The sequence below is a fragment of the Pholis gunnellus genome, assembly GCF_910591455.1.
Source record: "Pholis gunnellus genome assembly, chromosome: 3".
Lineage (NCBI taxonomy): Eukaryota > Metazoa > Chordata > Actinopteri > Perciformes > Pholidae > Pholis > Pholis gunnellus.
The window spans coordinates 24527854-24598082 of record NC_136529.1 but is presented as its reverse complement, the minus strand read 5'-3'; the positions used below and the strand labels follow the sequence as shown (position 1 = coordinate 24598082).

Sequence of the window (70229 nt, the reverse complement as noted above, 5' to 3'; positions counted from 1 at the left end):
AAGGCTGAGTCAGCAACAAGAATAAATAGAGACCAGTAGAGTTCAGTACTTTCAAATAAAGAGAAAGTGAAACTGGAATTTTCAGACGATGAAACCTCGTTCAAAATGACATTGACGTTTGTAATAACTACATTAACTTAAAAATACAACGTTGGAACATAAACTGAAGTACCTAAAAAGAGATCGTGTTGGTGAATCATGTGGATGGTATAAGAGAAGACGAGCCGTCATGATTCTAATTGTTTAAAATCACAAAGGTTTCGACTTCCAATTACAAGTCCTGCAGTGGATGCTGGAAGGTCTCAGAATATGGAAAGTAAACCTGTCTTTTTAGAAAGACGGATCACGGAAACGTGCACTGAGATCCAGTACAGTCCAGTACAGTCTAGTAGAGGTCCAGTACAGATCCAGTACATTCCAGTAGAGATCCAGTACAGTCAAAAAGAGTCCAGTACAGTTCAGTAGAGATCCAGTACAGTCAAAAAGAGTCCAGTACAGTCCAGTACAGTTCAGTAGAGATCCAGTACAGTCCAGTAGAATCTATTGAGGTTCATGTTTGTCGTTTATTATCATCATTACGATTTCTGATTGTGAAACTACAGCTGACGAGATGACACATCAAACAGCACAGATTCACTGTGTGTGTGTGTCAGGGGATGACGTTGCCGTGGTGACGCTGTGACTCAGGGTGTCAGAGTGAAAGAAGCGTTGGCCAACAGCAGGTTGCCACAGCGACCGCAGGCTCTGAAAAACTTTATAGAACAACACACACACTCTCTCACTGTGTGTGTGTGTGTGTGTGTGTGTGTGTGTGTGTGTGTGTGTGTGTGTGTGTGTGTGTGTGTGTGTGTGTGTGTGTGGTAGGTGTTGACTGTATTTAAAGCCTGTTTAAACTATAAACTGTTGTGCTCTGATGCAACGATTTGAAAGCTGAAGCGTCTGTCAGCTTACAGGAAGTTGCATCATGAAGCCTATAGACACGTTAGCATGTGAGCAGCAGAGACACGCGGGGAGATGTGATGCTAACGCAACTCTCACTTACTGTATGTGGGAGTAGAACCGAGGAGCGTTTAGTGGAGGGAGGAGGCTCAGCTCTCAACCGTTTCTACCAGACAGTTTACAGAAGCTCCAACAACTTCTTATCTACATTAAAGTTGTCGCACTTTAAGCGATGATCCCGAAGATTGTCATTGAAATAAATGTCCGTTGACAAATGAGGTAACACAACAGTGATTGATGAAAGCTCTTGCCTCAGTATTACAAACTGGGAATCTATCGGGACGTGTTTGGATCTCAAAACGAGAACGATATCTCAAGATAGTAACTTTAAATTCTCCACAGTAGAGTGCTGCAGGGATGACTTATTTTTGTAGGTCAACGCTGGAAGTTAGCATCGCACTGGTAATGATGATGATGTGAAAGAAGTTGTTAGTAGTGATGAAACTTACAGAGGTGCATCATCTGAATCTGCAGCTCCTTTACAGAGTTTTGTTGTTTATTCGTCCGGTTTCGTCTGTTTTTCAAAGAAAAAGTACCAAAAAAAAATCACGTCGACAGATTTTCCCTCAGGAGTTGATAAGAGACCAAAAGCAGAGCTAAAAGAAAGTAAATATTGAACTTACATTCATCAGGTGGACACGCCTCCTGCAGCCGCTTTACAGTAACAATAACGCTTTAAGTTGCAACTAACCTGATGATGACACTCGTCTCCTCCAATCACAGATGAGCATGGGCATGGCCGCAGCCCGGTCTCAGCTGTGTCTGAAGAGGCTACTGGACGAGCCCCAGGACATTGTGAAATGCAAAGTAGCTCGTCTGGATCCGAACCTACCCGCCACCGGCCTATCACACTGCCTCAGGCCCAGAAGCCCCGCCCCCAAGTCCAACCAGAGCCAATCCCCATCCAGAGTGGGATCGTACTTCCTGTTTGAACGCTGCGAGGGGGAGAAGAGCTACAGGGCCGAGCACGCGCACACAAAGCAGCAGTACACCTGCCAGGTAGAGTTACCAGTGTTACTCATACTGCAGCAATACTACTGATACCATGTATACCACAAAAATACTGCTAATACCTCTAAAAATACCACATATACTGCCAACAATACAGCCGCAAATACTGCAAAATACTTCTGAAAATATTGTGGTACTGCAAAAAATATTACCGATACTGCATAAAATTACTGTGTGCAAAATACTACAAAAACCTCTGAAAATACTACAGATATTGCCAGTTATATTACCGATACTGCTAAAAACACTACTCATACTCTTATATTATATATATTCTTGATCCTGAAAAGAATACTGTGGTTGATGGAAACACTACTTATACTTCTGATACCGGTAGTAATACATGACATGTTTACAGGTGCTTCCTCTACGTGGTTACCAAGAGCGGTTGGCGGCCTACGCCCGCATCTCTCACCACGACAACATCTGTGGCCTGCTGGACGTGGTGATTGGTCAGGACAGCGTGTACGTCTTCCTGCCCGGTCACTACGGCGACATGCACGCGTACGTGAGAAGCAGGAAGCGTCTCGGCGAGGAGGAGGCGGGGCTTCTGTTCGCTCAGATGCTGAACGCCGTGATGCACTGTCATCATCACGGAGTCATCCTCCGAGACCTGAAGCTCCGCAGGTTCGTCTTCACCGACAAATACAGGTGAGAATTAAAAAGTACTCTGACACACACACACACACACACACACACACACACACGAAACCTTAAAGAAATACTTCTAGTAATACCTCTAACACCACTTTGACTACTAATACTACTTCTAAAAGAACTACAGATTCTACTCTTGTCACTGCTGATGCATTGTGGGTCCTTCTTTTCTGCAGGACACGTCTCGCTCTGCTCGGTCTCGACGACTGCGTCCTCCTGCACGGTAATCACGACGACGACTCTCTGACGGACAGACACGGATGCCCCGCCTACGTCAGCCCCGAGCTGCTGACCAATGGGAACGGGTCTTACTCGGGCCGCGCCGCAGACATCTGGAGCGTGGGCGTGTCTCTGTACACCATGCTGATTGGACGATACCCGTTTCAGGACACGCAGCCCGCCGCGCTGTTCGCCAAGATCCGCCGCGGGGCCTTCGCCGTCCCCGATTGGCTGTCGCCGCGAGCCAAGTGTCTGATTGGCTGCATGCTGAGGAAGTCGCCCGCAGAGAGGCTGACGGCGTCGGAGCTGCTGATGCACCCGTGGCTGACCGGTCCTCGCCCGACACATCACAACCCGAACAAGACGCGCCACAGCTCGCACAAAACACTACAGAGTAATAAACAAGAGGACGATGACCAGGTGGTGCCGACGTGGACCGAAAAACACTAACACACGATTGTACTTCTATACTTGTGAGGACCCACATTGATATATTTCATCCCTTTAGCTCCTCACTAAACTTCACCTAAACCTGATTCTAACTTTAACCCTAAAACAAAGTCTGAACTCTTTAACTTCCTGTTGATATAGTTACTAAAACAATGACTAAAAATGTTTAACGACCTTTTCTTCCAGAAGTCATTAAACAATTACTGCGATAAGATCAACGTGCAATATTGTTGACGAAATAAGACGAGACTAAAATCTAGTCAAAAAAAGACTTTCCCCTAAATTAACAATGAAAACGGGGCTTTGGCGAAAGAAATTAAGATATTTATGCTCGACTAGCTGGATTTAAACGTTCAATATAAACTAATAACTAAAAAAAAAAATACTATAATCTCAACAGTTTTCATTCACTAAGACTATTATAAAATAGTTAAAAGATACAACTGAAATGTCCAAACTCTCAACTAAATCCGGACTAAAATAAACAGGATGATGTTGACTAAATATGATACAAAATAATGCGGACATTTGAAACAGGACTCTGACTAAATTAAAAAAAAAAAAAAAAATAGCTGACAAATTGAACACTAGTCCTCACAACTCAAACTGGTCCTCGCAAAGATAGACACACAAGTCTCACACACACACACACACACACACTCACACTCGACATAGACAGTCCGATCCTGGATTACTTGACGCGACCATCAGGTGCCTTCCTCTCGCTGCGTCTCAATTCAAGCTTCGACAGATTCATAACAGAGTCACCGGTTCCACCAGAACCAGAACCAGAACTAGCGGTGTGTTCAGGTGCTGTTCATCAACTTGAGAAGTGATTGATCTCCACTTCAACACCAGCTCACACGATCATTTCTGATCAAAGACGTTGATGAAGACTCAACACACCATCGGAGCATAAAATGGGACACAGCTACTTTATTTCAGTGTTTACACTTCCTGGTTGCTCCCTAGTGTTATAAGAGGAGGATCGGTCAGTGCTGGACAGAGACCAGACAACTTTCTGAGAAACAGAAATAGACAGTTTATTAAATTAATAATTACTTCAAATTGCTATTTGTTTTCTTGAGACATGACATTTCCCTGGATGTCAAATATGTTCATTACTGCAATGATAAGAAGAAGAACGGCTCTGATCAACCTTCAATTTGTGATCATAAGAAAACGATTTCTATTTCAGAGCAACATTGTTAATTAAATCTCAGTATAAATGACCTCATAAAAGCACCGTGTGTTGAATCATAATAACAAAAGAATGAAGTTTTAATCTTGAGTGAACCAGACTTTAAACATTGTTTTATTAAACACTCCATTCTTGTGTTTCTTCTGACTGACCGATCCAACGCAACAGACCTGCAGCCAGCTAATAGGATGCCTTCTTATGAACGCGTCACTCAGACCTCAGTTACAGCTGAAGAATAAATAAAGATGTTTCACAAGCTGGTCTGGTCCCGAGTTGTTTTTGTTTTCAATATCTTATTACTGGTGTTAATTCCCACTGTGTTCTGAACCTCCATCACCAACAGGGCACAAACAGTGCAGTCAGTTTAGAGCAGTTTGGAGCTCGTCTGTCTGTGTGGAAACATTTCTGCAGCGTCAGAAGCATTTACAGGTTTGGGACGGCGTGAAACCCCTTCTCTCCTCCAATCAGACAATACTGAAAGGTGCAAGATCCGAGATTGAGCATTTCAAGGCTCTCAAAATGTCGATGGTAAGGCTAACGGCTAACGGTGTTAACTGCACTAACAGTGCAAACTACGGTGAAAGTGCAGAGAGAATAAATGTCTTCAGTGCAATCAACATGACGACAGTTGACATGACGAGCAGTTTATCAGACTCCAGTAGAACAAGCACAACATTAAAGTCATGTATTAAATAAAGGTGTGGACCAGAGAGATACACAAGAGGACAGACAGAAAGACTGGAGGAAGTAAAGAAACATACTGAACATGAACTCTGACAGCAGCAGTTTCTCTCACCTTCACGTTTTATTGTTAAATCGCATCAGACAGCAGAATGAATCCTCTCACTTTTCTCTCATCCTTCATTTCTCTCCAACATCCACTTCAGTCTTTGCTCTGTCCTCGTCTCAGCCTGAATTATCCATTCAACAGTCAGTAAACTGTCTTTTGTGTTTGCTCACTGGTCGATGGTGGAGTCAGCGGCAGCAGCCAATCAGGAGCCAGTATCGGTGTCCATGTCATCAGTGTCGTCGCCCTCCGAGCGGCAGATCTCCTCCAACGCCAGCTCTGACAAGACAGGAAACAGGAAGCGGGAAACACATGAGTCTGTTTACTTCTGAGTGGCCAAAAGTATGTGGACACCTGAACGTTTCCTGTGAAGTTATTTCTAAAAAGGACCTACAGTTTGCTGCATCTTTTTTTTATTATTGTTGCTAGAAAACCATCAAATGAGTGCTAATAATAGCTTAACATAAACCATGACCTGTACGCTACCTAGTAGAGTTTAAATGAATGAAAACAACGTACCTGAAATATCAAGTATCGCACTAATTTGTCTCCTGCTGTTTTATGTTCTGATCAAAGTAACAACCGTTTGTGAAGTCATATAGCTCCCAAACATGTAATGGGTGTGGCATATCAACGAAGGTATAAATCTTAATATAATAAAAATATATGTCATACCACAACGTTAACAATATTGTGACACCATGATACATGTTACAGCAGCAACACACGCGGCTGAAAGAGACAAGGCACCAATACCAACCTGATTAAGTGCATCAGCCACAACGTGACCGATACACATTAAATACAGTTTCCATGTCATAATAAATTCTTACATCCATTCAGTCATGGCGGGCCACCACTCAGTTTTAAGTGCACCAGCATCCTGCCAGTTACGCTGCTTATAAATCATCCCATGAGCTCTATGCGGTGACGTATAAACAGATTATAAATCTGTCTCTCTGTCAGACAGCGGTCAGAGGATCATTCACAGAGTTGTACAATCTTTACTACGTTCACTACATGTTCTTGTGTGTGCACCGTGTTCTGTGTTCTCTTCTACTGTATTTACTTTATAAAACATTTAGGTATACAGCTTTACCAACTGTGTAAACAGTAACAGAGCTCCAATGAAGATAAATATAATGGGAAAGAAGTAGTTTAGTGCGACACATAAATGGTCATCTAGCAACTCAAGTGACCACCAGGTGACACATATCAGGATTTAGGTTCCGCTATGAGGGATGCATGTTTGACTTTTACGAGAGGAAAGGCTGCAGGGATGCGATGGTTGAAATAAGCATATCATTTGTGAGAGTATATATATATATAGATAGAGTGTGGGTTTGTGTCTGTACCCTCGCTCTCGCTCAGCTCGGGGATCTTCCTCAGCGTGTCTCGGACGGCGGGGATCACCTGGTCGTACATGTGCAGCAGCGGCCTGCAGTTCTCCGAGAAGCTGCCGTGATGCAGCAGCAGCCAGTGCAGCAGCAGCAGACACTCTCTGAGAAGAGACGCTGCCGGGCCACGCCACCACGGCAGCGAGGGGGCGGGGCACTTCTGCGAGGGCGGGGCCGGGACTAAAGTGGGAAAAACAAAAGAAACAACTCTGGCGGTCATCCAGGATTCATAGAACCGTAACTTTCGTTTTAGGGTGAACATCTGCAGCCTTGTGTTTTAAATCTGACCTGTTGAGTCCGTCGGATCCGTCTGAGAACCACGAAGGTCCAACCACTGACGATGGAAAACAATCACCACTGTCTGGACCAGCTGAGAGAGGACGAGATGAGATGAGCGGCTTGTGCAGAAAGGTGCAACACAGAGTTTAGTGTCACGACATGAAGTTTTACCTCAGTGTAACACTGACAGCTGCTGTGCTGGCTGCTGGTCCAGCTCTCTGCTCGCTGAGTCATCAGTCTGCTCAGCAAACGAACCACCTGAGACACAAAGACAACGACGGCCAAAATAGAAGTAAAGTCTCATATAAAGCCGTGTTCAAACATAAGCTGCAGCAAACAAACGAAGGCAGAGCCTTTTTAAATCATCGAGGGGTGGAATCTATACGGTTTCCAATGATAAATTCAATATAATGTACTTTTCCAACAACAGAATCACATACTCCCCACTCGCTGCTTTTTCTCTTATACTAATACTTTGCTATTTTTTTCAATTGCTGTGAAACTCAACACACGGACCAGCTGTTACAGCCTCGAGCACAAGTTAACCAGATCAACTCATGACACGCCGTCAAGCCCGTTCTCCGCTGAGGTCGCCCGCTGCACACGGCGGGAGGGACGTCACAGTTCTTCATATTAAGTGCTGGTTGGATCCCTAAACCTGTAGGGTGAAGGAGTAGGTATGTCTCTGCAGTGTGTGTGCGTGTGTGTGTGTGTGTGTGTGTTTTACCTGCAGGTCCAGCAGAATCCAGTCTGTGTGTGTTTCCCGGTTGTCTGGTCTGGTTCTGATGAACTGGAACAACTTGAGGAAAATACACGGGTCTAAAGGAAACAACAAAGAAATAAAACACTGCTGCTGTGAGGTTCTTTCAAATCATGCGGAGCTGAAACCTAAACAATGGAGGGATCATTTAAAGCAAAATAAAGAAGAAAAAAACATCACAGAGAGGTTATGACACTGACTTTCAGATAACTCACCGTGCTGAGAGCAGAGCTGCTGAGCCAGCGTCTGGTGGTCGGACATGGACGCCAGCACGGACACACTCCCCGAAACTGTCTGCAGCCGGCAGTCTGCTGACAGACACACACACACCACCTGCAACACACACTGCAACCTGAGAGAGAGACGGTAATAAATCACTCGTTAACACCGAAAGAATTCATCATTTTAGTTATTTCTGCAGTAAAAAATAAACACGCAAGAGTGGGTTCTTTTTGTTCCTTTACTGTTGTTCAAACTGAAGAATTCATATTTCAGCAGTTATTTATATTCTGTTACGTCCACATGGTGACTGTTAATCACTGCAGGTAGTTTAAAAACAACAATAACATAAGTGAGAGTCGATGGAAAAATCCGAACACCACACACACTCCCTGCTCAGCCACTCCTCTACCTCCAGTAGTATTCCCGTCAGGTGAGTGTTGCATCATACGTGTGTGTGTGTGTGTGTGTGTGTGTGTGTGTGTGTGGGTGAGTTATCCGAGACATTTTGCACAGTAATTGGAGGAATGTAAAAAACAAAGTGTGCTGAAGTGTTTTCAGTTTCATGACACCTTCGCTGCTTCCTGCAGCTCTCACAAATTGCAGACAAACTCAAATATTCTTCTTTTGTTGGTATCAGTTAAAAATGTGGAAAGTGGATTTATCATCAGCTGACATCTTTTAAACGGTCCGTCAGGTTGTCTTTGAAGTCTCACGCTAACGTACCAAATACTGCACCCTCCATCACGCTGCGTACTAAATTAATGTTAAAGTACATCATTACCAGACGAGAGCTCGGCCTGAAGTAAACTCAGGAAACACGTCTTCTCTGCATCACATGACGGTATCAATTTAATATTTTCCAGTATCATGACAGGTACGGGTCGCTGACTTGTGGACAGTGGTATTAGAAGAGGCCTCACATATACGGCCTTTAACATGTAGTAGAAAATCGCGTCAACCTGTCGGCATGTGTGTGTGGCGTCCTCTCGATGAGGACACACAGAGTCTTCATGGCATCGAGGACGAGCTCCTCATTCTGAGAACCAACACCAACGGCGCCGCTAAGTCCCGCTTCACACAGCCGCAACACTGACCGCAGCAAGGCATTCTGGGAGCACAGACCCACACCTGCAGCCGAGTGTTCAGTCTAAGAGCAGAGAGAAGGGATTTCATTAAAACTATCTGAGGGGAATTCACAGTGACAAATCTCTATGATTATCTTAAACCTCCTGGACAAACATATCACAAAGACTAAATGGAGGTCAAGTTAATAAAGAAATGTACAACACCAGAAAGTCTAAAGCGTCCATCAGAGGGTTTCTTTTTGTACCTTTATGTCTGTAACTCTGCTCTGATTCTCCTTTGACAACACAGCTTCCACCACCTGGGAGAGGAAACGAAGAAGTGACGTCAACTGTCAAATTAAAACTTCAACAAAGAAAGACTCACTACGGCCGTGATCAGGCAGAGAGCGTTTTCACAGCCCGGGGCGACTTTGTGTAACTACTTTCAATGAGAGTGAAGTGTTTTGTGTGCTGCTTGATGCATTTCTGAACTCTATGCGGCTCACGTTCTTTCAGGAGAACCCCAAACGCCTCGAGTAGAAAGAAATACAACTCAGAGACGAGAAGCGCCCCAACGTTGTAATCGTTTCTTCACATTGTGGTGTTTTCTGCTTGAACAGTGATGGAAATGCACAGTGTTGTACGTAACGGAGTAGACGTGATATCCCACTGATTTATATGTCTTTCCATCAGGATGAAACCTGTCTGCATCGTCACTGCCGTCACCTCGTCACTGTGGGCCACCAACAGGTAGAGGAGCCTCAGAGCAGCCAAGCCAGTGTCCTCCACGCTGAAACCAGTCAAAACAGCCTCATCCAGTCTCCCCAATCCAGCAGCACTGCCCGCTGGGAGCGAGCTGCCAGCAGAGACGGAGCGGAGGGAGTCCAGAGCCTGACAGAGTCGAGACAGGTGAAGCTCCAACAGCGGGAGGAAGAGGACGGCTCCGGGACACAACCTACAAACACACGGTATTTTAAATACGGTGGAACAGTAATAGTCATCGGCGAACAGGCCTGATAGTTTGTATCTATATTATTAACACTTGGCCTCGAGGTGTTTTGCCATGTGGTCTTTTTCAGTGCAGCAGTTACATCATTTGGCCACAAGAGGGCTCTGCTGTCCACAGAACCGTTTCAGCCTTCACTGTGTTCTGTTCTGGATTATTCAGTGTCTCAGTCTACCTTTTGTTTCTGCCGTCTGCAGCTGCTGGTCGGTTCTGACTCAGCATGTTGAGTCCAGTTACAGCCAGACTCTGGAGAGGACTCAGAGCGGCTCTGGGAGCTCCACTTTCACCCCCGCTGACGCCGACAGCAGTGTCAGAGTGGAGCAGAAAACCTGCAGACTCGCTGAAATCATGAAATTAAACACAGCACAAATAAGTTCTATTAATCTTGTATAACAGTTCAGCTCATTTGTGCTTGGGCTGCAATGTGTTACTCAGGTCCATCTATTATCCAAAGAAATCAAGGACAGTTTTATCTAAAGATTTGTGGAAGTGGCTGCATTAAGTGACTTCAACGCAACGTTTCAAAAGATACAGGAGGTGTTGATCGTAACACAATAACATTTGATTTAAATTCTTAAGTGTAAGACTTCCAAAGGATGTCTGGTGTGTTGGCTTTAGAAACAAACTCAAGGACCCCGATTTAAAACACACATCATGATGCGTTTTCTCTTTGACTTGATTAAACCAGAGTGACTTCAATGAGCGTGAATCCTCTTTAGTCCGATCTGTTGGTCCCTTTGATGCTTTGCTGAGGCAGCTGGGGGTTACATGCCTGGCTCAAGGACACCTATTTAACTAATATCCATTTCTGCTAAGTTACATCTGCAAACACCTTCCCTCAAACTACTACAGCACTGTATTATACACACACACACATTATATTACACGCCATAACCACCATGTTGTCATGGTCAGAGCGCCGGGTGTTTACCTGGATGTCAGGTGGATGTCAGTCAGACTCATGGAGAGCAGGTGAGACAGGCCGAGGCTGCTGGGAGACAAAGGCTGCTGTAGCAACAAACCCAGCAGGACGCCACCTGGATGACAACACGGAACACACACACACACACGCACGCACACACACACAACTTCCATAAAGTTGTTGGACTTCTGAGACCGATTACAAAATAATGGACAAAATCTTTGTCAGCAGAGGCCGAGATATTTTGACTTTCAGTTCCTATTTAAAATGTGTGTTGTTGAAGTATGAGTGGGCTGACTTGTTCAAAAAAGAGAAATCTGTCAGGAAGACATTTTAATTGAACCATGCTGCAGGTTATTTATTTCCATGAACTCTTATGAAGCAGCCCTGCAGACTGACCTCGGTGCTGCAGGTGTGCAGGTCTGACGGACAGGAAGGGGTCCGGGCGAGACACTTCCTGTCTGTCCCCAGATCTGCTGCTGGACCCCCCTCTGTCTGCTGCAACACACAAACAAAAGAACACACGAGTCAATCAAAACGTTGGTCCTGAACATGCCTGTTTCACCACCACGACCGCCATCACCCTCGTCATGTGACCCACCGTCTCTCCGTGTCTTCACCGGCGTCATTCTGGATGGGACGTGGGCTCCAAACGTTTCCTTGGTGATGAAGCCATTTCCTGTTGGAGAGGACGAGCTGCTGCCGCTCCCATGATGCATCTGGGCAAGACAGCTAAGCACTTTAGGACTGAGAGGAGACAGAAAGAGAGAGCAGCCAATCAGATCAGAGATGAGCGGACGACAATCAATCTGACTCGGTGTGATAACTACGAACTAAAACTCAGGAACTGAACTCGAGAACTAGACTCGGGAACTAGACTCGAGAACTAGACTCGAGAACTGAACTCGAGAACTGAACTCGAGAACTAGACTTGAGAACTAGACTTGAGAACTAGACTCGAGAACTAGACTCGGGAACTAGACTCGGGAACTAGACTCGAGAACTGAACTCGAGAACTAAACTAAGAGTTTACTGAACTTTAAATGTTGTTTTGTCCAGAATACCCAAATCCCAAAGACATTTAGTTCACAATGATATAAAAATGGAGAAAAACAAAACATTTAATCAAATCTGTTGTTGGTAATATTGACGACGACTGACCTGTTTCTAGGCAGTGGAGAAGCCGTCTTGATTTTGTCTGAACTGTGAAGTTTGGTCTTCATCTCGATGATCTCTGCTTCTTTAAACTGCAGCTCTGACTGCAAAGACTGAACCTGAACATAGAGAACATGTCATTACCGTGTTATTCTGAGAAGTATATGTATTGTACGTGTGTGTGTGTGTGTGTGTCAGCTCCTAACCTTCTTGTTGAGCTCCTTCTCCCTGTCGCTCTGCTCTCTCTGTCTCTGGGTCTCCAGCAGGATCTGGTTCTGCCTCTGGCTCTCCTTCTCCTGTTGAGCTCCTTTCAGAGAGTCCCTCAGGACCCGGATCTCCCCGCTCTTCAACACGATATCCTCCTCCACCTCCTTCAGCTAACAATGTGCACATTCACCAGAACATATTTATAGAGTCTCACTTTATCGCTTTGTGCTGCAACTGCTTCACAGCAACAGTCCCACTCAACAAAAATATCAAGTCACAGAAAACTAAGAAATGCTATAATCTTGCGTGCAAATGCAATATCTAATACCTTGTTATTGCTCTCTTCTCTGGTGATGTTGTTTTGTTCACTGCCCTGATCTCGTGTTTTAATAAAAGTTTTATAAAGCCAGAAACCAGTGAGTCTCACCTTCCTCTTCAGCTCTGCATGCTGAGCCTCCAGCGGACTGTGTGAGTCTTCTCTGTCCGACCCAAACCGCTGCCTGTTACCTGAACACACAACACAGCAGAGCTTTGTCAACGCTCAACACAAACATGCAGAAATATGCACAAGCTGTTATTTAAATAGGACACAATGCGGTTATTTGCACCAGAGGAATAGGCCCAGATTAGATGGATTTCACAGTTTAAGTATTTTGGACTCCTGGACGGATACATCTGCATGTGTTTTTACATGATTGTTTGAACCATTTGATGCCAGTGGAAGAATACAAATAAGTAATCTTCAACTCTCATAGTTTATTTTCACTTCTGCTTTAGTCGACAAACATCAACAATAGCTTCCTTAACACTTACTGAAGAACTATTTGGACAATGATCAGCAGGAATTTAAAGGACAAATGATAATGCAGTTAAACTGCCAGCGATCCGTACTGCTCTGAACTCACCGAGAGGCTCTCTGCTTGGTATCCCAGCATTCCCTCTGTTGCTGAACCCAAACGTGTTCTCGCTACTCTGATTGGTTGTGGCTCTGTTCACAGATTTGTTCTGCCCAGCCGACTGCGGCCAGTTGGACCCGCGGGCCGGCTCCATCGGTTTGGGTCCCGGTTTAATCCCAAATCCAGGTGTAGGTGCAGCAACCGCAGCGACGGCCTGCGAAGCAATGATGTCCATCTCATCCAAGTCGTCCTGGGTGAACTCGTCTTCATCTCCAAACGGGTCATTGAAGGCCATCGCCGTCACTACATCCGGGTTCGAGCCTCGAAGGCGCTTGGTGGGGGGGCAGTACATGCTGTGGGGGAGGAAGAGGAAAGAGACAAGTAAACTAGCTACAAACAAGTGTTGGTGTAGCATCACAGTCTGTGTGTATATATATATATATATATATATATATATATATATATATATATATATATATATATATATATATCATATGTGTCCGTATATACAAAGCAGGAAATCAGTTCTAGTTGGCTTAAAGTTCACAGAGTGATTCAAATGTGTTGTAGCTCATAAACCAATAATTACAACCATAACTGAATCACTGTCAGTCCAGTTTTAAGGAAATGTTTCATTTTTAAGTCGTTAATTAACACGTTACGTTATTTGATTCACATAAACATATTATGGTACCTCCACAGATCTTTACTCTTTCATATGTTAATTTTCTGCTACTTTCATCAAAGCTTACACATGTTTGACTCATAAGTATAAACTTTAACACCATTCTTCGTCCATCATAAGCAAGTTTCAATGCTCTGCTCAGCTGATTTAATATAAAAGAACTGAAACCAGTGGCTACTGCCTTGAAGGAATGATTTGGTATTTCTGTGGGGTATCTGTGTTACCTTGTCTCCTTGTCTTCTAGTCTCGCTCCTGTTAGCCGTTAGCTAAAAAGACAACTTAGCTGTAGTTCCAATTAGAAGTTGGCCTTCTAAGCTAATACAGCTAACCACGTCACAACATTATTTAACTGTCGGTTAACACTTTAGAGGTTAAGACGTTAGAGGTGTTCCTTAGTGCTAAATTAAACGGTGACAAAGGTTAAACAGTGGGACAGCTGCTAAACGATAGTATGAAGTTCGGGCTTAAAGTTCCGCCCGCTACGGTGCCACTGACAATCTGGCCAATCACAGCACTGCTCTGACAGTCTGGCCAATCGTAGGCAGAAAGGCTACCACGTGCTGGCCTGGTTGCTGTACAGGTCCCTGTTCAAGACAAACTGTATGAAACGCGCATAGGAAAAAGGATGTGCGCGCGTGCGTGTGTGTGTGTGTCTGTGTGTGTATATACGCATACATACAGTACATATATTTACATTTATATATACACACACATATATTTATACAATATACATATATAAGTATATATATATATATAAAAAAACTGATATATAAATAAATTTGTACACATAGTATATGTATATAAATATATATATTTATACTTTATATTTATCAGTTTATTGCCAAGATTTCAACTTGGTATTTTGGTGAAAAACAATAAACATAGTAAGAGAAAATAAAAGATAAAAAGCACGCACAGCTGTCAAGAAAGATAAATACAATTGAAAAAGAAATGTAATAAATATGCATAATATATCCATTTTATAATGAAAGAGCCGTGCAGTTTTGTGCAGGGATGTGCACAAATATTGACCAAGGATTTTGCAAAAGTTCACAGAATGAATTAGAGAATATGCACAGAGCCAAGCCAGCTAACCAAACCCACCTGGCAGCATCTCTAAAGCCCACTACACATTATATGTTTAGTGGTTTTACAGGGGGTTATGTGCGGGACTATTTCCTGGCCAGCTGCAATGCCTTCTTGGGGTCTCAGTTGGTTGCCTGGCAATCAGACACTGATGATAAAACTCCTATAACCATCTTATTTCTAGCCCACTTTGGGTTTTTGCTCCATGGCAACATTGTCATTTAATATGGCCACAATGCACCAATCAATGGTTGGATTTTGTGAATTAATTTTTCCCTCATAACGTCCGCCATGTTAGTAATCTGATAAGCGTCCACAGTTTTTATCCACACGTTATTCTAAAGACTGATGGATGTTCTCATGAATCACTGTATGCATACTATCCACATATAGAAGCTTCTTGTCCCTTCACAGCAACAGCAAGTGTGCGTTTCCATTTTTAGACACAGACAGGTCTGTGTGTCGCAGCTGAGGCTCTACAGTGTGAGTGTGTGTGTGTGTAACACTGACACATGCTCACTCTCTCTCTCTCTCTCTCTCTCGCTCTCTCTCTCTCTCTCTCTCTCTTTCCGCCTCCGTACTTCAGTACAGAAATGGCAAAGCTCAGCGACAGGCATCCAGATGCACCCATCATCATCTTTAGCAAGACACACACACACACACACACACACACACACACACACACACACACACAGACAGACAGACACACGATCATCACGAACATCTGCAGCATCACCGGTATCACGCAGGTCTCCACTGCACAAATTCAGCTCTTCATGTCTTCAAAATATAATTCATTCGATAAGCAAAGTGACACACACACACACACACACACACACACATATATTTGGCAGGCGAGTCGGTTGCCATAACAACCAAACAGTCAAAGCAGGATCATTGAGTGAATCAGATGAAATGAAGCCTACATACAGTTGTATGTGTGTGTGTGTGTGTGTGTGTGTGTGTTACTGCAGAGCAGAGGAGCGGCAGGAACTCTCATATATTTCTGATTATTGTGGATTTGAGACTTTTCTGACTGTGCTCTCCTGCGGTGTCCTCTCACGGGGCAATCAGAGCGAGAAGCTGTGTTCAAATAAAGATGGACACAATATCCCTTGTGATGTGATATTCACCGATGGATATAAACCTCTCAATTGGGAGTCACCAACTTCAAAATCATCAAGTTTAAGCTGAGAGTCTAAACTCCCTAGAATAGAGTGCTGCAGGAATGAGTCCTAAACCTCGTAAATGAGAACATCTGTGCACTATACGGTTCCCTCATCTCGAAGTCTATGTTTTTTTTAGAATAGGTTTTTGGTTAGATGCCTCAAATAAGGTCTGCAGTTAACACAAGCTCTAATATTTAGTTCTACAATATTGAAATATGTTAGAAGAAACCATTTACATTTTGAAGGATTTAAGTGTCTTAAAAAAGGCGGTTGCTAACAAGTGGCTAAATGAGACAACAAAACGTCATCAAACCGACGAGTCCGCCTTCACAGTCTCGTTGTGTGTATGCGTGCTCGTGCACGTAGCAGTTTGCTTATAGGCTAACGATGGCTTTTTACTTCTACCGACTGCATTCGCGCTTCAAAAATCATAAAAGTGGTGTTCATTTGTGAAGATGTTCTTATTAAAATGAGAACCATGCATTAAGGTTTTAAATATTTACACACGTCACGTGAATGTCGACCATGAAGGGAAGATGCATGAGCGGCCTGCATCACACACTGTATGGTGCACACATCTTTCCTGTACGAAAAAAAAGGTTGAGATATAGGCTTTGGACATTCTAGCATATTGCACAATAATATACGCATTTTACTGCAGCACTTATGAACAATAACATTATAGGTTACATTGAACTGGTCAGTATTATTAGACATGTATTGCTCATGGGACTCGACCTATGAAATCAGTGATGTGTTTTAAATGCTTTGGCCTCATTTATTAACAGCTGCTATAATTCCTACAAACCAACAGATGCTCCATCACTGCGCTCGCTGAGTTCAAGGCCCCGAAGGTTCAAGTCTTTTTTTTTTTAGATAAAGAGAAAGAAAGTCAGAAAACGTCATCAGGCTTTATTAGTTCATTAGTTTGATTAGTCTAATAGGTTGCTTTAGTTTCAGTGCAGGCTACTTCAACTCAGGTACAGTTTCTTGGTCCACACGGGGTCTAGCTGTCCTCTGGTCCCTTCCCGTTTGTGTCCCTCTCTTTATTTGTTAAATAACAATCCACAATTTGTGACCCAATCTGAAGCAGAGCACCTCTAGTACACATGAGGGACTACATATCCCAGCACACCTTGAGCAGCATCTGCTGGAGAATCCTAGATGAACAGCTAGAAGATGGATGGTTGGATGGTGTGTTTCCTCTGTTACTGTGTGTATCGCTGCAGTACAGGCTCCCTCCTGTACATGTCGAGACTTCATGAGGCATTTCAGTCAGAGAGGAAGACACCCCGGAGGGAGACCGCTGCATCTGATTGGCTGATGACCCTTAACAGGCCACCAATCAGACACCTTCCTCGCTGTGTGACTGCGTGTGTTTCCCTCGCCGTCTCTGAACACACTGTTTCAGCCTGCGCATATTTTTATGTTTGCAGAGCTGCATGCATGCATGCGTGTGTGTGTGTGCAGGATGCTAAAACCGGGGGCTGTGAAGGAGGGGGAGGGGCGAGGATAGAGGTGCTGAAGAAATAGATGAAAAAAGAAAGAAAGACGGATACATAGAAGAGAAGAAGAAGAGAGGAGGAGGAGGATAGTGAGGAGAGGACAGATGCTGAGGAGGGAGTGATAGTGAAAGGCACGCTGAGGAGAGATAGACGGAGAGAGTGAGGAGGAGGAGGAGGAGGAGGAGACGATCTGCTGGAGGAAGCAGCAGCATCGTCGATTTTCATAGGAACCAAGGCAGCTTTCCTCTGTTGCCGTGACGATGGGCTGCTGGCTCTCTGGACCGTGGATGGGTGACCAAACGGTGAGCATCCAAAGACCTGCCTCCATGTTATAAATGATGCTGTGTGTGTTTCATGACGTCTCATTGGAAGAAGATGGAACTGAGCTCTGTGAGGCGCTTTGAGGTTTGTGTGTGTGTGTGTGTGTGTGTGTGTGTGTGTGTGTGTGTGTGCAGATGCAGATGCAAAATGGCATAATTTCATGAATTCTGCTGGCATTTGTGTGTGTGGATAATTAACCTAATTTATGTGTTTCATAAGACAGTTCATGTCTAATTATTTTGTAGAATGTAGAATTTTCATGTCGTGGCTCATATTCGTCATCTCCATCTGCTGAAGGCTCTCCGTCGTTCTGCTGCCGTCCTCTGTATCCACACACAGGTGCCATTTTGTGCTCCTCAGCTCATGCTATATGTGTGTGTGCGTGTGTGTGTGCGTGTGTGTGTGTGTGTGTGTGTGTGTGTGTGTTTGTACGCGTGTGCGCCTGGTTGAATGTAGCTGGGTGACTCATGGTTGTGATTTGCTGGAGTTAAAAATACTGTTCATGCATCTAATTCGATGGATGCTGAGATGCGTGTGTGTGTGTGTGTGTGTGTGTGTGTGTGTGTGTGTGTGTGTGTGTGAGCAAGGGAGGATGAGGCTCATACTGGCTCGTAGGTGTTAACCCTTTAATGGGAACATGGACACCATGTTCACACTCGTCATATTTGATTTTAATCGACTGTTTGTCACATTGGACTGAATCCACCTTCTGTCTGCAGGCAGAGCTGTGTCTTGTGACCCAGTTGCATAATTTCAGCTAATTCAGAGTTTTCAGTTCATGATGTGTTGTGCACACTGTAAAAAGAAAGACTAGAAGTGCAGTAAAAATGGTAGCGTGCAGACTTAAATTTGATTGTGGTATCATTTATGCCATTTCCCCACAATGCATGGCAGCATTCCAACTTCCATAAAATTGTTGGACTTAAGAGAAACTGATTAAAAAAGAGAGAGGTGCAGCTGAGGCTGAGAAATGGTGACTTTAATTCCTAAGTATGGATCAAACACTATATATATAGTGCAACTGGATAGTGTCTTCTGATTAGTCCCTCCCTGCCTGGTAAACAGTCGCATCTTTAAAACTCCACTTCTCAAATTGTAACCCAGGTTTTCTGTTATACATTTGTGGCCTTCAAGCCCAAGCAGAGGTAACTCCGATGACATCACTATGACATCATCAGGGTTATCCTCCAGAACCAAAGAACGCATTGTGCTTTTACAGGCTGAGGAGAACCAGTTGTTCTGCTAACCGTGTAGAGTAGTTGAAATGTCATGTCACAAGACGGGAACACGTTCCAATCACAATTATTTTTCCATCCAAATTCAAAAAACGAATTCTCAAGTTCTCAAATTTAACACTTTAAAGTTTGTTTAAAGTTTGTTTAAATATTTACTAGTTACTTTTCAAAATGTTAAATGTTACTTTTAAAACTGGTTCGCCAGTTACTCGTGTTATTTCTTTCTTCCAAAACAGTGGTGAAGAGCACCAGGAGCAAATGTCAGGAGTTGAATTTGTATTAAAAATAAATTATGCCTGGTGTCTTAAACCGCATGACAAATTAATCAGAGCACTCAAAGTCAAATTGCCTCTTAAGTTACCATATGACCAGTTGCTGAAAAGCAATGTAACATATAATAGGCTATTTCTTTCAGCGCAGTGCTCAGCCAACATCTAACAGTATACATTACATCACGTCCAGCAAACTTCACGTAGAACTATGAAGGCTAAAACAGCATCACCTTATTCTGCATTCAGTGAATTAAACTGATCATAAATCATACAAAATGTTAATATTGTCATAAATCCGTCCTGCTCATTGATTTATAACATCATCAACAGTTGACAAAGAATATATCTTATATTGACTAAGTCTAGCTAACACCAGTGCTAATGATGCTAAAGGCTGCAGGATGCACATGCTGCCACCCAGTTCTTCGAAAGAACAAATAATTGCTGACCATTTTGTAAATAGTTTGGTATCAGATGATTAACATACAACTGATAATTTCAAAATAGATTTTCCTGTTTGAGATTGACATTTTTTCTCAAATCCAGTTTACTCATTATAATCAGATGCTTTAACATGATCAGAAGATAGACTGATGCCGCGGATTAATATTTTCATATAAACATTGACTTTACTAAGTGACAGAGAATACAGAGAAACTCTGCCACTGTAGGGAGCTTTTTTTAGCTTCTTTAAGCTCCTAGTTTTGGTTTTATGACATCTGTTTTACACCAAACGCCAGACAGACAAAGGTGGAATATCGAAAAGCTAAAGAGCCAGATGTTTTTCTCCAAACCAGTGCTAAAAGTGAGCGTGAACTTACATTCATCAGGTGGACACAAACATGATTCGAACAGGATGATCATCTCGCTCTGTGGCTGTCGGAATAAGCAGGTGTTTGCGAACATCACATCCCTTCTCTTCCTCTCTCTGCTTGTCTCAGGTGAGTGGGCGGACTCTTGCCAACCTGAGCCAGCGGGATGCTCTGCGAATCCTGGCGGCCAGTCAGCATCCAATCACCATGCAGATCAAGGGTCAGAGGGGGTGTGGCACCGAGGCAGAGAGGGGAATCTGGGAGCCGCTTCCCCTCAATCTGCAGCATCTCAACCTGCCCCTCCCACTGATAGCGGGGCTCAACGCCTCCAGCCCCTCCTACCAGGACAGGTAAACACACACACATACACATACACAGAGAAAGACAAGTTATCATGATCAATATGAATGATTGACAAATGGAGTATATTAGGGTTTTTTAGTTCTGCACATGATTTAAAAAATGTTTTCTTTGTCTTGAAGACGTCCTAATTCTGTGTTCTTGTTGTCTGTTTCAGACATTATTACAGCCATCTGTCTCTGCCACAAGATCACTGTGAAGCAGGACGGTACAGCTACCTGTCCAGCTCCCCACGGGACACTGTGGACATCGGCCACCAGGTGACACTGACACACTAACACACTCACATTACAAATATTACAATTTAAATGCAACAATCTTCAAAAATATATTGGATATCTTATCATATCTGGCCTCAGCAAGGATCAATTTGAAACGCTTTACATTGGTTTATTCGGGATTTGACAAAGGATACCTGCTATTGTAAGTAAAGTAATAAACTCATTAACATAAAAACGCTTTGTCATTGTTTCACATCATGAATCCCTCAGGATCCAGAACTGACTGGTCGTGGACCAAAGGGACAGAACTGCCTGATGGGATGTTGCAATGCAAACCTGGAGGAACCTAACGGGTTCCACAGTCAGGTAACCAACGCTGTGTTGTGTATCTTATAGCTGCATATCGTCACTTTGCAAAAACTGTGTCAGTTAAGATACCAGAGTTTCAGTACTGATACCAAAAATAATTTTCTCGTTTTTAGTAGAAATAACAGAAATTGAGAGTGATTGCAATTTGTTTTTATCGTTCTATAAATATCACTAACAATATCTTTCGATTCAAGTCTCAAGTGCACCATGCTTAGTGTGCAGAGGGTGTGGTAGTGCAATCTGTTCATTCTTATGCCATTGTGTCACAACCAGAGAGTAGGAATAAGGGTTGGACGTGAGAGAATATGTATCTGTTTTCTGCAAAAACCTTTATAAATCGGATGATATGCTTTCAGCTGTTAAATATTTGAAATATATCATGTTCAGTAGGAGCGTAGTGGTTCAAACCCTGGCTCTGGCTCCGGCACCACTAGTTGCAAGTCGATGTGTTCTTGAGTAAGACACTTAACCCCGAAAATTGCTCCCGTAGCCGTGCCTACGGTATGATAGCATCTGAAATGTAAGTCGCTTTGGATAAAAGCGTCAGCCAAATGACTCCAATGTAATGTAATAATGTAAAGTAGGAACCACAATGATTCAGTGTTGCAGACACAGAAGGGAAGTCACAAAATTTTGAAAGGTGGACAGACACATTTTGGGTTTTGGTCTTTTCATAAGACTTGTTGAAAAGAGTAATACAGAATATGGGCACCCTTATTCTTTAACTAAATAAGCCAAACTTACTTAAATATATTAGTTCAATGTTATCCAACATTCATACAAGAAGTTTGCCTAAATAAAATCATAAAAAAAACAAAATGTGTATTTAAGTATGGAAATATCTGATAAAAGAGACTAAGACTAAGATTCTGACCAAGAAATCACTACTAACCTTTTGTATTTGACAGTTTCTCACTGCTACAAACACATTTAGTCATCACTGAGAAGGTACCGCAGTCCCGCACAGATGAAATATGGAAGATGTAGTTATTTATAGTGTTTTGGTGTGTGTATTTGTGTATTTGTGTAAATGATCATGGGACTGAGGATGCTTGTTGTTGCAGACGGACGACGAGGACTTCATGCTGGAGAAGCCGCTGGGCTTCCTGCCGCTGCACCATGAGCTTGACAGCGGTCTTGGCTGGACTGATGGTTCCCTCCACCAGGGCGACCTCTCGGGGCTGGAGACCGAGGAGGGAGGCCTGGAGGACTGTCATCAACACGGGGGCCTCGCCCCAGGCAGTTGTGGAGGCTTCGGAGGAGGCGGCTCTCCTTCTTCTGAGTCCTTTATTTCCTCAGAGCTCAGCGACTCGGGCTTCTACAGCGTGAGCACCGGGGAGTTCAGGCACTTCCAGAGGCTACTGGAGAAGCGAATGCGGATGTATAACGCCCGGCTGCAACATCAGGGCGAACCCTGCGAGAGGCGGGAGCGGCGTGACAGCTGCCCCAAGAGCCACCGTGAGCTTCTGGAGGCCATCCCTGAGACGCTGACCATGCAGTCTCAGTGTCCACGCCTGCAGCTCGAGATGGAGGACGGTGCTGGGCCCATGATGGACATGCCACCCCGCGGACTTTTCAGGTAGAAGCTGGTAGAATGACTGCCCCTGCAAAAGGGCAGACTAGGTGTAAGAAGATCGAATTACATAGCAAAGTTGGTGGTTTCAAGTTCTGTCTGCTGTTTGTTTGTTGACCTCACTGTCTGTTTGTATTTCCAGGGTTTCATCGGTCCAGTTCCATAAAGCTGACGGGCCCTGTCTGGACCGTCACAGCTCCAGCAGTGGAGCCCTCTTCAACCCCTCCCACGCTCATGCTGGAGTCTCACGAATGACTGCCCCGGTCCTCTCCACCTGCAGCACCCCATCCAGCCACCGGAGATCACTAGTACCTATGCAGCAGCACCACCAGAGCTCCAGTTCAGTGGGGATGCTGAGGAGAAGCCGAACTCTGCACCATCGCCCTCCTCCACAAGAGTACCGCCGTCGAGCCAGCCACCCAGCTTCTCCCTCCTACTGCGCAGCAACCATGCACCACTGCGGAGGTGTCCCGCCACATGACGTCCTGCCACCGGGCCTGCCAGAGGAAGGTGAGCTGGTGGCTGGTGTGTTGGCTTCTCACCCAGCAGGCCTGGCCCTCTCACCACAACAACACCCCACTTCTGTGGGGCATATCAGGGGCACCAACACCCACGAACGCTGCTACGACAACAACCATAATGCCCAGATCGCTCACCACGACTGGTGGCACTCGCAAGAAAGGAACTTGATGCCGGAGCAACTGGTGACAGAAAGGGACAGAGAGATCGAGAGGGAACTGGAACAAAAGAGGCAAATGCAAGAGAAAGAGCTGGAGAGGGAGAGGGAGGCGCAGATTCAAGAGGAGATGGAAAGAGAGAGGCAGCAGGAGCTGGGGAGGTGCCGAGCAAGAGAACAGCAGCACCTCCAGGCTTTGGTCCACCCTCCTCAGGCTGGGGATGTCAACGACACCTGGCCGAAACCGGCCAACCGTCAGTCCCAGGGTGGCGGGGGAGGCAGGGGTCTATACAGCACCCTGGAGGGCCACATAGGGGCCGGCTGTGCTGCTGGATGGGATGCAAAGATAGGACACATGAACGCATGTTCAAGCCCTAATCCCAGTTGTGGTTTGCAGCCAAAACTTAATCCGAGCTCCAAACCCAACGCAACCTCGCGGATCTCCAGAAACCAGCTCCTGAGAGACCGGGCGTCCCAGCTGGCGGATGAACGCAGTGGGATGAGCACAGATGAGGAGACCAATACCGACATGCTGATGGGTCGGTACTGGAGTCGAATGGAGAGAAGGGAACACTTCCTGTTGGCCCGTGAGCAGAGGCAGCAGCAGATGCAGGCCAGAGGAGGAACTATCCGCGACGTCATCATCAGGGGCGGAGCTATCGCTGGGGGTGGAGGAGCCTCTGTTGGAGACGGAGGTATGCTGGACAGCAGAGGGGGCGGAGCTTTTGCAGAAGGGAGGTGCCACACGGTCCTGGAGCTGAGTCAGAGGAAGCTGAGTCGTCTGAGGAACAGGAAGCTGTTGGATGACTGGACGACGGTCGAGGAGCTGCTGACTCATGGGACCAGGCTGAACAACCATGACGACATGCTGTGTACCAGCTCCCTGCTGACGGTCACCACCGTATAACTGCATGGGCACCACATCTAACTGTAACTCTGTGAGTGTGTGTGTGTGTGATGTTACGCTAACAAAACGACATTTCAGTAAGTCCTTGTGTTCTGTCTTCTCCAAAGTCAGATGAGAAAATGGATATCAGTTTTATCTTTGTGTGTCCAGTACAGAGAAAAGTCCAGGACGTGTTATGCCGAAGCACAAAGACTGGAAGTATGGGGAAACTGCTAGCCTAGCTTAATCTAAAAAGTAAAAAACAAAACAATTTACAACTCCAAAGCTAACTGATTTAGAGCTGCAACGATTAATTGATTAGTTGGAAACTATTAAATTAATCACCAAAACAAAAGTTTTGGACAAATACGATTTCTGAGAACGTCATCCCGGGATTTGGGAAATACTGAAAGACATTTTTCACCATTTTCTGACATTTTGTAGACAAAACAAATAATCGATTAATCGTTAAAATAGTTGACAATGAATGTAATCGTTACTTGCAACCCAAGTTGGACTTTATTTACTGTGTACCAGCCTGGGTCTTCAAGGGTCCGCTCAGGTCTACGCAGACCCCTCTGTGGATGTTAGTTTGACACTCCAGGCAGACTGCACACACCTACAGAACATGTGTGTACCGTTTGCCTCCCTGCTGTCTCTGTCCTTTTTGGAGTATTTTTGAGACTTCGGCTTCTCACCTACGAAGAACGAGGTCCTCTTCATCTCTGTACTAGAAGCACTAAAATCAAACTGATATCCATCCTCTCATATGACTCTGGGAAAGACGGTGAACAAGAAGATTTACGGAAATGTCGGACTGTTCCTTTAATGAATGTGTGCGAGAGAGGGAACCTCACTGTCATCGCTGTACATCACCTCAACTGATAGCTTTATGTGTGGCTGTGTCATCACTGTACAGCACTCCGGACACAATGTGTGTGTCAGTGCATGACGCTTGTAAAGACAAAACAACGGAACAAGGTCAGACGTGCGCGTATGTTTGCATCATGTGTTTCATGCTACATCTTATGCTACATGTATTTCACGGAATCTTTGACAAAAATTACAAAAAATGTTCGTTGAGACTCAAATCCTCAAACAGACCATGAGATTTCGGGGAGCAATACTGCGTGATGTACCTGGCTGTGCACTAACGATAGATCACATACCACTACTTTTCCATCAGGGCCACAGAACACATCAACTGTAGCAACGCAGACAATGACAACTGAGATTTGATACCAAATCCTGAATGGTTTTTATAGAAACTCTGTTTACAATTAAAATATCAATCGGTGGGAGCTTTTGTAACTGAAATGATTAAAAAAACGCAACCTCATTTATTTGGTTGTTGAACACTAGTGAGACCGTGTTGATCAGGGATGGGGAACAATGTGCCACGGAGGTTTGCTGAGCATTTTGACTGCAGCTTTGATCTAGAAAATGTTGTGTTTCAGTTGGTGTTTATCCCGCATTCACGTCGTATATTTCAGACTGCACTTGTAATTTAGAGTCAGAGGTATCAGGAATTTCAGATTTATCAATAAAAACAGTGGCGAAATGGTTGCAAAGTCCCCACCAACGACAGTTACATCTAAATAAAATGCACTACTGATACAATTAATTCAGATAATTAAAAAGTAGCTATACATTAAAAATGAATTTTCATATAAGCTAAAAATAGGTAAAATTATTAAAAGAAATTGGTAATCTAGACTTGATGTACATTTTTCTGAAAAAAAAATCATAAAACATATTCAGAAAGAAAGCACCATAATGTCTGAAGTCCTATTAAAGGGAGTTCCCCCCCCCCATTCTTACTGTTCTGCTGACATGGCGTGAATACACCATATGATATTTTGCCCTTCACGGCACATTGTTCTCTGTTCCTGCTGGTGTCTTTGCTGTTGGCAGGATGTTTACAGATCTACCTACCCAGGTAACAGCTTATGCATGTTTACTGAAAACTACAGTGATGCGTTGACTGTGTGGAGACAATTTCAAAGAAAAGAGGATGCACCTCAAGTCACCTTTACCTTGTCCAGACTGCTGCAGCGGCTGTACTTTGAGCTCAAGTCAGTGTTGACATTCCATTAAAAGCAGGTACATTGTGAGTAAATCTGAAATCTTCTGATTCCAGGTCTGCAGTTCGGGAAAAAGTGCAATAATACCTCAAGCTAGTTTTTAATATGACAATGACAGTGCGCTCCCTGTCAGGTGTCCATCGAATGCAGTAACTCGTTTTAAATCAAACAGATGCACAAACGTGACGAGTGACCGCAAGTGCACAGTAATCCTAGAATCTAAAATGGCAAGAGCAAAGGTTATGTAGATATTTACATTATTTCTTTACATTGTTTTCCATGAGAGGGACCTAAGAAAACAACTTTTTGCACATCATTTTTTATACGAAAAAGTTTTCCCTACCTTTCTGTACCGGGGACGAAGGCCAGTGGAACGACTGTAGATAGAACGACAGTGTGTGTTGATGTTTTCTTTATAAACTATCATAGTGATTTGGAGAGGAAAAAAATAAGTTTATTGTCATTGTGTTGGACATATTTCAATATTTTTCTTGTGATGGTTGCAAAACCAATGTGAACAGTTTGTATGATCTTTAAAATCTACTTGATTTACCTTAAAGCTGGTGAAACTTTGATTTACCATTTTCAAAGAGTGAACACAAAATGTGAATATTACTGTCTCTTTAAACGGCTAAATTGAATTTTACTGTTGTTTTGTGTCATTATGACATGTACATATTGATTTTGTCGGAAGGTGCAGGTGAGGTTGGAGTTAGCAACGGGACATGCTGATGCCATCAGACGCCTCCAGTGGTTTATCATGTGATTCTGTAGGTTTATAGCTGTGTTATGGAGGCTGTAAATACAGCACAGAGATTAACATTGTAGTATTAGTATGTTTAACACTCACAATATTGTCAAAATTCATGGAAAGTGGTTCAGTTTGTTCTGAATGTTAAACGTGGCATCCATGAATTATAAATAGGATCACTGACACTCTAATGCTTAAAGGAACACTTCAACAATTCTAGATAAATCTCCTTGTTCCCCGTCTCCAGAGTCACATGTTTCAGTTTCAGTGTGTCCAGTACAGAGATGTTCAGCACAACTTAGCACAAATACTGGAAGCAAAATAAAAAACCTTCCAGCAACCAATGTTAAATGTTTAATTTGTAGGAATAGAAATAGATATAAAGGACAAGTTGTGGTTTTACCGGATGTGTTTAGCTTGGTTGGTACAAAGTTTGGAAGCAGGAGGAAAGTACGAGACTATTTCCATCAAAAACTAAACAATGCTAGCAAAACTCTGAGCTATGTGCTAACGGCAGCATACCATCATGCTCACAATGACAACGTTAACATGCCAATGTTTAGCAAGGTCTCCTTCTTCGTTTAACATGTTAGAATGCTAAGATTTGTCAAAAAGCTCTAAACATTAAGCACAGTTGAGGCTGATGGGAAACAATGAAGCATTGGTTAAATTTGTACCTAATGACACTAGATAAAAAGTCAAATGTTTCTTAAAAATGATTAGAATTGATCCTCAGGGTGCCATGAATGTCTGAACCAAATATCATGGAAGTCCATCCAAATAGTTGAGATATTTCAGTCTGGATCAGAGGTGGTGGATGAAAAAAAAAGGAAAAAAATACAAACAACTCCAAAGCTGTGTGATTTATGAGATATATCCTCTATGCTAACAAACTAGTCAACAACCCAACAAAGTCCAAAATGAAGGAATTTGATTGATACACTTCTTCATTTGCAGAACAAAAATTGCAACAAAAAATAAAAGTCTTGCGTCGACTTACAACAACCTGTACAGTTGCAAATATCTCATTCTTGCCTTTTAATTTGTCTTACGTTCCCATTTGTAATACCACTCAACAAAACTCTGATAGGCTCAGTTGTTAAATCCAACCAGGGAAATAGCCATCACTGGGCACACCACCAGCTCATGGCTGAATCACTGAACAATCTACTAAACTGGGCATCTCAAAAGCTCTGTTTATCACAGTGAGGTTGCCATTCCAAAAGCAACTGGTTCATTTAAAAATCAGACAGCCTCGGAGCTGCTGGAAGCTTGAGCTATAGGCCAGCAGTTCCCCTCCGCTCCCAGTCTTTGTGCTAAGCTGAGCATGTCCTGGGCCTCTCTCCGTACCGGACACACAGGGAGTACACTGACATCCATCCTCTCATCTGACTCGAGAGAACACAGAGAACAAGGAGGACGAACACAAATTTCAAACTGTTGTTTTAAAAAACACTCAGACTCGGAGAGAAAAGACTTGGAATCTGTTTGTTTCCATGTTGTCCCTCTCTCTCTCTCTCTCTGTCTCTCTCTCTCTCTCTCTCTCTCTCTCTCTCTCTCTGTCTCTCTCTCTCAGCTGTGACTCAAACAGTCTGAATAATGGATGACGATGAAAGACTTTTTCCTTCCCACCCTCCCCACCCCCTTCACTCTCTTTGCTTACGTTACACAAGGACACTGAGAGCTGAAAATAGAGCTGCTGTCCTCATGTGATGTGAAATTAAAAGCACACTGGAGCGGAGACACTTGCTGCTGGGGAACTCAACACTCGTTTTACTCCATCTGACAATCCCTCCATCCAGCCTGCAACACCACCTCCATCTGTCTGTGCAAGGGTAATTTTCACGACAGCAAGCTTTTTGGAATTTGACGATGTATATGTGATTGTAATAAAGAGATTTTAATTAGCTATGACATGGCGGTTTTGTGTTTTCACTGATTTGAAACCTGGGCTTAGCTATTTTAGTCATAGCTGGTCTGAGTAGGGGAATTCATGTGTTACTGTAATAGATTATTAAGTGAGGCCACATTTTTCATGGATTTTTTTTTGGATGACTGAAAAGTTCCTTCCTCAGTTATTGGCCTGGACCCCACATGAGTTCATCATCCATTCTTCATTGACATACATCATACACATCCATTCATTAATTAACCGTTAACTTAAATATAGTCCAAAAACACAAATCAGCTTTGTACCTCAAACAACTGGACATTCATTTAAAAAACAAAACTACATTCACCAGATATATCTTATATCATCACTTCTACCGCTCAGCGTCAAAGAAGAAAAAATAAAGAGGTTAATCATAATCAATGGATTTATTTTTCACCAATAAAAAACCCAACACAATCTCTATGAAATGAGCAAACTCCATCCACTGATGAAGACCGTGATGTTTAGCATGGGGCTGGTCCGAGGCAATCCTGAGCCAGCCCTAACTAAAGCATTATCAAAAAAGGAAAGTCTTAAGCCGACTCTGAAATGTGCTGAGTGTGTCTGCCCCCCGGACTGAAAGGGGAAGCTGGTTCCAGAGAAGAGGACTTTGATAAATACATAAAATACATAAATTAACATGTAAATCCCATAGTCTTATATGTGCTGCACATAATTAGTGAATATTAATAATTAAAATGTAGACTAAAAATATCCTCAAGTTTAGGTGAAAGTTAAAGACAACACATAACAAAGTGAAGAACTTTGAGTATGATAAGGTGTCTGTTTACTTTGATGAAGAGTGTGCTTCTTTACTTTGTTTTCTTTCTGTCCAGTCTGCACAAAGCTGCTAATATTGAGAGTTATGAGTTACTCCCCATTTGTAATTATTGAAGTCAGTGTTTCACTTTTGGAACAAAGCAAACAAGATATCCCTCTGGACTGAAGTCTGATTTGTCTGTATGCTTCTTATTGTGATGTAAATATTGCAAATGGAGCATTTTTCAACAAGTGTGCCTCATTATGCATCATATTAGTTACAATGTCTGACCTCTTACACTTGAAAGATATTCAACTATAAAGTATTTAAAAATACCACTTGAATCTTATAGTTATTTGAAGTTATTAGTTCAGCATAATTGTCTTTGAAATGAAGATTTTCTCATTTGTTTGACTTGACTTACTTCATATTATTAGAGTGACATAACATTAATAATCCCCCTTCATCAAGAATCTATGCTGAGTTGATCACTAAACAGGTGTGTTGTGGATAAACAGTTACCTTTTGACTGAATTGTGTCTTGATTTATTAATCAAAGGTGGGAAAGATGATGAAGACCTATATCTGTTAAGTTAAAATGAAAACCACAGCATGAGGAGAGAATCTTTTTAGTTAGAAAAGTTTGTTTATTCAACAAGTCACAATGAGCCTCATGAAGTATGAAAGCTCCAACTAGAGGTGATGATTCATCACAACAACAACTTGTAGATTTCTACAAGACACACTGTACTCAGAGAGAGTAAAGGAACAACTGTCTTTATAAAAGACAAACCGTTTACATGATGTGAGGACACAGTACTCACTGTCTTTAAAAATACTTTTCAAAATGGATTTCAACATTTGCACTTAGTGAACAAAGCAAATAGTAAAAGCTGACCTTACAACAGATCACATTCTTCTTAGTAAAAACTGAATTCAATTGAATCCCAAAATGTAACTTTTCCATTGTCACTGGAAAACTGTGACAGTGTGACGTTAAACAAACCTTTTACAATAAAAGGATAAACATATTGATCTTAAAACAGATCATTTTTCAATAATCACATAAAGTGAGGAAGAGTCCATTATGACAAAATGTCCATAAAAAGAACATTTAACATTTTTGATCTAAATGATCAATATTAATCAAGAGGTAACAAATATCACCAATGTATAATATTGTACCAACACATGACATGTCGTAACGAATAAAAGTATCACAGGAAAATTGTGACATTAAGCAAATCTTTTAGTAAAATAAAAATAAACATTTGGATCTAATAACAGATCAGTTTGGAGTAATCAGAGAGATTAAAGTCCTTTAACATGTGTCAACAAGAAGAGTTAAAGTTTATGATCAACATGATCAATAACAATTAAAAGACACCAATGGTATCCATAGCGTTTACCACTCCACCAATACATGAAGTACAGTGATGTGTAATAACAATTGCTGATGCAATCAGATTGTGTTCATGCAACATGCATGACAAGATGTTCTCTTTCTGAACTTGAAAGATAAAGTTGCGTCATTTCCTCAGGAAATATCATCTTCCACAAAGAAAACAATCACAAGTAAACTTCTGTACAAACAGAAGAACAAGTTGATCAAATCTGAGAATTCAGAAGTATTCACTTCCAGTAATCTTTGACCAATGTGGTCGTCTCAGTTAGTCTGGTAGTAGCTCCAGTCTGTAGGTGTCTACCACGGCCTCCAGAGAGCGCTGTTGACTGGACTGTTGTCTTTGGTGATGCTGGTCTGGACTGTGGAGCTCAGAGGAGAGAAGTCAGCCTCTCTCAGGTTCTTATCAGAGGAAGACTGCAGCTTGTTGATGTGGTTCAGCAGTCTTCTCTGCTGTTGATGCTGCTGCTGCAGTCGTCTCAGGACACAAACTGTCATCTCCAGGATGTCTGCTTTCTCCAGCTTGGAGTCTGGCTGCTGTTTGAGGAACTCTGGATCCAGGAGAGACTTGAGCTGCTCAATGCTGCTGTTGATTCTCTCTCTGCGTAACTTCTCCACCAGAGGCTTTCTGATCTGCAGAAAGAAGAACAAAGTCATTAATAATCTTATTCTGGAGTATAGAGTTAGCATGAAGAAAGACAACGTCTCATTGACAACATTTACATCCTCTTGAATCTTCAATTTACCTTGTGGGTCAGAGTCAGATGCTCCTGAGAATCGGTCATTGCTGCAGTGATTGTAGGTGTCTGGATCTCTGTGCTGTAGAGGTCTCTGTAGAGAGAATCTGATCTCTGCTGGCTTCATCCCTCCTATTTATAGTCCCACATCTCCATATGAATGTGTGGGTCTGGGTCTAGTTGGGGTTTCCCACAGTCTCAGCCAATCAGAGAGCTTGGTGAGACAATGAGGGAGGCAGCACACTTATTGCTCTTTATTCCTGGGGGACAATGGTTAGATCTCAGGGGAACAGGTGGAGGACTGGGGGGGTGATGGAGAGAGACTCTCAGAGCTCTGTGTGAATCTGGGAAAGTGGTGACCCTGTAGAGAGAGCAGATCTGCTGCCTGATGCTGGAATCAATGACTTTGACTGAGCACACGCTCATCATCACGTCACACACGTGGGAGACTGATAATTAATTGCATCTTGGTTACAATGTCTTGTATGACTAACATTTTACTAAACTAAATAATCAGTGAAAATAGATCTTTTTGACTAAGTTTTATGTGTTCCGACACCTGAAGTACCAAAATATTCTTTTCTTGATAAATTAAGATATAACATTTTCCATATATTTTGTTTTGACTTTTCCCCTAAACTTTGAAAAATTGAAATACTGTGTTTTAGAAAATCAGTTATTTCATGTATTACTAACACTATAACTCATATGATGTATTCACAAACGTGAAGACAACAGTAGTTTTCTGTCCAGATGTTTCAGTCTTGTGACTTGTGTCTTGTGGTCAGTGTGGGTAGAAAGTTGGTCTCAGTTTCCCACACTGGCTCCTTGAATGCTGGTCAATGAACAACAAAGGACGTTGAATGGAGCCTTTGTGACTGATACTGGACGTGTGTTGTAGTAGAAACAGAGCCTGACGTCACCAACCATCTGGAGGGAAAGGACACCATTGGCTGACTCTGACTGTTTGTAAAGTTCGACATTTTTGACGAAAATACATCATAGAGTATCACCAAAAAAACGTAATCCTGTCATAATTTTAGTGTCCAATCATCGTCATACATTCTGGACCTCCATCAATAATCGTGCCTGATTATTGACCGTTAGCTGGGTCAAACCTCCGGCTCTACACATGAAGGTGGGAGGTTTAGGGGAGCAGCTGTTTCCTGAAGTGTGCCAAATCCCTTTGGAGAATTCCTCGTCTGCTGGTGGGATGAATGTCATTCACACTCAACTCTTTCCTCCAGAGCTTTCCCACACTCCGTCTATTAGCAGTAAATAGACATGTGCTCCTCTACAAATGGATCTTTTGAGGATCCTGTGCACGCAGTGTGTGACGTTAAGGAAAGAGGGCGGGGCCTCATCAAAAATGACTTCTCATTAAAGTGAGAAGCTGATACATAACATTAAGTTAAACTACAGAAGGCCATTACTAAAGAGTTTGCAGTGTGAATGTTCGAGGTTGAAAAATGTAACAGCGATTTGCCTCAATTGTGTGAAAGATATGAGAAACACGAAAAGTAGACTTGAAATGTCTAGGTTGGAAAATGTGGAACTAAGTTGCAGTAAAAGCGGTGGAAAAATAATAGTAAGGAGCAAGAAAGAATATAAGTTGTGAATGCTTCCAACATTCAAACTAATTAACCAAAATATTAGGTTCGTTATAGAGTCACTGATGGAAACCTTTTTAAACACCATGTTCAAAATATTCTCTCTCATTTGATGAAATGTCAACTTTATAAAAAAGTGTTCATACTGATTTATATCAGAGGAACAGTTAGAAGAGAAGACATCTTTTAAAACAAGTTCCAGTTTTGAGATCCAGAGTCTCTCTTAGTCTCCGTCCCTTCAGGTCAGAGGTCTGGATCTATTGTCCCACAGGGCTCTGTGAGTGAGCTTCCTCTGGTTTCACACACTCTGTCCTTTCACTGGAGGAACAATAGAAGTGTGTCTCATTATGCAGCACATTAGAGACAATGACTGACCTCTTACAAGACACACAGGGTTAACTTTAAAGTTTTTACGTTTCAACACCTGAAACTTACAATTTTTTTAAAGATTGTCTTCAAAATGTACTTTTTTTCATTTGGTTTGATGAATTGATTTATTCCTTATAGAGTGATGTATCATTAATAATCCCTCTCCATCAATAATGTTAATTATAGCACATTCCTATACTTAGTTTAACCATAAACAGGTTTGTTACTGTTGATCAATTACTGTATGTTCTGAACCTTATCTTGATTTATCATTCAAAGATATGATGGATGATGGAGACCTCTATCAGTTATGATGAAATGAATAAACGATGACATGAGAAGACATAATATTCAGTTAGAAGTGTTTTATTCAACAAGTCACAATGAGCCTCATGAAGTATGAAAGCTCCAACTAGAGGTGATGATTCATCACAACAACTTGTAGATTTCTACAAGACACACTGTACTCAGAGAGAGTAAAGGAACAACTGTCTTTATAAAAGACAAACCGTTTACATGATGTGAGGACACAGTACTCACTGTCTTTAAAAACACTTTTCAAAATGGATTTCAACATTTGCACTTAGTGAACAAAGCAAATAGTAAAAGCTGACCTTACAACAGATCACATTCTTCTTAGTAAACACTGAATTCAATTGAATCCCAAAATATAACTTTTCCATTGTCACTGGAAAACTGTGACAGTGTGACGTTAAACAAACCTTTTACAATAAAAGGATAAACATATTGATCTTAAAACAGATCATTTTTCAATAATCACATAAAGTGAGGAAGAGTCCATTATGACAAAATGTCCATAAAAAGAACATTTAACATTTTTGATCTAAATGATCAATATTAATCAAGAGGTAACAAATATCACCAATGTATAATATTGTACCAACACATGACATGTCGTAAGGAATAAAAGTATCACAGGAAAATTGTGACATTAAGCAAATCTTTTAGTAAAATAAAAATAAACATTTGGATCTAATAACAGATCAGTTTGGAGTAATCAGAGAGATTAAAGTCCTTTAACATGTGTCAACAAGAAGAGTTAAAGTTTATGATCAACATGATCAATAACAATTAAAAGACACCAATGGTATCCATAGCGTTTACCACTCCACCAACACATGAAGTACAGTGATGTGTAATAACAATTGCTGATGCAATCAGATTGTGTTCATGCAACATGCATGACAAGATGTTCTCTTTCTGAACTTGAAAGATAAAGTTGCGTCATTTCCTCAGGAAATATCATCTTCCACAAAGAAAACAATCACAAGTAAACTTCTGTACAAACAAAAGAACAAGTTGATCAAATCTGAGAATCAGAAGAATTCACTTCCAGTAATCTTTGACCAATGTGGTCGTCTCAGTTAGTCTGGTAGTAGCTCCAGCCTGTAGGTGTCTACCACGGCCTCCAGAGGGCGCTGTTGACTGGACTCTTGTCTTTGGTGACGCTGGTCTGGACTGTGGAGCTCAGAGGAGAGAAGTCAGCCTCTCTCAGGTTCTTATCAGAGGAAGACTGCAGCTTGTTGATGTGGTTCAGCAGTCTTCTCTGCTGTTGATGCTGCTGCTGCAGTCGTCTCAGGACACAAACTGTCATCTCCAGGATGTCTGCTTTCTCCAGCTTGGAGTCTGGCTGCTGTTTGAGGAACTCTGGATCCAGGAGAGACTTGAGCTGCTCAATGCTGCTGTTGATTCGCTCTCTGCGTAGCTTCTCCACCAGAGGCTTTCTGATCTGCAGAAAGAAGAACAAAGTCATTAATAATCTTATTCTGGAGTATAGAGTTAGCATGAAGAAAGACAACGTCTCATTGACAACATTTACATCTTCTTGAATCTTCAATTTACCTTGTGGGTCAGAGTCAGATGCTCCTGAGAATCGATCATTGCTGCAGTGATTGTAGGTGCCATGTCTGGATCTCTGTGCTGTAGAGGTCTCTGTAGAGAGAATCTGATCTCTGCTGGCTCCATCCCTCCTATTTATAGTCCCACATCTCCATATGAATGTGTGGGTCTGGGTCTAGTTGGGGTTTCCCACAGTCTCAGCCAATCAGAGAGCTTGGTGAGACAATGAGGGAGGCAGCACACTTATTGCTCTTTATTCCTGGGGGACAATGGTTAGATCTCAGGGGAACAGGTGGAGGACTGGGGGGGTGATGGAGAGAGACTCTCAGAGCTCTGTGTGAATCTGGGAAAGTGGTGACCCTGTAGAGAGAGCAGATCTGCTGCCTGATGCTGGAATCAATGACTTTGACTGAGCACACGCTCATCATCACATCACACACGTGGGAGACTGATAATTAATTGCATCTTGGTTACAATGTCTTGTATGACTAACATTTTACTAAACTAAATAATCAGTGAAAATAGATCTTTTTGTCTAAGTTTTATGTGTTCCGACATCTGAAGTACCAAAATATTCTTTTCTTGATAAATTAAGATATAACATTTTCCATATATTTTGTTTTGACTTTTCCCCTAAACTTTGAAAAATTGAAATACTGTGTTTTAGAAAATCAGTTATTTCATGTATTACTAACACTATAACTCATATGATGTATTCACAAACGTGAAGACAACAGTAGTTTTCTGTCCAGATGTTTCAGGCTTGTGACTTGTGTCTTGTGGTCAGTGTGGGTAGAAAGTTGGTCTCAGTTTCCCACACTGGCTCCTTGAATGCTGGTCAATGAACAACAAAGGACGTTGAATGGAGCCTTTGTGACTGATACTGGACGTGTGTTGTAGTAGAAACAGAGCCTGACGTCACCAACCATCTGGAGGGAAAGGACACCATTGGCTGACTCTGACAGTCTGTAAAGTTTAAAATTATGATGAAAGTTTCACAATAATTGTTTGGCTGAATTGATTTAGCAAATTATTAAGTCAACATTAAGAGATCTTGATCATATCAATGTTTTGTATATTTTTCTTTCCAATAAGAAACGGTTTAAATATGTCCTCTCTGTAGATGAGGGTGGGAGGTTCAGACAGCTCTTCCCTGAAGTGTGCCAAATCCCTTTGGAGAATAATCTGCTGCTGGTGATCAGAGTTTAACATAATAATCATGTGAAACTCTGATCTCCAGAGTTTTCCCACTCTGTCCATTATGAGAAATTAAGCTCTTTGCCTAAATCCAAATAGATCTTTTGATTATTCTTTGTTTACTCATGGACTTAACTTGGTTGTTGGTCTGTCTTTCTTTTAAATATTCTACAATTCAACATTTAATCCCAAAATATAGAAAGTATAAATTAGCTGTGCTGTAAACCTTCGCTGGAATCACATGTCATTTAAATATTCACAAATCCTGTGTTGTTAATGTAACAGTATACTCTGAGGTCATCATGTGAAAGGTGAGGTCATCTTCTGTCAGTAAAACGCTGACCTGTGTGGAATCAATACTGAACAATATTCTCTTCTCTAGAATCAAAACATCATGAGATTGTAATCCTGAAAAACACCAAATATTTTATATTTATATTCTTGATATCTATCTAGTTTTACAATTTACCTCACTTCACAAATTCATGGAATAACTTTTCCTTTTTTTTTAACAAAGTAGGAACTGTTGAAGAAACATAAATCTATGTTTGAATAAGATTATGAACTTTACACATTTGAGATCCAGAGTCTCTCTTAGTCTCCGTCCCTTCAGGTCAGAGGTCTGGATCTATTGTCCCACAGGGCTCTGTGAGTGAGCTTCCTCTGGTTTCACACACTGTCCTTTCACTGGAGGAACAATAGAAGTGTGTCTCATTATGCAACACATTAGATACAATGACTGACCTCTTACAAGACACACAGGGTTAACTTTAAAGTTTTTACTTTTCAACACCTGAAACTTACAATTTTTTACAAAATTGTCTTTAAAATGTACTTTTTTTTCATTTGGTTTGATGAATTGATTTACTCCTTATAGAGTGATGTATCATTGATAATCCCTCTCCATCAACAATGTTAATTGAACCACATTCCTATACTTAGTTTAACCATAAACAGGTTTGTTACTGTTGATCAATTACTGTATGTTCTGAACCTTATCTTGATTTATCATTCAAAGATATGATGGATGATGGAGACCTCTATCAGTTATGATGAAATGAATAAACGATGACATGAGAAGACATAATATTCAGTTAGAAGTGTTTTATTCAACAAGTCACAATGAGCCTCATGAAGTATGAAAGCTCCAACTAGAGGTGATGATTCATCACAACAACAACTTGTAGATTTCTACAAGACACACTGTACTCAGAGAGAGTAAAGGAACAACTGTCTTTATAAAAGACAAACCGTTTACATGATGTGAGGACACAGTACTCACTGTCTTTAAAAACACTTTTCAAAATGGATTTCAACATTTGCACTTAGTGAACAAAGCAAATAGTAAAAGCTGACCTTACAACAGATCACATTCTTCTTAGTAAACACTGAATTCAATTGAATCCCAAAATATAACTTTTCCATTGTCACTGGAAAACTGTGACAGTGTGACGTTAAACAAACCTTTTACAATAAAAGGATAAACATATTGATCTTAAAACAGATCATTTTTCAATAATCACATAAAGTGAGGAAGAGTCCATTATGACAAAATGTCCATAAAAAGAACATTTAACATTTTTGATCTAAATGATCAATATTAATCAAGAGGTAACAAATATCACCAATGTATAATATTGTACCAACACATGACATGTCGTAAGGAATAAAAGTATCACAGGAAAATTGTGACATTAAGCAAATCTTTTAGTAAAATAAAAATAAACATTTGGATCTAATAACAGATCAGTTTGGAGTAATCAGAGAGATTAAAGTCCTTTAACATGTGTCAACAAGAAGAGTTAAAGTTTATGATCAACATGATCAATAACAATTAAAAGACACCAATGGTATCCATAGCGTTTACCACTCCACCAATACATGAAGTACAGTGATGTGTAATAACAATTGCTGATGCAATCAGATTGTGTTCATGCAACATGCATGACAAGATGTTCTCTTTCTGAACTTGAAAGATAAAGTTGCGTCATTTCCTCAGGAAATATCATCTTCCACAAAGAAAACAATCACAAGTAAACTTCTGTACAAACAGAAGAACAAGTTGATCAAATCTGAGAATTCAGAAGAATTCACTTCCAGTAATCTTTGACCAATGTGGTCGTCTCAGTTAGTCTGGTAGTAGCTCCAGTCTGTAGGTGTCTACCACGGCCTCCAGAGGGCGCTGTTGACTGGACTCTTTTCTTTGGTGATGCTGGTCTGGACTGTGGAGCTCAGAGGAGAGAAGTCAGCCTCTCTCAGGTTCTTATCAGAGGAAGACTGCAGCTTGTTGATGTGGTTCAGCAGTCTTCTCTGCTGTTGATGCTGCTGCTGCAGTCGTCTCAGGACACAAACTGTCATCTCCAGGATGTCTGCTTTCTCCAGCTTGGAGTCTGGCTGCTGTTTGAGGATCTCTGGATCCAGGAGAGACTTGAGCTGCTCAATGCTGCTGTTGATTCGCTCTCTGCGTAACTTCTCCACCAGAGGCTTTCTGATCTGCAGAAAGAAGAACAAAGTCATTAATAATCTTATTCTGGAGTATAGAGTTAGCATGAAGAAAGACAACGTCTCATTGACAACATTTAAATCCTCTTGAATCTTCAATTTACCTTGTGGGTCAGAGTCAGATGCTCCTGAGAATCGGTCATTGCTGCAGTGATTGTAGGTGCCATGTCTGGATCTCTGTGCTGTAGAGGTCTCTGTAGAGAGAATCTGATCTCTGCTGGCTTCATCCCTCCTATTTATAGTCCCACATCTCCATATGAATGTGTGGGTCTGGGTCTAGTTGGGGTTTCCCACAGTCTCAGCCAATCAGAGAGCTTGGTGAGACAATGAGGGAGGCAGCACACTTATTGCTCTTTATTCCTGGGGGACAATGGTTAGATCTCAGGGGAACAGGTGGAGGACTGGGGGGGTGATGGAGAGAGACTCTCAGAGCTCTGTGTGAATCTGGGAAAGTGGTGACCCTGTAGAGAGAGCAGATCTGCTGCCTGATGCTGGAATCAATGACTTTGACTGAGCACACGCTCATCATCACATCACACACGTGGGAGACTGATAATTAATTGCATCTTGGTTACAATGTCTTGTATGACTAACATTTTACTAAACTAAATAATCAGTGAAAATAGATCTTTTTGACTAAGTTTTATGTGTTCCGACACCTGAAGTACCAAAATATTCTTTTCTTGATAAATTAAGATATAACATTTTCCATATATTTTGTTTTGACTTTTCCCCTAAACTTTGAAAAATTGAAATACTGTGTTTTAGAATATCAGTTATTTCATGTATTACTAACACTATAACTCATATGATGTATTCACAAACGTGAAGACAACAGTAGTTTTCTGTCCAGATGTTTCAGTCTTGTGACTTGTGTCTTGTGGTCAGTGTGGGTAGAAAGTTGGTCTCAGTTTCCCACACTGGCTCCTTGAATGCTGGTCAATGAACAACAAAGGACGTTGAATGGAGCCTTTGTGACTGATACTGGACGTGTGTTGTCGTAGAAACAGAGCCTGACGTCACCAACCATCTGGAGGGAAAGGACACCATTGGCTGACTCTGACTGTTTGTAAAGTTCGACATTTTTGACGAAAATACATCATAGAGTATCACCAAAAAAACGTAATCCTGTCATACTTTTAGTGTCCAATCATCGTCATACATTCTGGACCCCCATCAATAATCGTGCCTGATTATTGACCGTTAGCTGGGTCAAACCTCCAGCTCTACACATGAAGGTGGGAGGTTTCGGGGAGCAGCTGTTTCCTGAAGTGTGCCAAATCCCTTTGGAGAATTCCTCGTCTGCTGGTGGGATGAATGTCATTCACACTCAACTCTTTCCTCCAGAGCTTTCCCACACTCCGTCTATTAGCAGTAAATAGACATGTGCTCCTCTACAAATGGATCTTTTGAGGATCCTGTGCACGCAGTGTGTGACGTTAAGGAAAGAGGGCGGGGCCTCATCAAAAATGACTTCTCATTAAAGTGAGAAGCTGATACATAACATTGAGTTAAAGTACAGAAGGCCATTACTAAAGAGTTTGCAGTGTGAATGTTCGAGGTTGAAAAATGTAACAGCGATTTGCCTCAATTGTGTGAAAGATTTGAGAAACACGAAAAGTAGACTTGAAATGTCTAGGTTGGAAAATGTGGAACTAAGTTGCAGTAAAAGCGGTGGAAAAATAATAGTAAGGAGCAAGAAAGAATATAAGTTGTGAATGCTTCCAACATTCAAACTAATTAACCAAAATATTAGGTTCGTTATAGAGTCACTGATGGAAACCTTTTGAAACACCATGTTCAAAATATTCTCTCTCATTTGATGAAATGTCAACTTTATAAAAAAGTGTTGATACTGATTTATATCAGAGGAACAGTTAGAAGAGAAGACATCTTTTAAAACAAGTTCCAGTTTTGAGATCCAGAGTCTCTCTTAGTCTCCGTCCCTTCAGGTCAGAGGTCTGGATCTATTGTCCCACAGGGCTCTGTGAGTGAGCTTCCTCTGGTTTCACACACTCTGTCCTTTCACTGGAGGAACAATAGAAGTGTGTCTCATTATGCAGCACATTAGATACAATGACTGACCTCTTACAAGACACACAGGGTTAACTTTAAAGTTTTTACGTTTCAACACCTGAAACTTACAATTTTTTTAAAGATTGTCTTTAAAATGTACTTTTTTTCATTTGTTTGATGAATTGATTTACTCCTTATAGAGTGATGTATCATTAATAATCCCTCTCCATCAATAATGTTGATTGAAGCACATTCCTATACTTAGTTTAACCATAAACAGGTTTGTTACTGTTGATCAATTACTGTATGTTCTGAACCTTATCTTGATTTATCATTCAAAGATATGATGGATGATGGAGACCTCTATCAGTTATGATGAAATGAATAAACGATGACATGAGAAGACATAATATTCAGTTAGAAGTGTTTTATTCAACAAGTCACAATGAGCCTCATGAAGTATGAAAGCTCCAACTAGAGGTGATGATTCATCACAACAACAACTTGTAGATTTCTACAAGACACACTGTACTCAGAGAGAGTAAAGGAACAACTGTCTTTATAAAAGACAAACCGTTTACATGATGTGAGGACACAGTACTCACTGTCTTTAAAAACACTTTTCAAAATGGATTTCAACATTTGCACTTAGTGAACAAAGCAAATAGTAAAAGCTGACCTTACAACAGATCACATTCTTCTTAGTAAACACTGAATTCAATTGAATCCCAAAATATAACTTTTCCATTGTCACTGGAAAACTGTGACAGTGTGACGTTAAACAAACCTTTTACAATAAAAGGATAAACATATTGATCTTAAAACAGATCATTTTTCAATAATCACATGATGTCCATAAAAAGGACATTTAACATTTTTGATCTAAATGATCAATATTAATCAAGAGGTAACAAATATCACCAATGTATAATATTGTACCAACACATGACATGTCGTAAGGAATAAAAGTATCACAGGAAAATTGTGACATTAAGCAAATCTTTTAGTAAAATAAAAATAAACATTTGGATCTAATAACAGATCAGTTTGGAGTAATCAGAGAGATTAAAGTCCTTTAACATGTGTCAACAAGAAGAGTTAAAGTTTATGATCAACATGATCAATAACAATTAAAAGACACCAATGGTATCCATAGCTTTTACCACTCCACCAATACATGAAGTACAGTGATGTGTAATAATAATTGCTGATGCAATCAGATTGTGTTCATGCAACATGCATGACAAGATGTTCTCTTTCTGAACTTGAAAGATAAAGTTGCGTCATTTCCTCAGGAAATATCATCTTCCACAAAGAAAACAATCACAAGTAAACTTCTGTACAAACAGAAGAACAAGTTGATCAAATCTGAGAATTCAGAAGAATTCACTTCCAGTAATCTTTGACCAATGTGGTCGTCTCAGTTAGTCTGGTAGTAGCTCCAGTCTGTAGGTGTCTACCACGGCCTCCAGAGGGCGCTGTTGACTGGACTGTTGTCTTTGGTGATGCTGGTCTGGACTGTGGAGCTCAGAGGAGAGAAGTCAGCCTCTCTCAGGTTCTTATCAGAGGAAGACTGCAGCTTGTTGATGTGGTTCAGCAGTCTTCTCTGCTGTTGATGCTGCTGCTGCAGTCGTCTCAGGACACAAACTGTCATCTCCAGGATGTCTGCTTTCTCCAGCTTGGAGTCTGGCTGCTGTTTGAGGAACTCTGGATCCAGGAGAGACTTGAGCTGCTCAATGCTGCTGTTGATTCGCTCTCTGCGTAACTTCTCCACCAGAGGCTTTCTGATCTGCAGAAAGAAGAACAAAGTCATTAATAATCTTATTCTGGAGTATAGAGTTAGCATGAAGAAAGACAACGTCTCATTGACAACATTTACATCTTCTTGAATCTTCAATTTACCTTGTGGGTCAGAGTCAGATGCTCCTGAGAATCGGTCATTGCTGCAGTGATTGTAGGTGCCATGTCTGGATCTCTGTGCTGTAGAGGTCTCTGTAGAGAGAATCTGATCTCTGCTGGCTTCATCCCTCCTATTTATAGTCCCACATCTCCATATGAATGTGTGGGTCTGGGTCTAGTTGGGGTTTCCCACAGTCTCAGCCAATCAGAGAGCTTGGTGAGACAATGAGGGAGGCAGCACACTTATTGCTCTTTATTCCTGGGGGACAATGGTTAGATCTCAGGGGAACAGGTGGAGGACTGGGGGGGGTGATGGAGAGAGACTCTCAGAGCTCTGTGTGAATCTGGGAAAGCCCAAGATCCCTGACCTCTGCCTTGGTGACAGGCAAGATCTACTTATTGAGGCGTTGAGAGAAAAATACCATCCAGACTGTACTTACAATTTGAGGCTTTTTATTTGGCCTAATTGTAATTGAATGAAATCAAACACTTTGGTCCAGCTTTCAAATTGATGTGACCAAGAACACACTAAATGACTTCATTTCAGTGCAACATAAAAAGGAAATTATTTGTTAACCACACACAATATGAACAAGAAAAAACACATTTGCAATGAGCGGGCTGGATGAACTACCAATATTAACTGTTGTATTTATCAACTGACGTTACAACACAACACTGACACAATTCTCAGTCAGTGCAACTAATGTAAGTGCAGTTCAGCTCTGTGTCCCATCACAATGCCACCAGAAGAAACCAAATGAAAAAAAGTACATTTTAAAGACAATTTTGTAAAAAATTGTAAGTTTCAGGTGTTGAAACGTAAAAACTTTAAAGTTAACCCTGTGTGTCTTGTAAGAGGTCAGTCATTGTATCTAATGTGTTGCATAATGAGACACACTTCTATTGTTCCTCCAGTGAAAGGACAGAGTGTGTGAAACCAGAGGAAGCTCACTCACAGAGCCCTGTGGGACAATAGATCCAGACCTCTGACCTGAAGGGACGGAGACTAAGAGAGACTCTGGATCTCAAATGTGTAAAATTCATAATCTTATTCAAACATAGATTTATGTTTCTTCAACCGTTCCTACTTTGTTAAAAAAAAAGGAAAAGTTATTCCATGAATTTGTGAAGTGAGGTCAATTGTAAAACTAGATAGATATCAAGAATATAAATATAAAATATTTGGTTTTTTTCAGGATTACAATCTCATGATATTTTGACTCTAGAAAAGAGAACATTGTTCAGTATTGATACCACACAGGTCAGCGTTTTACTGACAGAAGATGACCTCACCTTTCACATGATGACCTCAGAGTATACTGTTACATTAACAACACAGGATTTGTGAATATTTAAATGACATGTAATTCCAGCGAAGGTTTACAGCACAGATAATTTATACTTTCTATATTTTGGGATTAAATGTTGAATTGTAGAATATTTAAAAGAAAGACAGACCAACAACCAAGTTAAGTCCATGAGTAAACAAAGAATAATCAAAAGATCTATTTGGATTTAGGCAAAGAGCTTAATTTCTTTTAATGGACAGAGTGGGAAAACTCTGGAGATCAGAGTTTCACATGATTATTATGTTAAACTTTGATCACCAGCAGCAGATTATTCTCCAAAGGGATTTGGCACACTTCAGGGAACAGCTGTGTGAACCTCCCACCCTCATCTACAGAGAGGACATATTTAAACCGTTTCTTATTGGAAAGAAAAATATACAAAACATTGATATGATCAAGATCTCTTAATGTTGACTTAATAATTTGCTGAATCAATTCAGCCAAACAATTATTGTGAAACTTTCATCATAATTTTAAACTTTACAGACTGTCAGAGTCAGCCAATGGTGTCCTTTCCCTCCAGATGGTTGGTGACGTCAGGCTCTGTTTCTACGACAACACACGTCCAGTATCAGTCACAAAGGCTCCATTCAACGTCCTTTGTTGTTCATTGACCAGCATTCAAGGAGCCAGTGTGGGAAACTGAGACCAACTTTCTACCCACACTGACCACAAGACACAAGTCACAAGACTGAAACATCTGGACAGAAAACTACTGTTGTCTTCACGTTTGTGAATTCATCATATGAGTTATAGTGTTAGTAATACATGAAATAACTGATATTCTAAAACACAGTATTTCAATTTTTCAAAGTTTAGGGGAAAAGTCAAAACAAAATATATGGAAAATGTTATATCTTAATTTATCAAGAAAAGAATATTTTGGTACTTCAGGTGTCGGAACACATAAAACTTAGACAAAAAGATCTATTTTCACTGATTATTTAGTTTAGTAAAATGTTAGTCATACAAGACATTGTAACCAAGATGCAATTAATTATCAGTCTCCCACGTGTGTGATGTGATGATGAGCGTGTGCTCAGTCAAAGTCATTGATTCCAGCATCAGGCAGCAGATCTGCTCTCTCTACAGGGTCACCACTTTCCCAGATTCACACAGAGCTCTGAGAGTCTCTCTCCATCACCCCCCCAGTCCTCCACCTGTTCCCCTGAGATCTAACCATTGTCCCCCAGGAATAAAGAGCAATAAGTGTGCTGCCTCCCTCATTGTCTCACCAAGCTCTCTGATTGGCTGAGACTGTGGGAAACCCCAACTAGACCCAGACCCACACATTCATATGGAGATGTGGGACTATAAATAGGAGGGATGAAGCCAGCAGAGATCAGATTCTCTCTACAGAGACCTCTACAGCACAGAGATCCAGACATGGCACCTACAATCACTGCAGCAATGACCGATTCTCAGGAGCATCTGACTCTGACCCACAAGGTAAATTGAAGATTCAAGAAGATGTAAATGTTGTCAATGAGACGTTGTCTTTCTTCATGCTAACTCTATACTCCAGAATAAGATTATTAATGACTTTGTTCTTCTTTCTGCAGATCAGAAAGCCTCTGGTGGAGAAGTTACGCAGAGAGCGAATCAACAGCAGCATTGAGCAGCTCAAGTCTCTCCTGGATCCAGAGTTCCTCAAACAGCAGCCAGACTCCAAGCTGGAGAAAGCAGACATCCTGGAGATGACAGTTTGTGTCCTGAGACGACTGCAGCAGCAGCATCAACAGCAGAGAAGACTGCTGAACCACATCAACAAGCTGCAGTCTTCCTCTGATAAGAACCTGAGAGAGGCTGACTTCTCTCCTCTGAGCTCCACAGTCCAGACCAGCATCACCAAAGACAACAGTCCAGTCAACAGCGCCCTCTGGAGGCCGTGGTAGACACCTACAGGCTGGAGCTACTACCAGACTAACTGAGACGACCACATTGGTCAAAGATTACTGGAAGTGAATTCTTCTGAATTCTCAGATTTGATCAACTTGTTCTTCTGTTTGTACAGAAGTTTACTTGTGATTGTTTTCTTTGTGGAAGATGATATTTCCTGAGGAAATGACGCAACTTTATCTTTCAAGTTCAGAAAGAGAACATCTTGTCATGCATGTTGCATGAACACAATCTGATTGCATCAGCAATTATTATTACACATCACTGTACTTCATGTATTGGTGGAGTGGTAAAAGCTATGGATACCATTGGTGTCTTTTAATTGTTATTGATCATGTTGATCATAAACTTTAACTCTTCTTGTTGACACATGTTAAAGGACTTTAATCTCTCTGATTACTCCAAACTGATCTGTTATTAGATCCAAATGTTTATTTTTATTTTACTAAAAGATTTGCTTAATGTCACAATTTTCCTGTGATACTTTTATTCCTTACGACATGTCATGTGTTGGTACAATATTATACATTGGTGATATTTGTTACCTCTTGATTAATATTGATCATTTAGATCAAAAATGTTAAATGTCCTTTTTATGGACATCATGTGATTATTGAAAAATGATCTGTTTTAAGATCAATATGTTTATCCTTTTATTGTAAAAGGTTTGTTTAACGTCACACTGTCACAGTTTTCCAGTGACAATGGAAAAGTTACATTTTGGGATTCAATTGAATTCAGTGTTTACTAAGAAGAATGTGATCTGTTGTAAGGTCAGCTTTTACTATTTGCTTTGTTCACTAAGTGCAAATATTGAAATCCATTTTGAAAAGTGTTTTTAAAGACAGTGAGTACTGTGTCCTCACATCATGTAAACGGTTTGTCTTTTATAAAGACAGTTGTTCCTTTACTCTCTCTGAGTACAGTGTGTCTTGTAGAAATCTACAAGTTGTTGTTGTGATGAATCATCACCTCTAGTTGGAGCTTTCATACTTCATGAGGCTCATTGTGACTTGTTGAATAAAACACTTCTAACTGAATATTATGTCTTCTCATGTCATCGTTTATTCATTTCATCATAACTGATAGAGGTCTCCATCATCCATCATATCTTTGAATGATAAATCAAGATAAGGTTCAGAACATACAGTAATTGATCAACAGTAACAAACCTGTTTATGGTTAAACTAAGTATAGGAATGTGGTTCAATTAACATTATTGATGGAGAGGGATTATTAATGATACATCACTCTATAAGGAGTAAATCAATTCATCAAACAAATGAAAAAAAGTACATTTTAAAGACAATCTTTAAACAAATTGTAAGTTTCAGGTGTTGAAACGTAAAAACTTTAAAGTTAACCCTGTGTGTCTTGTAAGAGGTCAGTCATTGTATCTAATGTGCTGCATAATGAGACACACTTCTATTGTTCCTCCAGTGAAAGGACAGAGTGTGTGAAACCAGAGGAAGCTCACTCACAGAGCCCTGTGGGACAATAGATCCAGACCTCTGACCTGAAGGGACGGAGACTAAGAGAGACTCTGGATCTCAAAACTGGAACTTGTTTTAAAAGATGTCTTCTCTTCTAACTGTTCCTCTGATATAAATCAGTATGAACACTTTTTTATAAAGTTGACATTTCATCAAATGAGAGAGAATATTTTGAACATGGTGTTTCAAAAGGTTTCCATCAGTGACTCTATAACGAACCTAATATTTTGGTTAATTAGTTTGAATGTTGGAAGCATTCACAACTTATATTCTTTCTTGCTCCTTACTATTATTTTTCCACCGCTTTTACTGCAACTTAGTTCCACATTTTCCAACCTAGACATTTCAAGTCTACTTTTCGTGTTTCTCATATCTTTCGCACAATTGAGGCAAATCGCTGTTACATTTTTCAACCTCCAACATTCACACTGCAAACTCTTTAGTAATGGCCTTCTGTAGTTTAACTTAACGTTATGTATCAGCTTCTCACTTTAATGAGAAGTCATTTTTGATGAGGCCCCGCCCTCTTTCCTTAACGTCACACACTGCGTGCACAGGATCCTCAAAAGATCCATTTGTAGAGGAGCACATGTCTATTTACTGCTAATAGACGGAGTGTGGGAAAGCTCTGGAGGAAAGAGTTGAGTGTGAATGACATTCATCCCACCAGCAGACGAGGAATTCTCCAAAGGGATTTGGCACACTTCAGGAAACAGCTGCTCCCCGAAACCTCCCACCTTCATGTGTAGAGCTGGAGGTTTGACCCAGCTAACGGTCAATAATCAGGCACGATTATTGATGGAGGTCCAGAATGTATGACGATGATTGGACACTAAAAGTATGACAGGATTACGTTTTTTTGGTGATACTCTATGATGTATTTTCGTCAAAAATGTTGAACTTTACAAACAGTCAGAGTCAGCCAATGATGTCCTTTCCCTCCAGATGGTTGGTGACGTCAGGCTCTGTTTCTACTACAACACACGTCCAGTATCAGTCACAAAGGCTCCATTCAACGTCCTTTGTTGTTCATTGACCAGCATTCAAGGAGCCAGTGTGGGAAACTGAGACCAACTTTCTACCCACACTGACCACAAGACACAAGTCACAAGACTGAAACATCTGGACAGAAAACTACTGTTGTCTTCACGTTTGTGAATACATCATATGAGTTATAGTGTTAGTAATACATGAAATAACTGATTTTCTAAAACACAGTATTTCGATTTTTCAAAGCTTAGGGGAAAAGTCAAAACAAAATATATGGAAAATGTTATATCTTAATTTATCAAGAAAAGAATATTTTGGTACTTCAGGTGTCGGAACACATAAAACTTAGACAAAAAGATCTATTTTCACTGATTGTTTAGTTTAGTAAAATGTTAGTCATACAAGACATTGTAACCAAGATGCAATTAATTATCAGTCTCCCACGTGTGTGATGTGATGATGAGCGTGTGCTCAGTCAAAGTCATTGATTCCAGCATCAGGCAGCAGATCTGCTCTCTCTACAGGGTCACCACTTTCCCAGATTCACACAGAGCTCTGAGAGTCTCTCTCCATCACCCCCCCAGTCCTCCACCTGTTCCCCTGAGATCTAACCATTGTCCCCCAGGAATAAAGGGCAATAAGTGTGCTGCCTCCCTCATTGTCTCACCAAGCTCTCTGATTGGCTGAGACTGTGGGAAACCCCAACTAGACCCAGACCCACACATTCATATGGAGATGTGGGACTATAAATAGGAGGGATGAAGCCAGCAGAGATCAGATTCTCTCTACAGAGACCTCTACAGCACAGAGATCCAGACATGGCACCTACAATCACTGCAGCAATGACCGATTCTCAGGAGCATCTGACTCTGACCCACAAGGTAAATTGAAAATTCAAGAAGATGTAAATGTTGTCAATGAGACGTTGTCTTTCTTCATGCTAACTCTATACTCCAGAATAAGATTATTAATGACTTTGTTCTTCTTTCTGCAGATCAGAAAGCCTCTGGTGGAGAAGCTACGCAGAGAGCGAATCAACAGCAGCATTGAGCAGCTCAAGTCTCTCCTGGATCCAGAGTTCCTCAAACAGCAGCCAGACTCCAAGCTGGAGAAAGCAGACATCCTGGAGATGACAGTTTGTGTCCTGAGACGACTGCAGCAGCAGCATCAACAGCAGAGAAGACTGCTGAACCACATCAACAAGCTGCAGTCTTCCTCTGATAAGAACCTGAGAGAGGCTGACTTCTCTCCTCTGAGCTCCACAGTCCAGACCAGCATCACCAAAGACAACAGTCCAGTCAACAGCGCCCTCTGGAGGCCGTGGTAGACACCTACAGACTGGAGCTACTACCAGACTAACTGAGACGACCACATTGGTCAAAGATTACTGGAAGTGAATTCTTCTGAATTCTCAGATTTCATCAACTTGTTCTTCTGTTTGTACAGAAGTTTACTTGTGATTGTTTTCTTTGTGGAAGATGATATTTCCTGAGGAAATGACGCAACTTTATCTTTCAAGTTCAGAAAGAGAACATCTTGTCATGCATGTTGCATGAACACAATCTGATTGCATCAGCAATTGTTATTACACATCACTGTACTTCATGTGTTGGTGGAGTGGTAAACGCTATGGATACCATTGGTGTCTTTTAATTGTTATTGATCATGTTGATCATAAACTTTAACTCTTCTTGTTGACACATGTTAAAGGACTTTAATCTCTCTGATTACTCCAAACTGATCTGTTATTAGATCCAAATGTTTATTTTTATTTTACTAAAAGATTTGCTTAATGTCACAATTTTCCTGTGATACTTTTATTCCTTACGACATGTCATGTGTTGGTTCAATATTATACATTGGTGATATTTGTTGCCTCTAGATTAATATTGATCATTTAGATCAAAAATTTTAAATGTCCTTTTTTATGGACATCATGTGATTATTGAAAAATGATCTGTTTTAAGATCAATATGTTTATCCTTTTATTGTAAAAGGTTTGTTTAATGTCACACTGTCACAGTTTTCCAGTGACAATGGAAAAGTTACATTTTGGGATTCAATTGAATTCAATGTTTACTAAGAAGAATGTGATCTGTTGTAAGGTCAGCTTTTACTATTTGCTTTGTTCACTAAGTGCAAATGTTGAAATCCATTTTGAAAAGTGTTTTTAAAGACAGTGAGTACTGTGTCCTCACATCATGTAAACGGTTTGTCTTTTATAAAGACAGTTGTTCCTTTACTCTCTCTGAGTACAGTGTGTCTTGTAGAAATCTACAAGTTGTTGTTGTGATGAATCATCACCTCTAGTTGGAGCTTTCATACTTCATGAGGCTCATTGTGACTTGTTGAATAAACAAACTCTTCTAACTGAATATTACGTCTTCTCATGTCATCGTTTATTCATTGTACCATAGCTGATAGAGGTAAGAAATCCAGATAAAATCCACTAAACAGTTATTATTTATCCATAACATGTTGACTTCTAAACTAAGCATAGAAATATGCATCAATAAAGATTTTAGACAAAGAGGGATTATCTATGTTAAGTCACACTTTTAATATCGAGTAAATCCAGTCATAAAACCAAATGAACACATGTCATAGACACTTTTACTGCATCATTTTTGGTTTTAAGTTTCAGCCCCGGATGCTTTGATGGAAAAACTGTAATGTTAACCATGTCCCTCTTGAAAAGAGACTCTGGCTCTTAAAATTGGACTTTGTTGTGAATTACGCCTTTGGTTGTTCCTGTAATTTCAGTAGAAGGGAACACCTGTGCCCGGAACGTTTTTTTAATTTAAAAAGAGTTTTACACGAACTGTTAAGCGGGATGTACACGGGGTCCTCTTTGGCTAAGGGACGTAAGATATTTCCCTGCTGTTAACTTCCTGCTTGGCTGAGCAGGACACCGCAATGCTTAGCCATTCCTTTTATTCTCTCACAGCTTACAAAATGTAAAGAAACAGTGTAACGTTCATAATAAAAACGCCCGACTCTTCCTGACTACTACGCCATGTTTGTAAATTACAGAAAGAAAAACGTTGTACCTTCTTGAGGCGAGTGCACCTGAATCCAGGCCCATATCACACACAGATATCAGTCCTGAAGTTGTTGAGGTAATGATTGTTGTATACGTTAGATAATCTCTAGAAATTCCTGCCAACGTTCCTAAAACTAATTATTACCCAGCAACCTTGTGATTTCTGACAGCTCAATGTCACTTCCGGGTCTTCACAACGTTGCCTTGGAATGGGAGACGGACTCCTCTTGCTATTCAGATGACATCTTTGGCTTCACATGACATGAGTGTCTGAATGACATTTAACTACCCAACGTAGCTAATGCTATTTCATGAAGATAAACACGGGACAACGTGTTAGTAAGTTGCGCTAAAAGTAGCTAACTACAGAGCTAAATCCAGAGCATTTGCTCGTGCAGCTAACTAAGTATGGAATACCTCAGGAAACCCCTGATGACCCTTCAGCAACACTGGAAACCCCTCAGGTGTGCTCAACCCAGACATTGCTCTAAATTAGCCAACACTGTTGTGACTCCAAGAGAGAGGAAGACAACCGTAGACACGTTCAAGACTCAGATATCCTCCGGTCCAAGTCTGCAGGACTTCATCAAAGGAGTTTCGGTTCATACGACTCGTGCAGCCGTTGAAGAGTGCGACAAACACAGTTATCTCTCTGAGGACCTGGAGATGGGGAACTCACGGAAAGGTCAGTCAATGAATCAAAGTTCATTTGAAATGGTTTTTTTTGGGGACGAATGCTATAATAAACTGGTGTTTTTGTGTGATTATCACAGTGTATTTTGAAACCTACGGATGTCAAATGAACGTGAACGACACAGAGATCGCCTGGTCCATACTGCAGAGGAAGGGATACCAACGCACAGTGGACTTAACAGAGGTACAGAAGAGCTCCATTCTGTTTTTAAGATAATTTATGTGGGAAAACAATAGTAATGTAAAAATAAAAAAACATGTTGTGCTTACAGGCAGACGTTGTCCTTCTGGTAACATGCTCCATAAGGTAAGATATGTTCTCTGTTAAATGGCTTTACAAGGCTTCCATGAACACCACACACACTAAATCGGATGCACCAGCTGACGGACAGAAGTCTCTCTCCACAGAGAAAAAGCTGAACAAACCATTTGGAACAGACTACGACAGCTAACGGCGATGAAGAAGAAGCGGCTGAAGTCCCACACGCTGATGAAAATTGGGATTTTAGGTGAGTTCTATATATCTCATGTCCGGACATTCTGCTGCTACAAGACGCATGAACTGTCCGTGTTTTGTCCAGGGTGCATGGCGGAGAGGCTGAAGACGGAGCTGCTGGAGCGGGAGAAGCTCGTGGACGTTCTCGCCGGTCCGGACGCCTACCGGGACCTCCCCCGCCTCTTGACCGTGGCTGACGGAGGTCTCCAGGCGAGCAACGTGCTGCTGTCGCTGGAGGAGACCTACGCCGACGTCATGCCCGTCCACCACGCTCCTCAGGGAAACAGTGCTTTTGTGTAGGTGTATTTTGTTTGCAGGCTCCACAGCATCTCCAATCATTTTCTACAGTGTGTCTGATGATTGTGTGTGTGTGTGCGTGCGTCTCTTGTGCCGGCAGGTCCATCATGCGAGGCTGCGACAACATGTGCAGTTACTGCATCGTTCCCTTCACCCGAGGGAGAGAGAGGAGTCGACCCGTCGGCTCCGTGCTGGAGGAAGTTCGTATGCTGTCCGACCAGGCGAGTTATGACCTCCTACACTTGTTTATAGTGTAGAAAACACACTGAAAGCGGAAGTATTGCTAGTACACAACTGCTACCTGAAATGTACGAGGTAATAAAATGAAATCTGAGAGAAAACACAAAAGTAATTATGAAAATCAGGACATAAATGAATAGTAATCAATGGTTTTAGATAGAGCCATAAAACACAACATGGTGACTATCAAATGGCTAAATAAATACCCCCCCTCTAATATATATATATATATATATATATATATATATATATATATATATATATATATATATATATATATATACTGTATATCTTTGTGTTTGTATACCAGGGTGTGAAGGAGGTGACTCTGCTGGGTCAGAATGTGAACAGCTACAGGGACACATCGGAAGAGCAGTTCGCCGGCTCAGACCCGACCAAGCTCAGCCAGGGCTTCAACACCGTCTACAGAGCAAAGCAGGGAGGTCTGCGCTTCTCCGACCTGCTGGACCGAGTGTCACGCATCGATCCGGACATGAGGATCAGATTCACCTCCCCTCATCCCAAGGATTTTCCTGATGAGGTACGTGTTCCTACGGAAGCCCTGAGAAAAGATCCATTTTCTAAGTGTGATCTAAATAGTTTTCTCTCCTGTGTTTGTGACTTCAGAAGATCATCTTTCTAAAGTTCCTTATCTGTGCAACAGGTGGAGGAAAACGTTTTTTCCTGGATCTTTTTTTGTGTTTTTGTGTGTGTGTGTGGAAATCCTTTAGAGTTGTTTGAATTACAAAACATACAACAGCACAAGAGCACTTTTATTTCTTCTGCCTTCTGTGAAAATGTTTTTAAAAGAAAGAGATTGTGTTGTTTGTTGTTGTAATACTCATTTCGGCCACAGGAGGCTCAAGTGCACCGTTACCCCAAGTTCTAAAGAGGACTAAAAGCATTCATGTTTTCTGCTGGATTTTAATGTTAATTTACATAACTTGCGAACACACAATATATGTACCTTGTATTTAGAGTGAATGGAAAAATGTCACCTGTTCTGATTTCATAAACACCGGAGAGAAAACACTTAAGATCAGAAAATGGGTAACCACTTTATTTTTTTCTCACCTGCCACTCATGGCTTCCGTATTGTACACTTGACTCGCTGAATGCACAAAAGCACCAACTCTCATCGCAACCCAGTGTAAATGCAGACGTTCAACAAGGAGCCTTTTCCCCCGCAGTGTGATCACATTTTGTAACTAAACCCTGCCCCTTTCTGTGGAGGACTGAGGCTTCCTGACCTGCTCTTGTCTGCTGCGTTTACAGGTTTTGCACCTGATTGCGGAGCGAGGGAACATCTGTAAGCAGATCCACCTTCCAGCCCAGAGCGGCAGCAGCCAGGTCCTGAAGGCCATGCGGCGCGGGTAAGACCCCACTTTGCTTCTTTTTTCTTTTTTCTTCCAAAACTAAATTGTCAAATCAATTCTCGTTGTAAAGTCCTCGGTGAAGTCTCTTTAATGTGCCACCAAGTGTTCTAATTACATGTGTTTTCCTATTAAATGCACAGCTACACGAGAGAGGCCTACCTCGATCTTGTGGAGAACGTCAAGAGAATCATCCCAGGTAAGAAAGATCACAACCATCTCACACAAGGAATCTTACCGTGTGGAAAAGCCCAGCTGGCAATATCACCTACAGGGCCTTTGCTTTGGTATTGTCATATTGATGAAGTGTGTGTGTGTGTGTGTGTGTGTGTCAGAGGCGAGTCTCAGCAGTGACTTCATCTCAGGCTTCTGTGGTGAAACGGAGGACGACCACCAGCAGACCCTGTCTCTGATCAGAGAGGTGGGCTTCAATGTGGGATTCCTGTTTGCCTACAGCATGAGAAAGGTGAGCTCCTGTGGGGTTTGTCACCTGTGTAGCTCTTGTGTTTTTTAAAAAAAGGGTCACTTTCAAACGTGTTCCCTCTTCGGTCGCCCCACGCGTGATCGAGTTTTTACATTCTCTCCGTGACTCAGAAAACCCACGCCTCCCATCGGCTACAGGATGACGTGCCGGCTGAGGAGAAGCGGCGGAGGCTGGAGGAGTGCATCGGCGCCTTCAGAGAGGAAGCCGCGAGGGTCAACGCTGCGCTCATCGGCAGCACGCAGCTCGTCCTGGTGGAGGGAGTGAGTACTGCCCTCTGACTCATTACTTAGGACCCACTAGAAGTGGTGTATCTGCAGAGACATTGCCCTCTGCCTGTAGTTTCTTCTTATTTCGCTGTGTTCGGGGACGTTTCTAGACCTCGGCCCATGGCCAAACGAGTATCCAAGAGGAAGCTTTGAAAATTGGCAGACACAGTGCCGCCCCCCCCCCCCCCGCCTCTTAGTCTCGTTACTTTAAGGATTGACCGGCTCCTATAGAAACACAGACATTGAATTTGTGACGTGTGTCACTGCCCACAGCGGATGAAAGCAGTATTACCGCGACCTGTTGCCGGGCCACACTGCTCATCTCCGGGGTTTCTATTTTTTAACGCAGGAAAGTAAAAGATCTACCGAGGACCTGTGTGGGAGAACGGACGGCAACATGAAAGTGATTTTCCCCAAAGAGGATGTTGCCGTTCAGCCTGCAGCATCCAACACTGCGCCGGTCTATGCTGGAGACTATGTGCTGGTGAAGGTAAGGTTTGTTACATGCAGATAGCTTATAATACATCATTAACAATACTAACAGAAGCAAGTATTTAGATAAAGACCAAGGTAAGAGGTTCTAGCATGAAATAATGGACATCATCACAGTGGAGATCTAGAAGGCGACTTTCAAACGGTTCATCATTCACTCATACTCTGACGTTGTGCGTCTTATCTTTACATAGATATCGTCGTCCAGCTCCCAGAGCCTGAGAGGCCGAGCCCTCAGTCACAGCTCCCTGAGCGGCCCAGTGAAGCGCTGCGAGAGGCACCAGCTCGATGAACACGTGGCCTCAGACGCAACCGGGATTGAAACGTGCTCCTGATCGAAGCAGGTGACCCCACAGGAAACAAACCAGGACACTTCCTTCTTCTCTCCAACGACTTTGAAAACACACGCGGAGGCTGTTTTTACGGGTCATCTTGCTGTCACATTGGACTATTTAGATATGTTATTTATACAGTGTGTGTGTGTGTGTGTGTGTGTTTTTTGAAGTGGGCCCTTTAAGATGCTGAATCCGGGTTGGATGATGTAAAGTATAACGTTTGTTTAATATATACAACCGGGACTGATTTGTTTTGTCTGTTGCTTGATTGAGGTCGTTGTGTTGGGACTCAAATGATCAGCACATTTATAGAATCTACATTTTACGCATGGAAAACCTGCTCTGGGAGAACTTTTCAAAGAAAAACAGTCGAAAGAAGGGAACATTTATTTAAAAAATAACCCAAATGCAAACAAGAGATCTGTATTTCTAAAGAGAAGTATTATATGGGGATCATTCAGTTTTTTTCTCTTATTTTACTGTCAGTTGAACTCTGGCTGTGAGTCATTGTGGCGTGCCCCAGCACAGACATGAATCCTGGGAGTTTCCAGAACTGCCATTCAACCGCTGAACTGAACATCTGTCCCAATCAGCATGTAGTCCTAGAGAAGAGCACAGCAACAGTGTTAATAACCGCTTTGAGATTATGAATTCTGTTCATCAACTAGATATTTAAAGATGCTTTCTTCTTAAAACCCTTTTCTTATGATAAATGCAGCTCACTCAAACACGGGCAGTTGTATAAAAAACATCCAGACTCTGACCTTCAGGACCTGAAGCTGAGTGTTCACGAGCTTCATCTCTCCAAGTGTAGGAAGTGGGTATCCCTTTGCAAGTTCAACTACGAAGCAGAATGTCACACTAAATAAACTCGTCACAAAAATAGATTGAATTGAAATAGTTTGAAGTGCAAAACATGCATTTAATGTGCTTGACATAAAAAGATCATAATTAAACTGATAAACAACAAGAGATTAAAATGAACTTGGGTTAAGGAAATTAATGATTTTTAAAACTAGTTCAGTATAATAACAGTGAAAATAAAAATAAAGACGGTAGCAATGATGTCAAATAAATATCCCGTTAACAAATACAACCAGGTTAGCCTTTCTGGCTTTAGTTAAACCTGCAATAGCAGAAACGAGTTGTGAAAAACAACATTGACGACGTAGATGTGATGAACCTGTGAACAATGCAGCAGTTATGGAGCAACATTATCATTCATTTAGGAGCCGTGTTTCTGGCCACCTGATGGATTTAACACCAATATTCACCCTCCTCTGGCTGTTTTTGGTCTCTACCGACTCCTGAATGAAATATCTGTCTCCTTAGCTTTTTGCTTCTTAGCAGGTCGTGTACAGTGGGCTTTTAGAGCTTTGTTTCTGATAACTTCGGCCTAAAATAACGCTACGAGAGTGAACAGATAGTGAAAATGTGGCCCGGACAGCTAAACAATGACCTGAAACTCACTTAAAGCCCAGGGAAGCTGCAGATTAGAGAGCATGACATCTAATTCATATAGAGACGGAAATGTAAATGCAGGAACTCACCGTTCAGTTTAGGTATCACAACAACTTTGAGGACCATTTGGAAGATGTTGTCGAGCACTCTGACCTGCGGGTTAGGGTTTGGGTTAGTTTGTCATGCTGGTGCTGATTGTTCTGTGACTCGTGTTAAAATGCTGTTCTCACCTGAAACTCTCCCACATAGCTTGTCCTCAGGGTCAGATCCATTCTGTGCAAATCAGGCAAAATTAGACTGTGATTTTCATCTTTACAAGGACCTTTTGGCTCCCCATTTCTTCCTCTTACGTAACTCACTTGTTTAGGGTGACCGCTCCGGCCAGCCTCGTTCCACTGACAAACAGTCGGGCGCTGACGCTGCTATCCTGTAAAGACAACGTGGTGAGAAAGTTACTAATTTTGGCCCACACAAATTGCTCCCCCCCCCCCCCCCCTCTATCATGCCAGCTGTGTAACCTACCAAGTTTAGGACAAAGAGAGGGGAGAGTGTGGCGTTGGGTTGGATAGCGTAGGCCGTCACCGTGCACGTGGCCTGCACCGTGGCGTTGTTGGGTTCAAACGTGATCACTGGGTTTTCCACCGTCTTCACCAGCAGCTTCATCATCAGACCCGGGAAACGCTTGGCGATCTGAAAAAACACAGCGATACATGGCTCACAAACTGCCAATAGGTGACCATGCCTCTTTTTAGCTGATAAGAGTCAGCGGAACGTGTTTCGTCACCTGCGGGATGAAGGCGCCGAACGTTCTGGTGTTGAGTCGGATGGGCGAGCCTTGTGGGATCTGTGGCGACGGAAAGGTTGCAGTTCAGTGTCACGTCGTGAAAAGGTGGATTGACGATGGAATGGAGATGCTCACCATGTCATCGGTGATGTACAGGCCGAGGGCCCCGGCTTTGTTGTAGACGAAGGCCGCAGAGTCGGCGGTGAAGGCGGAGAAGCCGATGTACAACATGTTGTTGGTCTGCGGCGGCAGGGAAAAGGCCGCGGGGGAGAACGGAGGCTCCTGGTGCTTCCCAATGTTGTAAAATTCACCCTAAGTGACAAAAGACACAATGGAGACAGAAGGGTTGGGTCGGGGCCATGATTGTTTATTTCTTCAATACCAAAACGAAGCTTCCGATATACATAATTTTCAGTACAACGATAGACATTTCTTTACCTTCAAGCCCAATTCTATAGAGGATGTTGATACTGTGGGCGATGACACCATGGAGTATTCAATCTCCGCGAACTGGTCCACCTTGGCTACAACTGCAGGAAGGTAGAATGTCTCTCATACACTCTCAGCATCAATGAAACATCCAAATATTTGACATAGATATATATATATTTTTTACCATTGAGAGTTTTCAACTGAGTGTTCAAATCAGATACTGCATCGGCCACAAGGGGGCAGATCTGCAACAACAAAAAAACATTCCACAATCCAAAAGAAGCTTATGTTGTCCCCCAGAATGGATACAGACCACTTCAGAATCCAACTGGTATCCAAGAGCTGAGGGATAACCTCGGCATTTGTGCTGATGTCTAACTTTGTCTAATGTTAATTAATTTAGACAAAAGAGTAATTGAATGTTCTGACTGACTGTGACACAGATTTATTTTCTGTCAGATGTGACAGATTTGCAGTTTGTTGTGCACTCTCAGTGAGAACTGAGGAGTAGTTGAACTTCTAATACAACATTTTACACTGTTCAGGTATTTTGTTGCAGTAAAAGAAGTGAATACTAATTCCTTAGCAGAAGTTGTTCCCAGCAGCTCTGTGATCTAGTCTGAAGAGGGAACTCCTAGTTATGACTCATCAGCTGCTTTTAGGAGGACAACCAGATGCTTTGTGACAATCTAAAGCAGCAGGTATACGGCTGGTTTCCCCTCACCTGTTTCTGCAGGGTGTTTCGTAAAGCCTGATTGATGAAGCTTTTGAAGAGATTGTACAGCCAGCTGAAACACAGACATATCACAGAAATGTGGGCAGTATGTCAAGCATTGCAAAGGAAACCTCACAGTCCTTTCCCTCGCATGGGTTCAAGCACAGCAGGGTTTCTTTTACCTGGCTCCGCCGTGGAATTTGATGCTCGCGCTGCCGACGGTGGCCGCGCAGTTGACCGTGCTGACCACAGGATGGCCTGTCTCGTCACTCTTGATGGCGATGCTCGTAGTGATGGTGAGATCACTGACGCTCAAATCGAAAGAGCCGCTGTCCTTTCTGTTAAGAGAGAGGAGTCACCGCTGCAGCAGAAATATCACAGAAAATGGATTTAACTGAGCTTTAATGAGCTCTTTAATAAGTAGGACTTTTTTTTTTTTCCTCACTCACATTATGCGGAGGTACTTGACCCTCCAGTTTCCGTGCAGACGGATGAAGGCCTTACCGATGGACAGTCTGACACCCGTCCCTGGCACCAGATCCAGCGTGGACGTTGGCAAACCCACGTCCACTATTTGCAAACTGGAAGAGACGACATGCGCGTTTGTGAAGTATCCCAGTTTCCTACAGAATTTGCTGGAGTGTTGAATAAACTGGCGCCTTACTTCGTCAGGCTGTACTGGACCTTGCCAATGGGAGACACCTTCTCTGTCCCTGAAATATCTGGCACTTTGATGGTTTTCAGTTTCTTCTGGATGGAAGCCATCCCCAGTTGTCTGCCTAGCAAAAAGTCAAGGGAATGTGATGGTGAGATTCTGGAGAGATCAGTGCTTTCCAACTGACGGAGGAAGCGTGCCTCAAACCTTAAACCTTAAACCTCAATCCTTACCATATTCAAGGCCTTTTGCGGTTAGCTTGACCTTCACCCCAGGATTGGTGCTTAGGGTCACAGGGATTAAAGCCACCAGAGCCAGCCAACAGCACAGGAACATCTTGACTGTTGGGAGATAAAACAGACAAGATCCTGAGCTAAACTCACATTTTGTTATTAACACGACACCATAAGCCAGGCTGTATTTCTGCTTTTGGTTGGTTGTGGTTTGGAATTCCTTAAATCAATGGCTTCCTCTTTTAGAGGAGTGCCTTGTCTTTTTATTACATGTTACTGGTTTCTTCGCTTTTATCGAAGACGATCATTTGTTTGTCAACATTTAAAGAGTGAACATGTGAAAACCTGTAGAGCCACAGTACACATCCACATACAAGTGGTGTATGAAGTACCTCACTTCTTTATATATATATATATATATATATTTCACTACAAGTACAAGTTAAGCTTTCAAACATCTACCAAGCCACAAAACTAGGAACTAAAACAACCCAGTCAGTTTTTCTGTGGGCTGTCTAGATCAGAAAACGTGTGATTTAATAAGCCATTGAGGTTCGGCTCTCCTTCCTGTGTCACATGCAAACTCAATCAGAGCAGACTGGGCTTTTTTTGGGAGGGGGGCTTAGAGAGACAAATAATGTGTTTTTTGAACAATAAAGCGTATAAACATGTTCTAGTAGAAACCCAGAATATCAGTATGAATCTAAAAATGACCATGATGCGTCCCCTTTAACAGCATCTTCTAGTCTTTGTTTTAAAATCTTAATCTGAAAAGTAACTCCACCGCAAGTAAATGTCATGGAATATAATGTACAATATTCCCCTCCGTAATGTAGTGGGGTAGAAGTATCAAGTAGCATAAATGGGAATAGTCAAGTAAGGCACAAACAAAATAGTACTTAAGTACTTTCCACTGCAGCCTCTGCTTCAGTGGAGGCCTGTGAAAGAGCTGACTGTCAGTGCTGCAGAAGAAACCACATGACTCCTGATAGGTCAGCAGGCAAGCTGGACCTTTATTAAATTAGGCCTAGTCCTCGTACTTTTGTGCACTTTGAATATCCGTATTTGAATCATGTTTTACATGATGAAAAATGCACTTTTTGGAGCATTCAAGTCCAGACAAGATTGCAATATTGCTGTGTCAGCAAATGCCATGGCTGTCACATGCTGTGTTCCCACAAACAAGAGCTCCAGCGGTTGTTCAGGAATACAAACAGTCTAAACAATTACACAATTACGTGCTTTTATCTGGTGACGTTGCCAGAACTTTATTATGTTGCAGGTTCGAATTGACAGATTTAGTCTCTGAGCACATTTAAGAGCCGACAGATATAGTAGTTATAGTCAGACTGCACTGACAAAATGTAAGACATGTGACTACCAGTGGACGGCTCTCTTAATGAAGTTTCCATGTGGGTCAGAAGTGTAGCAGAGGAAGAACGTGCACTTTCAACAACAAAACTGTAAAGAAATCTTTAAAAAACACATGCATCTCTCTTAATCTGCTTAACATGCTCTTCAATGAATACACAATCATAATCAATAGGACACTTTAGGCAGTTTATTCCCACTGGAATCTCCCCTTGTTAAGAACATTTCCATCAAGGGTTCCTTCACACATTGGGCTAAATCTTTGCACTGTCATATGAAAGATTAAGCTTTGAGAACACATTTAAGAAACTCTGCACTCTGATACATGTTACCGCTTAAACAGTGAATATACACCCTTCTCTTACCTGAAGCAGCAGTTTGTCAGGTTTCTGCCGATGTGTTAGTCGCGCTGTCAACAAAGCAGAGTGAAAGAGGAAGGGAGGCACATTGCCTGTAATTCACTTACTTAATCAGGAACTGAACTCGGCTTGGGGGACTAACCCAGATAAAGCAACAATAAGCAGAGTTAGTATCTCCATTGCTCCATTAAACCTGCATTCTTTCTAATGTCCAGCAGGGGGCGACTCCTCCGGTTGCAAAAAGAAGTCTGATTGTATAGAAGGCTATGAGAAAATGACTCTACTTCTCTCTTGATTCATTACCTCAGTAAACATGAGACAGATTGCTAATACAACTTCACTCCTCCGCAGTCCAAATATGATCACTTTCTTTCAACGGTTGCAAAAAACCAAGACGGCGACGACGGCCAAAATGCCGAACTCAAAGCATCAGAACCGTATCCACAAATCAATGGGTGACGTAAAGACGACCACGCCCACTTCTTATACACAGTCTTTGGTTTTACCATTAGTTTAGTGCTGTACGTTCTTGTAAATGATCCTCTGTTTTGTAAAGAGCATTGATGTAAAAATCTTTAGTTGAAAGCGTGTGCCCTGAGCACGAGGCAAGATAAATGATGAAAACAGCTGATATGACGACTGACAGCCCGGAAGATGACCGGAAGGAAAATGTGAGTGAATGGCAGAATGTGTGAGAAATGGACTCCAGGTCTAAGCATGTAAGAGAATAGTCACCCTGACTAAATTTACGCTGGAGCTTTATTTGGACAAGGAGCTTGGATTATCAATGAGCATTGGTAACATGTAGGATACCAGGTTTGGCAAATTTTGGTGCAGCAACACAATCATAAAATCACTTGCAGTCATTGTCGTCTTCATGTCTCTTGCTCAATCAAAGACACTTTATTTAAAGTAATGCTAACGGCTAATGCTGCTGTCTGGCCTGGTTTGGCTTCAAAGAACTGTGATGTTATTATGATCAGTTCATTTTCTAATCTAATTAGAATCAAAAGTCATTAAAGTGTATCATCAAATCTTCAGAGGTTGAAATTGAGCAGCTCTTCGGAAAAGCAGTTTAATGTGAAATTAACTGAACTTTTCTACCCGTTTTCAGACCGAGAATGTTCCCTGACTTTAATGGAGACATTTCAACCTTTCAATTTACGGATGATTGATCTCAATTGTCACACCCATTAATTAAAAATAAACCAACATTTTGAGCATAACAACACTTGATTTCCTGCATTCTGCAGAATTCTTCTACATCAATTCAGTTAAAAATATAACGGAATGTAATGGAGCAAGGCACTTGCATGTATTGTTTAATAAGATCATATGTGTTTCAGCCAGATTTAGAGTGCAGCCTAGATCCACTTTATTAGAACCGTTCAAACCCCCCGGAGCGCAGAGGAGAGGGCCGGACGTTATGTTATTGACACTCGTGGTCAGATGTGGAGCTCACCATGGAAATCCAAGATAACATCAAATAGCAATAAATAATGGCACAACCACCTGTTCGCTCCAATGATAATGCAAACTAGTTTGTTCAAATATTGGTAGGGACAATTCTTGTCTTCCCAAAATATTGGAAGGGACATGTCCCTATCGTCCATGTGCAAACCTACGCCTTTTCATTCTTGGAGGACGAGTTGCTACCTTTTTGAATATCAAGTATGTATTGTTCAAAATATTAAAACTTTACTTTCGTAGTTATTGGTCAACGATTTGGACACTAATATGATGCTCTGTCTCTTTAATAGAGTTTGGCAGCAACAAAAGAAACACGTACAATACAAATTCTTCCAAAGTCAACAGTCAAATATAATTAAACAACACACCAATACGAAAACCATACATGTACACAATCTTGTGTTGTTTTAGTTGGATAATGAAAAATATCCTCATGTGTTTCGCATGTTGCCAGGACATGGAACAAGACGTGTCACATGTGCCATCTTACACATGTTTTCTACTACAGAGGAGGCGCAGAGTTCAGTGTTTTCGTCATGCTCTCCTCTGCTGCTGCCTCCGGCCTGTCCACACCCAGGTCTCCAACAGAGAGCCTTTTACCGTGTTTGTCTTTAGCAGCCGGTTTACCGTAACTAACCCTGCCTGCCTGCTCACGGACACCGTGCAAATTCATGTCCGTTTGCGGCACAGTTTTATAAACTTCTACATCTTCCTTATTGCTATTAGTTTCATCGTCTAAATGTGTTACTGACGGCTGATGTTCCTCCTGTGCCGCACTCCTGCCCCCCTGAGGCCGAAGGCAGTACGGCACCTACTTCATACAAATCCAGGACATCAAAGAGGTACGTCTTGACTCAGCAGAGGAAAGTCCCTTTGATATCACACTGTTTCTAATTCAGTATGTTGTTAGGGGGTAAAAAACAAATAAGCGCAACCGAATGCCTCTTGATATTTTGGATTGTGTCCCCTCGGGGCCTCCACACTGTTCTTAAAACAAAGATCCTTTCATTTTCATAACCCTTACCATGAGGACTGTGAAGTGCCTTTTCTTCACCACCAAAATGACATTAGTGTTTGCCAGTGAAGTCATACTCATTTCTCAGTATTATGAGTTGATATTTCTGAGCTGAAAACAGTAAAGGGTTATTCAATCTACTTGAAGGACATTTTTGAAAGTCTGCTCTGATTGGATTGTTTTATTTCACAGTTTCTGGGTTGGTAGATCACTCCCGATACCCAACTGTATGCAAACACGCACTGAAAAAGTGAGTTTATCAAGATATGTCCCCTTTAATAATGATTGTCATGTTATGAAAAAGCAAAACTACAAAAATTATTGTCAATAAGACATGACTGTTTTCAAAGTGTAATACACCAACATGTGATATCAAAGCGTGGAAAGTAGAGCAGCTGAGCACACAAAGACTGAGCTGCTTTATGGGCTCAGCGTGTGATGAATGTTTTATACTCACATACTGTATAGTCCTATTTATAATATAGGGCTGAGCAGGCACTGGAAGAAAACTCATTAAATACCTGTTTGCTTTGTTATCCAGTTAAAATGTTGACATACATCAGTAAGAGGGGGGGAAAAGATGATTTTAGCCTTTTTAGAAATCAATATATTCAAATAATAAGTAAACAAGTGTTTTTCTAGAGTGGAGCATACTTGTTTCCGTGCTGCCCGACCAGCTGCAAATATTATAAAAGGAAATATTGACAACAGTTCCTTTGGCTATGAGGAAGGTGAGAACTCTGTCTTACTTATTTTTGTTTGAACTTCCATGAACTCTTGTATCTTAAGAGTAAACCAAGGACATTTGATATTTTAAATGCTGCGGCAGTCAAGTAAAGCGATGACACAGATGGCCTAAGCACCCTGTGGTCAGACTGTGGGCTGATTCATTTCTCTTTCCTTGAGGACGGAAGAGCCTCAAGGACATGCTACCACTTATTTCAAGACAGCAACGCAAGCACCCTGTCCGTCTGTGCGTGAGTGTTTTCAGACTACAAGGTGAGTCTGCCAGTTAGTGTTTGACTGTATGACCCGTATAAAGTCTTATGCACTGTAAGAATGTGACACGGAATGACCGCAAGATTCCCCCAGCAGCATTTATGCCATTGAAGCTGACAGACCGCTGTTCAATGGTGTGAATTATCCAATAACTGAAGGGGTAGAGGTTAACACCGGGAAATGGTTAAATGAGCGTTTTTACAGTTGCATGTCTCCTTTGGTAGCCTCTTACAATAATGACTCTAAACGGCAGCGGGAATTAACTTGAACTGTGTCGTGAAATTATGCAGCGGGGCGTCCGTAAAACGCACACAGCGTGCTCATGCTCATTACCACCCAGGTCTTTGATGGCTCCACACCAAAATATACCAAAGGGACCGTTATAGCATGAATGAATCTGGCTTCCTCTAAACAGGCCGTTTGCTCGCCGCTGTGCAGGAGACAGTTTGGATTGATATTTTCAGAATCAGCTCGTTTGTCTGTTTGTCAGCAGGATTTCGGGAAAAAGTGCTTGAAAGCGGATTCACGCATTATGTTTCCCTTTTGCTAACGTTGCGGGATTTGGCCTTGGCGGAGTACTACGTTCTCCGAGTGCCCTGCTAGTTCAATAGTGTTTGTGTCGAGTTCCTCCCGATGATTGTGCAGATTTTGGAACATTTTCTCTGCTCCAGCAATCTCCTGGGTGAAAGTCCTGTGTTTGTTTGACTCATTCATTGCCCCAACCTCCACCTATGTTGCTCTTTATACGCCCATTAATTCGACTGCATCGGTTGAGTCGGACATGAATATGTTGATTTTAAGGTAATCTGTCGGATAGTTGTTCGAGATATTTTGTTCAAAAGCACAAACCTCACTGTTGCAATAAGAAAAGTCACGGGGTCCCCAAAGTCAATTTGATTCATCCTCTGGGAATCATGACTTTACAAAAGCCCACCAATCTACTAGATGCTGAGAAATTTCACTGGATAAGTGAAATCTCGGATGTGCTGCTGACACTAAAGGAAAGGTCAGAGGCTCATCAATGTCTTTAGGATTCATCCTCTGGGTCCCATGAATATCTGTGCCAAATTTCATAGCAATCAACCTAACAGTTGGCAAGAGTTTTAGGTTTGGATCAAAGCGGTGGACTACATGAGTGAATGAATAACATCAGAGCAGAACGTAGTGCTTTTGTTTATTAATCATGCACCGATGTGAATGATATATTGGAAATTCATGTTGCTCTATGTTGAACATGCTCTTGCACCATGTTGGTCAGTGAACATTTTATCACTTGCTGCATTAAAACAAACCCCAGCATGTGCATGATTTAGTCTCAGCAGTGGTTCTAAGTCATAGTGTAGTAGATGTGAGTAGATCTCAGTTTCGTCATTTTAATCATGAAACACTGTACGAATCAAACAACAATTTCAATAGATTAATTAAGGTTTATTAATACCAAGCACTCCATACAGTAGTGAAGGACGCTGCAGGGCCGGCCAATAGCGGAACTAGAAAAGAGGCTTTCCAAAGTCATAACAGAGCCTCAGCCTCGTATTGACAGGTTTCCTCCCACTGAGGTTGTAAACTGGTCGGTGCATCAGCCAACGGAAAAGTGCAATGAATATCAATCAGGCAACTCCAGCAGTGGGCCAGCAGAGCGATAGCTGACCAAAGAGAGAAAGAGACACATAAAGAAAGAGAGACTGGTGGGAGGTGGATTGATTTCTTCTTTTAATCGGAAGCAGTTTGGAACAACCCTGCCCTGTGGAGAATTGACTTTTTGCCGTGTGAAGATTTACAGCTAATGTCTAGATCTATAAGCAGTTATGCACACGTCGGTTAACATGGATTTTCTGGGCAATTTATATTATGTATAGATTATATTCTTAATTTTGATCCATGATGATGATGTTCCATCGTGTTGTCTTTAATTATTTTACCCAGAGAGTGTTCAGTTTTTTGATAAAAGGCCCTCTGTAGAAGCTGAGTCTGTGAAGAAGTATGCAACACATTAGGGCTGAATACATGGGCACTTAAAGTGAGACTATGTAACATGTGAAAAAATAACAAATACATTCTGCTTCTCCTCAAAAACAAAGTTCATGAGCAATGTCATGCACTCCAAAATGAACTGGTTTTGCTGCCATAGCCTCACTTGGTCTGGTATTATAATTAGCTTACGTAGGCTAAGTTTAGCTAATGTTTGAGAACTTAATGTTACTATTGCTGCTCAACAAACAATACTGAGGGATTTTGTAATAAAGCGGTAATAACATTTTATTTGTGATAAAATCCAAAAGCAATAATTTTTTTATCATATCTTGTTTTTTTTGTTTTTTTTATGTCATACATTTTTGATGAGCTTTTGAAATTGTTAATTTTTACGCATTGTAGGCTTTAAATTGCTTTTAGACTGAATTCAATGCAATTTTTAGTCATGGTGTGAATGCATATAAAGGCAATGCAAAGACATGAGGTGATGCAAATAGACGTGTGAATGGAAGTGAAAATACAAAATGTTACAACTTGAGCAACTAATTTCATAAATATGCAAAGACAAGAGGAAAAATGAGAAAAAACTAAACTTTTGCTGAGTTATGGCCACTTAAGGGATGTGAAAACAAGCTGTAAATGCACAACAAATGTATTACCACTGTAGTGCAATTAAATTGTGAACTATGGTGGAAAATGTCTCTGTAATATTCAAAATATTCGACAGAGAGAAATCTTAGATCTTGCATCTCACTTAAAACATCTGCCAGCTGCTGTTGGAAACAAGATTGATGAGAGCGATGACATTGAACCAAACAGTAAAGCTGTGAAAACAACTAGTCAAAAGAAGCTGAAAAAAACCAGTCTAGCTGATCGGAATTGCAGAGACGGGTGATAATTGTGCGGTCGTCACTATCAGTGACCCCCTTTCACATACAAGTAGTCATGTGATTCACTGTTAATGTATAAATATTGATATTAGCAGCTGTAATCTCTGAACTGTCGCAGAAACACAGAATTGATCTACATGAATCTCCTTGAACTTTATCAGTGATTTTTATATTTTTGTATGATAACAAATCCTCTGTATCCCAAAATGTTGCATTTAATTGATGTCGTGTATGCATGGTTTAAAAAAGATTACCTCCTGAAGTGCTGCAGCTCATGACATCTTGGGCGTTAGTTACAGAGATAACGTTTCAAACTTTCACTTCCCTAAATATTAACATGTGCTTTGACTCGGCCGGTTGAATGTTTGCATGAAAAATGTCAGATATTGTGTTCGCTTGGAGTCTGCGCGGACCTGAGCTGTGTTGGTGCAACGGAGATGAGGGGAGCCTCAGATCAATGGTTCAGTGTTTTGGGCATAGAAGGAGCAATGTGCCCCAGAGAGAAGGGCTGTCTGTGCCCCAGCGCCACGCAGCTGTGGGACCCGGGCAACCGTCCATGCCCTCCGCTCCCTCCGCAGCACTGTTAGTCCTCCATCCAAGGCCAAAACACTGCAAGCTGTAAAATTATTTCCACAGAGGGCCGCACTGGAAATACATCCGCTGCTGCAATGCCATGTTGTATGTTGTTTAAAAAAGCGCGTACAGTGTTTTAAAATCTAATAAAGATGATTTTTGAGCACAGCGAGCAGAGTTCTAACCTTTGACTTGCCGCTCTGTGTTTCTGCAAAGGCTGCGACACGCAGCGAGCCTGGTGAAGCAGCCAGAGGGGCTTGTGGGAGATGTCCGTTTGTGTTTTACGAGTTAAACAGTTGTGTCGTCCGCTTATCGCATGTTTG

The 70229-nt window shown here is 41.7% G+C and overlaps 9 protein-coding genes and 1 pseudogene across 12 annotated transcripts in view; 4 read left to right on the top strand and 6 right to left on the bottom strand.

The window, feature by feature from the left end:
• Positions 1-4787, top strand: part of trib3 (tribbles pseudokinase 3) — a 7017-nt gene extending 2230 nt beyond the window's left edge. The window contains exons 2-4 of the mRNA XM_079186529.1: positions 1723-1998; positions 2369-2661; positions 2844-4787. Coding sequence (XP_079042655.1) covers positions 1723-1998; positions 2369-2661; positions 2844-3336 — 1062 coding nt within the window. The 3' untranslated portion in view covers positions 3337-4787. The remainder of the gene's footprint in view (positions 1-1722; positions 1999-2368; positions 2662-2843) is intronic.
• A 559-nt stretch (positions 4788-5346) lies between these two features.
• Positions 5347-14391, bottom strand: atrip (ATR interacting protein). The gene is made up of 18 exons (XM_079185234.1): positions 14142-14391; positions 13242-13585; positions 12764-12843; positions 12336-12506; positions 12136-12248; positions 11576-11721; positions 11374-11472; positions 10984-11089; positions 10228-10392; positions 9773-10001; positions 9313-9366; positions 8942-9129; positions 7976-8112; positions 7728-7819; positions 7172-7258; positions 7010-7091; positions 6680-6901; positions 5347-5603 (listed from the first exon to the last, which is right to left on the bottom strand). Exons 2-18 carry the CDS (start codon positions 13582-13584, stop codon positions 5530-5532), a joined length of 2388 nt encoding a protein of 795 aa, XP_079041360.1. The 5' UTR covers position 13585; positions 14142-14391; the 3' UTR covers positions 5347-5529.
• Positions 14392-31632: 17241 nt separating this feature from the next.
• Positions 31633-32196, bottom strand: LOC306715723 (transcription factor HES-1-like; annotated as a pseudogene). The gene is made up of 2 exons: positions 32079-32196; positions 31633-31965 (listed from the first exon to the last, which is right to left on the bottom strand). The product of its transcript is annotated as a transcription factor HES-1-like (transcript).
• A 3269-nt stretch (positions 32197-35465) lies between these two features.
• LOC306716127 (uncharacterized protein) lies at positions 35466-36034 on the bottom strand (the record flags this gene model as incomplete). Its single annotated transcript, XM_079186710.1, has 2 exons — positions 35466-35798; positions 35912-36034. 2 exons carry the CDS (start codon positions 36032-36034, stop codon positions 35466-35468), a joined length of 456 nt encoding a protein of 151 aa, XP_079042836.1.
• Positions 36035-39265: 3231 nt separating this feature from the next.
• LOC306716128 (uncharacterized protein) lies at positions 39266-39834 on the bottom strand (the record flags this gene model as incomplete). Its single annotated transcript, XM_079186711.1, has 2 exons — positions 39266-39598; positions 39712-39834. 2 exons carry the CDS (start codon positions 39832-39834, stop codon positions 39266-39268), a joined length of 456 nt encoding a protein of 151 aa, XP_079042837.1.
• Positions 39835-43079: 3245 nt separating this feature from the next.
• LOC306716129 (uncharacterized protein) lies at positions 43080-43648 on the bottom strand (the record flags this gene model as incomplete). Its single annotated transcript, XM_079186712.1, has 2 exons — positions 43080-43412; positions 43526-43648. 2 exons carry the CDS (start codon positions 43646-43648, stop codon positions 43080-43082), a joined length of 456 nt encoding a protein of 151 aa, XP_079042838.1.
• Positions 43649-46200: 2552 nt separating this feature from the next.
• LOC306694366 (uncharacterized protein) lies at positions 46201-46769 on the top strand (the record flags this gene model as incomplete). Its single annotated transcript, XM_079157170.1, has 2 exons — positions 46201-46323; positions 46437-46769. 2 exons carry the CDS (start codon positions 46201-46203, stop codon positions 46767-46769), a joined length of 456 nt encoding a protein of 151 aa, XP_079013296.1.
• Positions 46770-50014: 3245 nt separating this feature from the next.
• Positions 50015-50583, top strand: LOC306693829 (uncharacterized protein; the record flags this gene model as incomplete). The annotated part of the gene is made up of 2 exons (XM_079156473.1): positions 50015-50137; positions 50251-50583. 2 exons carry the CDS (start codon positions 50015-50017, stop codon positions 50581-50583), a joined length of 456 nt encoding a protein of 151 aa, XP_079012599.1.
• Positions 50584-52552: 1969 nt separating this feature from the next.
• Positions 52553-57178, top strand: cdk5rap1 (CDK5 regulatory subunit associated protein 1). Of its 2 annotated transcripts, XM_079185487.1 has the most exons (13): positions 52553-52984; positions 53073-53176; positions 53265-53299; positions 53401-53501; positions 53574-53784; positions 53886-54006; positions 54336-54566; positions 55301-55398; positions 55542-55597; positions 55734-55864; positions 55993-56142; positions 56498-56638; positions 56835-57178. In XM_079185487.1, exons 1-13 carry the CDS (start codon positions 52708-52710, stop codon positions 56973-56975), a joined length of 1797 nt encoding a protein of 598 aa, XP_079041613.1. In that variant the 5' UTR covers positions 52553-52707; the 3' UTR covers positions 56976-57178. The 2 variants fall into 2 exon arrangements, with proteins under 2 accessions (XP_079041613.1, XP_079041612.1); XM_079185486.1 differs by having other exon boundaries at positions 53401-53784.
• Positions 57179-57331: 153 nt separating this feature from the next.
• LOC306715215 (bactericidal permeability-increasing protein) lies at positions 57332-69609 on the bottom strand (the record flags this gene model as incomplete). 2 transcript variants are annotated; one of them, XM_079185507.1, is made up of 16 exons in its annotated part: positions 57332-57577; positions 57740-57816; positions 58526-58589; positions 58667-58709; positions 58796-58863; positions 58959-59126; positions 59221-59280; positions 59356-59532; positions 59659-59750; positions 59837-59897; positions 60377-60440; positions 60550-60705; positions 60817-60948; positions 61032-61146; positions 61256-61363; positions 69588-69609. In XM_079185507.1, 16 exons carry the CDS (start codon positions 69607-69609, stop codon positions 57536-57538), a joined length of 1449 nt encoding a protein of 482 aa, XP_079041633.1. In that variant the 3' UTR covers positions 57332-57535. The 2 variants fall into 2 exon arrangements, with proteins under 2 accessions (XP_079041633.1, XP_079041634.1); XM_079185508.1 differs by lacking the exon at positions 69588-69609 and adding an exon at positions 62992-63041.
• Between the last annotated feature and the right edge of the window lie 620 nt (positions 69610-70229).

Excerpts from the sequence above, each read along its gene's own strand:
- atrip (XM_079185234.1), bottom strand. The coding sequence starts at position 13,584 with ATGTACTGCCCCCCCACCAAGCGCCTTCGAGGCTCGAACCCGGATGTA. Across the intron at positions 11,722-12,135 it reads TCTCCACTGCCTAGAAACAG|TCCTAAAGTGCTTAGCTGTC; the intron begins GTCAGTCGTCGT and ends GTCTCCTCTCAG. Across the intron at positions 7,259-7,727 it reads GGATTCTGCTGGACCTGCAG|GTGGTTCGTTTGCTGAGCAG; the intron begins GTAAAACACACA and ends TTTGTGTCTCAG.
- cdk5rap1 (XM_079185486.1), top strand. The coding sequence starts at position 52,708 with ATGGAATACCTCAGGAAACCCCTGATGACCCTTCAGCAACACTGGAAA. Across the intron at positions 53,177-53,264 it reads GCACAGTGGACTTAACAGAG|GCAGACGTTGTCCTTCTGGT; the intron begins GTACAGAAGAGC and ends TTGTGCTTACAG. Across the intron at positions 54,007-54,335 it reads TTCGTATGCTGTCCGACCAG|GGTGTGAAGGAGGTGACTCT; the intron begins GCGAGTTATGAC and ends TTTGTATACCAG.